This window comes from Rhipicephalus sanguineus, chromosome 2 (assembly GCF_013339695.2).
Source record: "Rhipicephalus sanguineus isolate Rsan-2018 chromosome 2, BIME_Rsan_1.4, whole genome shotgun sequence".
NCBI lineage: Eukaryota > Metazoa > Arthropoda > Arachnida > Ixodida > Ixodidae > Rhipicephalus > Rhipicephalus sanguineus.
This window is the reverse complement of record NC_051177.1, coordinates 141658527-141728537: the sequence shown is the minus strand read 5'-3', so window position 1 is coordinate 141728537 and position 70011 is coordinate 141658527. Positions and strand designations below refer to the sequence as shown.

Here is a 70011-nt window from a genome sequence, read left to right as displayed (position 1 = left end):
AAACACAGCAACGTTGTTGCTTGCTGCAGCCGAGGTGTACAGAATTAAAAATTGCAAAGTTAGCAATTTCGCGCTTTTTAAAAATTTATTGTTTTACTTGTGTTCTTATTTTACACTGTGACGTGGGAAGAAAATGCAGGCGTGATCGGCCACTGAATGCACTTCCATAACTGTCATAATAAACTTAATTCATTGTCTTCAATCTGTTGTGTGGTTTTGATGTCAGCCAAGCACAAGCGGGACAAAGGTCGGCAGCGATGTGTTCTTTTTTTAATCACTGGCTTCTCCGTTGTCATTGGGTGCAGTCTGAAAAGAGAAATTGGAAATTGTGGCTCAGCTTAATTGTATTGCTTCCTACACTATTTAGTGCTTCCTACACTATTTAGTTTCGCTTGCATTGGAGCTTTCAGCTGCTGGTATTCTCTGCATTGCTGAACCACGTGCAGTGACATGCCAGCCATGCCTCTCCACACAGAAGCACCACTAGCAGAGTCCCAACATTGCCTTCGTTATAAGCGTCAGCGCACTGGCTCTTGGAGGCCTTACCACATGTAAGGGTGAACTCACCACCACTCATTGTTAAAAGTTCAAGTGAACAGGCCCAGATTTTTTTCGCACGAGCTCAGTCGTTCATTCAGAAAGCTGCGATCACATTTTGTGAATATTGTGGCACTGCACGCCTCGCGGATGCCCAATTTTGAAAAACGATTCCTGTGCCCCTCTCTTGTGCCTGACCACTCCTCTTCTCTCTCCGGAGCAACGTGATATTGGCCATGGGCAACGCTAAATAGCACTGACCTCGTCGATTGGCCCTCCGCAACACGATACTATGCTTTAGCCCTCTTGGTGAGGTGGTTTTTGCCGCACTGTTGTCACGCCTGTCGTGTACGTATTGGTTTGCCTCGTCAGTGCTTCGCAGCGCATTTTCTCACCGCGTGGCCTGCGAGCAACCGACATGACCAACACGTGGGGGAAGCCTTGCTCATTTGTTGACTATGTGCCTACGATGCAGTTGCTGGCATCGTGTTAGTGTTGCTGACGTGGGTGTAATCACAACGGGCTGTGCCTGCCCTTCTGAGCGATGGGGAAGGATGGAAATGCCAAACGGGAAACCGAAACCAGTCGAAATGATTTTTCTATTCCCTGCAACTTCCTTATTAATGCACTTATTTGCAAAATTTCTGCGGCAGCATGTTCACGTCAGACAAATGTGCAGTTAACCTCTTCATCACAAATTTTGGACAGTGGTGCTTTCTGTAGTTGAAATTTCACACAACCTTGCCTGTGCCTCAGTCACCTGCTAATGTGTCAGAGATGCTGTTGTCCAAAGCGAGCATTAAAGAGCAGATGTGGTTTCGTTAATGTGCATTGAGTGTTCATTTTGTAAAATTTTAGAGGTTGTAATTAACAATGAAAATCTCAACATAGCTACACAAAACAAAGCCAGGATTAGATACACAAGACAGTGCTAGAAAACTTCAATTTCACTTGCGTTGGAGCTTTCAGCTTGCATTGTGCCATTGTCTTTAATCGCTCCATTACATCTCGAACAGTGCATATTGCTTTTGCCACAAATATTTCCACACATAAGTGCAGCACACTTATGCGTAGAGGCTGTAATAGTGGCGGTAATAGTGTGCACAGAATTCATTCATGCATTATAGAATTATTCCTGAACAGTTAAAAAGACTCTCCTCTGGTGCTGCAGAGGCACACCTTTTTGCAATTTTTGAGAATATGTCTGTGGCTGCCGGAACAGTGCATTTGAACATTGCACTGGCCTATGGCGAAGGCCCTTATCTGTACCACTGCCAGCTTTACAAATGGCACACTCAAATAGCTGTGTAGGTCAGGTAACTTGACACTAAATGGTGAAGTGCACAGAGGGAAAGTGGGCAAGGGACTTAAAGGAACTGAGACAAGTGTTGGAGCCTACGCAAAACCATACCGTCACAATGAAGGTCAAAAACTGTCATCACTAGATAGTAGCTCCCTTTTTTGTTTTTCCTTTATTTAAAGCCCTTATTGCTTTTTTTTTTTTGCTGTTTGGAAGATTCACAGATGCAGCTTGTCTTTTTGCATTAAAGTGCAAGTGTGTGGTAGGGCATCATGACTTCAATGCCCAGTGGCTCGTTCCAACTGTAACTGCTTTTTGAGCAGAGCCAGAAATAAGTCCACCATTCTATTATGACTTTTATTGTGACAACTGTTGCAGTTAACCATTAAACTTATGCCTGCAAGTGCCGTAGCACACAGCCGAGCAAGTGGAGGATGCAGTTTGCATGTTCACCGCTCCTCGGAATTTTGGGCCCGACAAGGCACCATCTGCCCCGCTAGAATGTTGAAACACTAGAGGACTTGCCCTACACATATAGCTTAAGCAAACATTCATACAGTGGCAAATTTGGTGTAGTGCACAGTGTGTCTGTTTAGTTGCACACTCAGACTTATGATCACTGTACGTTTTTTTTTTTCTTGCATATCCAGGTTGACTCTAAGTGGCCTAGGGCCTTATTACTAGCATTGATAGCCCATTGGACACTCCTGGTGAACTTTTGCCATCGCTGTGTTGTTTTGTTAACTTAGAAATGAGATTTGATGAGAGTGTGAGCAGAGGAGGATGATGGCTTGGCATGCAGTCTTATCCCCCAGAGTGTCCTAGTGGCTATGATGTAGCACTGCTAAGTATAAGGTCGAGAGTTCGATCCCGGCCACGTATGGGTAGGAGCAAAATGCAAAGATGATGGCGTACTTTGATTCAGGTGCGTTTGCGGCCCGCTATTTCCGTCACTTAACGGGAGCCCGCAAGCAGTTAGCGTACGAAGCATGTGCAGTTGTGCGAAAAGCTAATACAAAGCTTTGCGTATGCTATTCTAAGACTGCCTAGTTTACTGCTTGCCTCTTGACATACATGACATGGTTTTGGCATGCACAACTTCAGAACGGAATTTTTAATTTAACAAGTGCTGTCCTTTTCTGCACCTGGTTGCACACATCCTGTGATCGAGGGCACTTCTCGTTTAGCTCTGCTGGGGCTGCTACGAAGCACTTGCTGCTCATGGTTGCCCACTTGCCACATGTGTGTGGTCATCTATGGCTGGGGCCAGGAAGACTTGTACATGTTATTAAATAGTGCAACTCGTTACAATAATTTTATTGAAGGGTGTGTTGATTACAGTGACCCAATTACTAAAATGTAATGAACTATTTTTACATTACTTTCACCAACCCATTTAAGCACTGTACAAGTAATGTAAATCAATAGAACGCTGGCAGTCTTGCAGTGTATTCTCTGCGTCGCTACACAGGTTTGTGTTGTTTTCCATAGTAGGAGCTTCAAATTTCCTTCGGCTGTGATTATCCTCGCTTGTTGTAAAAACACCAGCAGCAGCACTGAAAGCTTGCACAATGATTAGGCCAGTTGGCACCCGTTCAAATTTGGTGTGAACTTTGCATCATTGGAGGCAATGGTAATGTACAAATGCTTTCCACATATTGGTTACTTAGTGCCACGATACTTGCATACGAATCACTCTTTGCCTGGATCACATTCTTTTGCAGAGCAGTCTATTGCATGGGGACAAGGTAACACATTTGCCATCAGCTGTTTAGGTTGCCTGAAATGAAACTGCACCTTTGCTACTGTGCAATCAGCTGTTGGAAGGCAACTGGGTGATTGCTAACAGGTGGTGATCCATTCTTGCTGCTCTACATGTGACAACACAGGGAGCACATGCAGTAGTCTCTGCAAACACAGATACTAGGTGACCGGCATACTAAAAGATGGAATGTGAAGCTGCATGACGAGTTCACGGAGAGCTGCGACACACGTGCAGGCCACAAGGCCGGCACTTTGGTATGCACAACTTTTTTTCGAAGATAAAAAAAATGTGCCGATCCATACACGTTGATGGCCAACTACAAAGACTTCAACCCCAGAATTTCGCCAAGAGTGAGCACCACTCTTATATACACAGTCACCGGTAAGTTGGCGCTTTCACACATAAAAAGCATCTCGCTTCATGTGATCAGAACTATGATGTTAGACTTAGCACTGTTACTCTAACGCTTTCTTTACGTCTGCAATTCGCATTCACGAAGCAACATGTTCAGTTGAGGCGGTTGCCATTTGCATTCAACAATCTGCACCTTTATTTTGCCTATCAACAAATAGAGAACCGCCTAATGAGAGGAGTGGACCTTGGTGCTTTGGTCATCAACTTAAAACTAAATGCAAAATTCACTTATGCAGTGTCATTAGTGATGGCACAAGTTTCAGTTATTGGCCTTAACAGCAAGTTGCGTACACTACTTGAGGCACGGTCAAAAATAGTTGTGTTGCTTCCCGACTAACGCATCCAACAACAGCCTTACTCGCCAAGCAGCCAAGTACAACAGTGCTGTGCTATGCAAGTTCGCTCAGTAATAGTTAATATCAACACACAAAACTGCCATTGCTCATTACAACGCAGGTGTCATGAACCTAGTGAAACACTGATGGCACTGTTGTAACAGACGAAGCCAGAAAGAGTGCACCGGCCAGCCCTGCATACACAGGAGCTTCGACCGAGCGGGCAACACATATGGCATGAAGAGAAAGCGGCATTTGAGGCCAGTGGCTCACAAGGTCGGCCGTCTTTCGGTTCGCTCCGAACTGCTGCGCTTCCTTTTACTTATGGGCACTAGTTTGGGTCTTCATAAACAATGTACATAGTAAAACCTTGTAGAACATTGTTACAACATGCACTAATGCATGAGTGATGGCCATACTACATCGGCCGCACTCGGATAGGCAGAGCTGAACGTTTCGTGAAGATTCAGAAAATGAATCACATGATCAGTGATAATGTTTCTTTTGTTAGAAGCTGTTAGAAAATATACAGGCCTTTTTAAAAAATGTCCGAAAATCGCCAAAATAAGCGAACTGCTGTATTCGCTTGCTACCTTCTGCATTGCCTTTTTTGTGGGGACAGACGTGAAAAGATCAGCCAGCTTAAAGGGACTGACAACAAATTCTTATGGTGCCCATTTTCTTTAGCGCAACGGAAAGCTTACCGGTGAGAGTGTCTAATCACGGAACGGTAACTTGGAAAACGCCGTGAAACATTTGTAATAAGAATTTTGCAAGCTGCGGCGAATATGAAATCGTAAACACAAGTGACAACCCATGCTGTAAACAGTGAGTGCAAGAGCGGTTCATGATCGAGTGCGGCGGTTTGCTGCGCATGCGTGAGCTCGACATTGTCCACTGGCTACCGCGAAGGCAGCACCGCTTCTCACCGTACAACTCCTTTTACCTCGTAAGCAGCACAAAATAGAGGGGGGATAGATAATAATATACATACTCTAACTTTGAGGACCAATTATGGCGCGCATGACAGCATCAGACTACGTACAGCAAAGTGACCGTCTTCATAATCCTGCTTCAAGGCTCTTCCGCTAGGCTGTGCCACATACCGGTTTTTGTTACTTTCAAACACGATTTAAACATATAAATCCTACTCGCAAGGCGAAAAGGATGCTGGAATCTGTCACTATATTTCACTGTCTTCATTTTTACCAGGATCTAATCGCACGTTATGACTGTTTGTCGGTCCCTTTAACAGATGAACATTGGTTTTACGGCAATTTTGTCTTTCATATTCATTGAAAGTTCATCCATTGCTCTCGTTCCTAATATGATACTTTGCTGTATTTCTCTTGTAGAGCTACACTCAGTGGCTATTCTGGATCTTTGGGAAATGTAATGTTCTACAACATTTATTACATCATTATTTGTCTTAATACGCTTATTTTCACCTGTTGTCATAACATTAGTCTTCTTTATATTTAGAAAAAGAACACCTTTCTCGCTTTCATCTTTACCTTTAGAAAGAGCTTTGTACGCTCTCAGCTAGTACTGTAGTGTCGGATGTATATCATAAGATTGGTACATGTTTCAGCAATTTTTACTCCTATATTCCAGTTTTCAAGGTGGCAGTTTCAGAGTACGTATAATTATGTTGAAAGTTACAAGAACGTTAATCCGTCTAAATTCTTCCCTGACCCACACTGCTCTAGGTCAGGGAACAAATGGGTGTTAAGGAAGTATTAGTCGAAATCAAGAAGAACAAATGAGCATGGGCAGGGCAAGTAGCACGTAGGCAAGATAAGGGCTGGTCATTAATGGCAACAGGCTGGATTCCAAAAGAGGGCAAGTGCGCGAGGGGCAGGCAGAAAGCTAGGGCAGATGAGATTAAGAAGTTTGCGGGGATAATGCGGCCACAGCAAGCACAGGACCGGGTTGATTGACGAGTGGTGAGACATAGGAGAGGCCTCTGCCCTGCAGTGGGGGCAGTCAGGCTGACAATGAGGACGAATTTTATATGCAAAGCATCTTATAACGGAGTTCAAACCGGTGGTGGTGGTGGTGGTGGTGTGCGGCGTGACCACCCTTACTGTGCATGCGCAAACCCTCTCCACACACCTCATCTCCACATTCCCCTCCCCCTCTCCACTCCTCTGAAACACTGGCTCGACATGCTGCGCAATGCCGCGATGAGCACCAGCGCATGTGCATCTCCTCCCCCTCTCTCTCCTCTCCTACGCTGCTCCCTTCTCGCGCGCCTGTCGACCGTGTTCCCCACTCGCCCTGTGAGAATTAATGGCCAGGCTAGAGGGAAGACACGACGTGCATAGCGTCCCTCTTCGCGTTCCATGACGCGAGGTCGGTAGCGTGCCCAGCAAACGCTAACAGAATGCGATTGTGCAAGTGCTGCGGCTTCGCATCGCCTCATGGTCCCCCTTAGTGGGAGATGGTGTAATTTTTTTTTCAGTTCTTCAATCTAAAAATTTCTTTCCCTGTTCAGATTGGCAAACCAACCAGCAATTATCTAACCGTCAACCAACAATGCTCACAAGCCGACATCGTTGGCAAATCAAATGCTCACCATTGCAATGATGATTTTCAGGAAGAGACTGGCCTAACTCGGGCAGGCACCAATGGATTTAGGTGATGGGTAGGAAGGAAGTGGCTGGTCATGTGCAGCCGACGTGAACGTGTGCTCGACATCTCGTCTTCGAGAAATTGTTTGCACCAAACGTTCTCGGGTTCTGTGGAACGCCTACCAGTGGAGTGGAAGCTGCCTAGCTGTATGTAGAGTAACATCGTTCTTCCCCAAGTCACCAGGCTTCTGGAGAATAGTCGTGGCCATTGGAGTCTGCAGTCTGCTCAGAGAGGGGGCCAGACCATCAGGGAGATCAGCATCGCTAAGTAGAGCCCCTGTGAGCTCATTAATCTCTCACATCTGCACCCTAGTAGTGTTACCTTGTTTGAACTGCTGAACATAAGCTGCATTTACAGTCTGTGCAAACTTACCGCATGTGGACACCATGCAGAGGAAGCTCCAAAATCTCTTGAGAAAAGATAGCATCAATTGGGTGAACATGGCGAAGTAATAAATTTATGTATTTAATGATTATACGTTAAAGATTGCTTTCTTAGCTACAACATGCATTTGCTCATTTTTTTTTTCATATCTACAACTCTAGAAAACAATTTTGCTAGCTTCATCGCAAAGAAGGGAACGGTGCTTAATTTTCTCATTCCTGTCTCAAAACTGAGCTCACAATTATGAGAAAAGGAACCAAATAGTCCTGAGGGCAAATCGGAAAGCCTTTGCCCCCATCCTTTATTAACCAAAATAAGGTGTATACTGCATACTTAGTATTCTATGTACCTTACATTATTTGGCAGTGTAAGCTGTTATGAGCTCACAACAGCCCACTTCAGTGGCGTAGTTGTCTGCCGCTACCAGGGGCGTAGCCAAGGGGGGGGTTGGGGGGGTTCAACCCCCCCCCCCCCCCGAAATTTTTCAATTTTGCTTGCATATATATACATGCACACATACAAACGCACGCACGAACATACATAATGTATGGTTGAACCCCCCCCACGAAAAAAATTTCTGGCTACGCCCCTGGCCGCTACCTCCACCAGTGTCGGTCGCAGCTGTTGCGCACATTAAGAAGAAAAAAAACCATGGTTTGAGGCGGATTCGAAGCCAGGCTTTCTGCGTGGCAAGCAAGCGTTCTACCACAGAACCATGCCAGTGCTGAAAATTTTTTCGCAAAAAGAACCTATACAAGCATCACGTGTGATGAGGAAACATGCTAACAGATGTAATATTGTGTGGCAGAAGAGTAGAATCACGCTAGAAAAGTTGCACAACTACTCGGTGGTTTAAAGCTTCCAGCACATTACAAAGGCTTGGCCACAATTCATCTTCCTCATCATCATCCACCACAGCAGCAACAAAGTGTACAGGTATGTAGGTGTGCATATTGCGATAGAAATGCGTAGTGGGTGCTTTGCTACTTCGCAAAATGTGATGATTTATTGCAGAGTGGGTACCTCGCAACTGTACTTGCAGTATGTGCCCTAAAAGAGTGTGCAACGGCCTCTGTGGAGACTGTGCCGCCAGCTTACACTGTGACTGTGCTCGCTTTTGCACAGGCCTGGCGTTTTTTTTTTTCTCTATGTTCTCCACACCGGTTCCAGCATTTTTCTCAAAGCAGCACTAAATTTGAGATGCCCCAGTGGTAGAATTAATCTGGCTGACTGTAAAACCACTGCTGGATTGCTGTCTTGGCTTCATCGTTTCATGTGAATCACTGTTGTGCCAGGAACTTCTTTAGCTGACCAAGAACATGGAAATCACTAGGGGCGCGGTCTGGGCTGTATGGTGGGTGGCCCACGCACTCACTGTGAAATGACCGGAGCTTGTCGACAGTTCTGATAAGTCACATGTGGCTTTGCATTGCCGTAAAGGATAACTGCATTGTCCACCTCAAAAGCCCCTCTGTGTTTTCGCCTGATGGCAGCCAGCAGACGTGTCAGTGTGGAAACGTTGATGGTTGCATCAAGTGGCATGAAATCCAGCAGGCTTGGGCCTCAGTGATCTCGGAACCCTGCTAACTTTTCTTTCCCAACAGATGCGCGGGAACGAATTTTTTTTTTTCTCACAGGGGGCACATGGATGTTTCCACACCATGCTTTGATTCCAGTGTGAAATGCAGTGTCCACATTTTATCGCCAGTACCAATGTAGTCCAGGAAACTTTCACCCTCCTCAGTATTTCCGCCACGGTGGTCTAGTGGTTATGGTGCTCGACTGGCGACCCGAAGGTCATGGGATTGAATCCTGGCCGCGGCTGCCGCATTTTCGATGGAGATGAAAATGCTTGAGGCATGTGTACTTAGATTTAGGTGCACCTTAAAGAACCCCAGGTAGTCTAAATTTCCGGAGCCCTCCACTACGGTGGCCCTCATAATCATATCGTGGTTTTGGGACGTAAAACCCCAACAGTTATTATTACCCCCCCCCCCCCGGCATACCGCTGCAGGTGATTAAGCCAAGCAATCATTTGCTCGCCTTTCGTCATGTCATCCAACTGTTTAGGCACCCGCCGACATGAAACCTTACAGTACCCTAAGAACTCATGAACGATATAAACACTCCCATACGAAATGCCAACCTCCTGGGAAATGTCCTTGAGGTGCACACTCTTTCACCATTGCATCCATGCACGAAATGTTGCCAGTCGGTGATACACACAACCTGTCCAAATGCTCATTGTATTTTAAGTCTTCACAGCCTTTTGCGAACTCGGATCACCACCACCTCACTCTTCTAAGAGCGAGACACCTTACCCCGTGCATAGGCTGCATTTCCCTGTGGACTTCAATGGGCAATTGTGCCTTGCTTCATAGAAAGCGAATCACACTTCATTGCTTCTATGCCATGAAAGTGTGAAGCACAAACTTCATCTTCAAATGACAGCAGTGCTGTGCCACAGCTACCAGCAGATAGGGCTGGTCCACTCCAGGGAGAGTCCACCACTAGGAATGGATATGTTGTCTTTGCATTTACAGCCGTAATTTGGCCAAAGAAATTAGGGGCAAAGACTTTCTCATTCGCCCTCGTGGAAACATCGCTTTGAAAGCCTAAGCCAAACAACCTACAACAGTCGAGACAAAGACACCTAGTCTTTCACATGAGACTTGGCCCTTAAATTACTTCATTGAGTTACCACGGGCAACAATTGTTGATGAAGCATGTTATGGCTTTCCTTCGTTTGTGTGTTCTTCAAAACCTGGAGAAATCTTTGCTTCTTTTTCAATATGACACAGGAGATGTCCTTTCGAGGGATTGCTTAGTGATCCTTTGGGTTGTGGAGCAGTGGGCAGCTAAGGGTATTCAGGTAGATTTGCTGATGCAAAGTGCTTCGACAGAACTGCTCAACAAGCATGTCGGAATATCTCAATGTTCATCATTGAACACATGTTCTAACTTTAGATGTCTTTCGCAGATGTTGTACATCAAGTGAAGGCTGCTAGCTTTTCTGGATATTCTATGTATCCACTTTTTCATGTTGCCATCATCTTTTGACCCAAAAGACAGCAATAACTGCTCTTCAATATCTTAACCCCCCCCCCCCCTTTTTTTTGCAACGATGGAATAAACGCTTTTTGATAATTGTGGGCTCAAAGAGCAGAAGATTGCTGCAAAGTCACGTGCAAATAAACCAAACATTTTCATTTTGCGTTCATGCTGCATTTAGGCAGGGGCGAATTACTTGCATTTATAGACAATAGCCAGACATGATCGCAAGCATTAGCGGCGACATTTTTATCTCTTGAATTATCTTGTGAGGACTTCGCGCCAAAACTGCCTGCACTTTTCTCTCTTTTTGTTGAGCAAGCAGCACATGCATGTAAACTTCCTTGGACACGTGCCAATGTTTGTGAAGTAGTGCAAAAGTGTAGCGGGAAAACTCATGAACATCACCAAATACCAGCAAAGTCCCAGCAAAGCTCGATATTTTCAACACGATTCCCATGTCTAGTGCAGTGAAGCTACCTGCAGTATTTTAGAAACAATGCAGCATAGTAAAGGGAAGTGCTGCATTGGATGTTGCTCTGCACTTTTGAAAAAGCTTTGACAGTGCCTTAAAGCTTCTTGAATGCCCTTGAATTTTCCTTTGTGGTGTCAATGGGAATCCTTTGTTTCATACACATCCTCTATCATAAAAAAAACAAGACTAGGTCTGTACAAGCACACCCGCAGGGGCGTCTGCATTCTGCAGCCGTTTGGTGCGTTGCGACACCACGGACCCGAGCACATGGAGGGGGGGGGGGGGGGGGGAGGCACCCCCATGCCTATCTTTGCACAGCTGAACTTTTTCCTAGTAAAAGGAAATTCTCGTAGTTGAAATGATGCCTTGGTTTTCGACCTTTAGAGGAGCAATGACACGATTTTGAGATATCGCAAAAGGGACATTTTTTGTTTCCTTGGCACGTAGTGTTAACGCTTTCCACACATCGGAGCCAGGAAACGCGTATAGCATATTTTAGTTTGATTTTAAAGTTTTCGTTGCCCAGAATCTGCAAGGTAACCACACCGCAATGGGCATTATCATGATGAGTCAACACAGTTCACTGGATTTGTGAACTCTGTGTCCTGGATGTGGCCAAAATTGCTGTCGGATGTCAATTCATCCTTCGTTGTTTACATGCAACACGTACAACTAACAGCAAACACATCGCAAGTGCTGCAAGAACGTCAAGAGTTGTTGTCCCCATGTGACTTAGACCTACATCACACTTTATTTACACGTCACTATGGTACCAGTCCCTCGATACCGAAACCGAAAGTGGTTTCTTAAGGAAGCGGTATTAAAAATATATTAAATGCGTTTCGAGCAACCACAATACACTCTTCAAAAAGTGCTCTTGACACCAGTACTTTTATTAACCCTTTCAGACGCGACCTGTGAAGAACTGTCTGTAAATGAGTAACTCACGCATCATTATTGCAAGGCACTCAATATTGTATTACAGCAAAAATATTGTCATAATACATTGATTTATGTGTTTATACTAATTAATCTTAATTAAAACGTAAATAAATGCCTATCTGTCCTGAAGTTACTCGTGCTCTGTTTTTGCATAGAGTCAGATCTTGGGCTAGAAATATGGTGCAAATTTGTTTTTGGTTATGTTCATTTCGAGCAAAGAAAAATTGCACTTTTGTTGTGGCTCGCAGAATCCGGCACATCGAACGACTCGTCGAACATGGTATTGCCTACAGCAAAGGGATCATATGCAACAGTACACTGCAAAATGAAGTTAGATGATGATACATTTATTACCCAGGAGGTCCATTTCATCCACACCTCAATGTATCTCGCTCTTTCTCAGTGACTTGTCAACACGACCAGCAAAAACAAGTGATGTACACAATTGTGTACAAAGCGTGTCAAAGGGTTAAGAGCAACTTTACAAAAATTTTTAAAATTCATGTCAGTACTCCCTTGAGGTACTTCCTCAGGCACAATTTGACATATGACTTTCTCATTAATGGCACAGCTGTAAAATATGCCACAGCAACTGGCAGTAAATATTGCACCGCAAGTTTGCAGCAGTGTGTTGCACAGCTTATACTGGAGTATACCTATTGTTAGGAAAAGTAGGGGAATATTTTTCAGCGTGTGTAGTCATTTTTAGGCTGAAGATGTGCAATATTTGCTTTCAGTGGGCTCTTCAAAATGCGAGCACATATTGTGATCAATTTCATTGTGTTTGTTTCACTACGCATCATTGCCATTGGCATTAAGTTATTACTAGCAAGTGTGTCTGGTGTGTTTTGGCTGCTGTATTATTTGGTCAAGTGATGTTACCAAGAGAACTAATGTGCCTGTGGTGAAGCTTGGGGCTGTCTGCAGAACATCATTTATCGCCAACTGTCGTTCACAGAATTTGCGCAGTTGAATATCCTTGCAGCGCCAATGAATAAATTTAAATATTTCCAATGACTTTGCTCACATTATATGTAGGTTCATATTACGATTGCCTCATGCTGCGAACTCAACAGCTGCTTTCATAGCTGCAAGTCTACTAGCAGAAAAGGCTAATGCCGGAGGTTCCAAAACAAATTTATTTCCTACTGTGTAATTCGGTCATCCAAGGCTGTTAACAGCGGAGCAATAATAAATGTTGGTGCTTGTGCGCTGAGTTCAAAGCAAGTGGAAAGCCACACAGCCAGCTCTTCAGAATCTCGTGCTGCTTTTTACTGAACTAATTGCATTACAAGTGCAGATTTGTAAGGTCTCTCACCACATATTACAGTTAAATATTGTCGCATTGTTGTGACAATGATAGGTAGAGCAATCCAACGCATGAATGAAACATAAGTTATATTGGGCAAACTTATGCCCATCAGAAACAATTAGCACTACAAGCACATTGCTAGCTGCGAGCACAGTTGTCAAAATCTCATCTCCTAAAATGCAGTGGCTCTTTGTACCTGGGTCATTTTACAATCCGTGGTAATCGCTAGTGCTGAGAAGTTTTAGAATGTACACAGTTACACGACTACCCATTGATTGCTATGTTGAGGGCACTGAAGGAAACAAGTCAGTATCAATTCCATGAAGCTAGCTTTCTAGTGCAGCATAGCGGAACACCTCATTAGGTTTTCAACAATGTGACAATGCTCGGTGAGCTGCACTACGAGCAATGCATGGAAAGGATAGGTGCTACTCTGCTCCATCATTTCAGTGAATATGGACAGGGACAGTAAATATGCTGAGCTAAGCAATATTTTTTCTTCATTTCACCTTATATGTGAAAGCATTTGTTAAAGCTATTGACAGGGTGTTTCGTGCTTAAAAAAGCAGAATGTGTCACAGTCGGATGTCTCAAACTGCTAAAATGCACATGAATAGTGCTACAGCAGTACTTGAGCATTGAACCTCGCTATGCATTAGGTCTTAGGCATAAGTGTGTAGCACAGGGTTAAAATTTGGTTTCCTAAAAGGCTCTGTAACAGGTGCAATGTCAGCATGCAGAAATTTTATTTCCTTGAAACTGATGCAGTAATTTCTCGAAAACAAAATAAGTAAAAACACGGACTGGTGATAACATTTCTAGCTCAAAGTAAAAAGCAATTCAGTATTTATGAACTCAGCTAATGTGCATTGTGGTGGTTAGTTGGTAAGACATCGACACTGACATAAAACTATGCAGGGGACGGAGCAGCCAGTCAACTTCCTGTACTTGTGTTCCACCCCCTATGCAGTTTTATTTCAGTTTCAAAACTATATTTCATACTGCAGTGGTATTTGTAGGACCTACAATTTCGCTTGTGATTCTGTTCACTGTTGGTAATGTTTTGTTCCTCTCTTTCTCTTCTTAGGCTCATGTTGCCAAACAACCAAGGGAATCTGATGTCAATTTCAGATGGGGAACATCACAGTGTCATCCCCTGCTGTGTACCTTATTTGAATATGATGTGTGACCTTTTGTTAATGGCTGTATCTTGTAATCTTGCATATCTTTTCAGCTGATCCTTTTAGTGGTTTTCTTTGAACACGTGATTTCATCTTTTTCTGTTCTCTCTAGGTTCTAGCATATTCACTTCTTGGAGCTTCTTCATTATTAGTCTGTGGTTTTAGGTGCTCCATAAAAGTGGAGTTTAATTCACTTGAATGTTCATGTAACATACGGATTATTTATTAATCAATTTATCTGTTATTTTAGAAATTCTGTCCTGTTTTTCCACTAGGTCATCTTTGTTGCGATTTGAAAGAGAACTGACACAAAATACTTTGAAGGCAAGATAAGTTGTGGGATACATTTGTGTGGACACAGGCACACATACACATCATTTGCGAACTGTCAGCAGCCACTATAGCTTAGAACATGGGAAGTTGGGTGAGTTAACATATTTGGCTGAATGTGCAGCGTGGCACAGACGAGGGACGTGTCGTCCAATTCTTCATTCTTCGTCTGTGCTGCGCTGCACATTCAACCAAATATGTTAGTCTAGAACATACTTGAAAACAATTTTAAAGTGTATGCTGGGCAACTGAGTGCGAAACGAAGCACCCTGCAACATGGTCATCAACTTGGTTTTAATGTAAAAAACCAGCAACCACCTACTTGAAAGTTTGTGCTGGCTAGCAGCAAGTGTTTCAGTGTGTCCAGTAGAGTGGGCAGATGGTAGCTTTGAAGGATCGGGAGTTCATTAACTTCCTGCGAATGTACACATCGCTTTGGAGACATCTAAAAATTACACTTTCTTCTTTGGTCACTGTTGGGTGAGGTGGAGGGTGCACCTGGCGCTTGAGTCATAGTGTTGTGCTATCGCTAAATAGCTGGTAGGTACAGCTGATGTGCTCGCAGGCAGTGGCGTGAGCCCTTGTGTTCCCCTCTAGTCCGTCAATTCCTCATACCCATGTCTTGCAGGTGTACAGCAGCGGTGTAATTTGCCATTTGAGAATCTTGAGCGTGTCGGCCAAGATTTGACTTCTCTAGAAGTTCCTACAGGTGGCCTGAGAAATGGTAAAGATTACTGCTGCATCTGTGCATGTAGTGGCCAGAGCAAAAAAAAAAAAACACACAAAATTTTAGTGTCTATTTCTTTCAATTGAGCATCCCCTTGCTCTTTCAGCTGTTGTGCTGAAATAACAGTTCTACTTCTGTTGCTTTATTTTATGTTATTCAAAGTAGTATTCTTACTGGTATAATGTTTCTTTTTAGAAAAGGTTGTACAGTGCTCACGGATTGAAACAGCACAATTTAAGGCTAAGTAATGCACATACTTTCGTTTCCACCATCTTAGTTCGGGTCATATCAGTGTAATTTCGACTCTGAACACGTAGATCAAAGCCAACATTATCTTTAGAGATCAGATTCGTCGCGACATGGCATGGTGATCTCAAGCAATCGCGCATGCCAGTCGTTATAGTAAAAAATTTGATGTTGCGTTTGAATCTGTGAGTACTGTACATATAAAAAGATGTCAAAAATATTGAGGTTAGAAAGCAAGACAATGTAGTGCAAGAAATTATGTTAAATATAGGGATGGGTTAATAGTAAATATAAAGTTCGAAGTGGATTCAAAACGAACTGTGATTTTGTGTAATAATTTCGAATCGAATAGCTCGAATAGTATATATCACATGTTATGACGAAAAACGAGCATTTTGGTCATGGCCCAACTGACTTGCACAAATTTTTTAAGAATTGGAAGTAGGTGTGTGTGAATCTAGACGCAAATTCGAATAGTGGCAGAATTTGAATATTGATAGCACGCTAGTTATAAGCTTTAAAATATGTTACATTTTAAAATTTGCTATACTGAGTGCATCTAAGCCCCATAACTCACTGTCATACCTTTAAAAAAATAGTTAATTGATATGCTGGTCATATGTACAGGGGGAATGGAAAGAAATGCGAACAGCACAGTGCACCGTTTTCATCACACTCTGATTTTGGTGGCAATAAAAAGATGCTAGATGGTTCTCGATTGTATCATGGATGACTCTAGTGGCTTGTTATCACCATCCAGGCTACAACCGCCCGAAAATAAATGCAAACAGCAGAGAATGTAGATGCCGCATGTTCGCGTTTCTTTCCATCCCCACTGTACATTTAGCCTTCAAGTGTTTCTTCGCTGCAGTGTGGATTTTCCCTGGATAGTTAGTTTCACGTCCGAGCAGTCCCACACTGCAGTGAAACCACCTTTTCAGGCAGGTCACATGCGGTCAGATATGAGTCTATTCGTTCATTACAAATACTTCGAAATTTTGAATAATTTAAATTTGTGTCGAAGCGAATTCGAATAGTACTGAAATATCCGTCGAACATTCAAAGTGCTCAAATATTTGCCCATCCCCAATTAAATATATTCGTTTAGTAACAATAAGATTGTATTGCATAGACTTGGTCCTTTAGTAATTGCATATATGCATAGTGAGGAAATCTAAAGGGTTGATCAGCTGTCCTTTTTTTATTGCCGTCATGGTGTTGGCTGGACCCAATTGGACCCAACCAGCAGTAGTCTCGTTTCATTTCTCTGGTTTTTCATAAATTTGCCTCCCAGACGGCATTTCAATAAAAGTAGAATGCAAAAATCTTTGTGTGCTTAGATTTAGGTTCACTTTAAAGAGCACTGGGTGATTTTAAATATGTCCAGATTTCCTTGCCATGGCATTACTCGGAATCGGAGTGTGGTTACTGCATAAAGCCCAGAATTCAAATTCATTTTCCTTTTAAAAGGCCCAGCAACACTTTTTCAGCATGGTCAGAAAACACTGCCAGTCGGTAGTTGAGGCTCCTGAGAACGCGCGTGCCAAAGATTATAGCGCAGCACACGGCCTGGAATTCACAATTAATTCTCAGTCAGCTAGAAATCGTTCCCTCTTCTTTCTACAAATGATGCCATATACCCAAATGACGGCGCCACATACCCAAATTCATGGCCATTGGCTGATTTGAGCATTGCAAGCTGCATAGTTACCGGGGCTGCCATGGGAGGCCGCCGCGTGCCTGCGCATGCACTCGCGATCAGACCGAATGCAAGCCGCGGTCTGACGAGAAAAAAAAAACTGCTCAAGGTCATGACGCGTGTGTGACGTAACTTCTTTCCCCCGTACCATCCCTCCCTGCTTAACTTCCAGCACACCCATCGGGGCGAGAGAAGAGCGAAAGCAATTACAGTGTGCGACAAATCTCAGTAGCTCCACTCGTACTTGACGGATTCCAAAAATTTTTGCGGTAGCCGATTTGTGAGGCAATCAACTCCTTTAATAAAGCCATTCAGTGGTTACTTGGAAAAGTGTTGCAGGGCCCCTTTAATGTGAAAACCAATGCTTAAGTAACCTGTCTTGTTTTCCTGGTGCAGCACTGAGGTCGTCCAGCGATCCAGAAACTACTGATGGTGAGATGCTACGTCAGGGACGCCTCCACCACTGTAACTTGTGTGACTATCGTACTAATAATCCATGCTCTCTGAATAGACACATCAGGGTTCATACGGGCGAGCGTCCATACCTGTGCCATCTATGCCCCTTTAGGTTCTCACGCAGATACGATCTGAAGAATCATCTGCGTATTCACACACGTGAACGCCCATACAATTGCCACATGTGCCCCCTGACCTTCACACGAAATTCCACATTGTGCGATCACTTGGTGCAGCCGTATAAATGCCCTTCATGCCCTCGGACATTTGCCAACTCAAAACCAGCTCAAAACCAGAAACCAGCTCAAAAGACACCTGCCTCTGCATGAACGCTAGGGGCCATCTTAGTGCAAGTTCTGCTGTACGAGCTTTTTGCAAAGGCACGATTGACTGGTTCAAGATCACTGTGGCAATGCTAAGTTACATTGCATAACCTTGAAGATGTGGACCTCGGGATAGCACGGCTTCATTATCGTCACAAGAGCATTGCCAAGCGTGCTATAAACTCTTGTGATGTTGTTCTGACGCTTTTTTAGTGCATATTTACTGTGTTCTTTGCTAAACTGTCAAATATGCCTTATGTTCCGGCTCATTGAAATCTTGTGTATTTGCATGGTTGGGCGACCACAGCTGTTAACTCGAAATCCTTTGCTCATGCCACTCATGTAGCACACATGCAGACGTGGCACCTTTTTGCCACCCAGTAGGTCTCGGCTGTTTAGTTGTATAGTATGCCGTAATTAGCTTTTGAATGGTGCATCTGTATGTGTGTCAATGTATTAAGTAGTGGAAAGTAGTGCGTTATAAATTGTATCCAATATAGATGCCTTGTTGTGTGGGAGCTAACAGTATTTTGAAGTTTTTAAGAATATCAACAGTGTGTGTAACAAATACAAGTACCTATTTCATCACGCTACTTAATGTCTTGCTGAAAGAAATGGCCTTGGCCATTTCTCTTATATTTGTGATACGAATAGGCACCACCAACCCTGTTTTATGATGCAATCATTAACGAATACCTTGTTCAGAAAGAACACTTTGAAACACCGTCCCATCGCATCCTGTTCAACCAGCATTTGTGTTATGTCTCACTCTTTAAAAGCAAGTTAAAGATATGGTAAAATCTTATTCAATTATTATTCAACACTGTGGAATCTTGCTTTTTATTAGGAACTGTGGCTTTTACATTATTTACAGATGCCTTGCTGGTGCCTTCTGTAATGTTGCTTCAGGATTGATGAGATGTGGCATTTTCAGTTTATGTTGCCTCTAAAGTTATTCGCATGCAGGCTTTTTTGTTACCTTCTTCCTTGAACCAATTATGCCTTTAACCATTTGTTAACCTTTAACCAAATAAATTACTGTCTTTTGTGAATATTATGCATTGTTGGTATTCCAATTCTCACATTAAAAGTATGTGAAATCATTCGCATTTTGTTACACTTAACGTTGTAAGGAAAGTTGTATGACAGCTCTGACATGTTTTTAAAATATTTTTCCTGTTAAGTGCTCTTGCATTGATGAATTTTTGTCAGTAATTATTATTATTATAGAAATGTTGTAATCCGCCTAACCTTTTCAGTTGCTGAATTAGCCTGACCTTTCGTTTTGGCAGCACTGCAGTCACTCGCATAATTTTTTTTTTTCATGTGGGTGGTGCAAGCAAACATTAGAGAAGTTTGAAACTTTGTTCAAAGAACATGCAAAAGCATATTCTTCCAATAGTTTGCTGGTTTGTGCATGAATAAAAATAGCAACATTTTTGCTTGTTCAAGTGTACTTGTGTATAGACTTTGGGCCTCGAAGCAGTCAATAAAATGTAAAGATACTTGAAAGTCGGAGAAAACCATTTTATGTGAAAATCCTTTGGTTAGTAAATACAGGATTTTTTCCAGAAAAACTTCTTTATCTCACTGTAATTTGCAGCCCTAACAAAGTGCCCATTGTTATTTGCTTGCTTCAGCCAATGCCGGAAGTGAAATACATGTAGTGCCTTAAGAAGGAACCCGTCATGGTAGCTTAGGATTTAAGGTCTCGCTCTGCTGAGCTCAAGGGCACGATTTCAACTTTTAGCCACAGGTGCTCTGTACTTAGGTTTAGGTGCATGTTGAAGAATACCAGTTTGTTAAAACTAGTCTGGATGCCCCTATTAAGCCATGCCTCATAATTATATTGAAGTTTGGCAAATTGAAACAACAAAAAATTACTATTAGTATGAACGGAATTTGCATTTAGTAGGTGAACCATAGGTGGTGTGTCGCACTTGCAGCCCACACGCAGTAGCTCGCAAGCGTTTGGTAAAAGGCATCCTTGTTAAAAAAAAGTGTGGTAGCAGCAGGCAATGTGCATAACTTGCCCGTGGTCCATTGTATCACGTTTCAGATGAAAGGAGGTAGTGTTCTTTCATGCTCGATGCAGAAAGGATATATCTCGTGTGCATAATACTGCAATGCCAATAATTGCTATTCTGAGGCTTATGCTTGCCTATGACGGAGTAGTATTGCATTGGCAAGAGATGTTTCACACTTCTGTGATGGTATGAGTTGTATTACTATTGCTCTGTGGCCTATGCTTTTGTGATACAATGGCTCAAAACTGAATCTAAAAATTTCCACGGGAAGCAATGATAATTTCTGCTAAGGTGGAGTCTTTACATGTGTTAAAATTGGCAGGATATCAAGACATATATGCATCATAAAGAAGACTTGCCTCTGTCCAGCAGAAACGACAATGCTCTGCTCGCACTGGTATTCGCTGCCGCCTTTCTGGACAGCGCCTTGTGGTGCCTGACCATTCCTACTCATAGCACCCTTGAATGAATGCACCGCCAATAAACCTTTTCACAATATATAGTGTGTGTACATGTGTGTTATGGAACTGATACTAATGTTAAGTTCCTTCCCTGCACTTTGTAACACAGCAGAGCTGTTGTGGTTGAGTTTTGCCGTGTGTCGTAGATAGAAAATTATCATCATGAACAGGCACATGCTCTCTTCATCCTCTTCTTCATCTTTGTCCTCTTCTGCTTCACTCCCAGAACACGTGCGCGACTTGTCCAGCATCAGATGCAATAACTCTCACGGACAAGAGAACGAGTACAGAGAGAGAGAAAGAGATATTAAAAAAAAAGAGACATTGTTAGCAAAAAAATTTTTTGGCATGAGTTGAACTCGTGTACCCACGATTTGAAGGCAAGTGTCATAACCACTAGACTATCCAGGCACGCTAGCAGAGCATAGCATAGCGTTGTGTAATACAGTATAAAAGGGGGTGGGGAAGGGAATTGAGGGCGAAGAGGATGAAAAGCAGGGAGCGAGAGTAAAGCGTAGCATAGAAAGAAAGAAAGGGAAGAAAGACGGAAAGAAAAACGAAGAAAGAAATAAGCGAGAAATAGAAAGACAAAGAAAGAGAAAAATAGAGATAAAAATAAACAGACAAAAAAAACAAGAGCAAGGATAGCCTTGTATAGTATAGTTTAACAAGGGGTGAAAAAAAAAGTGAGAGGGTAAAAGTCTAGCCAAGCCAAGACCAGCTAGGTGCCCACCAGCTCTGCTGTGACCCAGCCTTGCACGACTTAATGCAAAATGTGCTCATTTTTTTTGTGCAAGTTATTTGTTCAAGAAATATTGATAATGCCATTGAAATATTGCTAAAGACATGGTCTATGATGCTTGACTGTAGTGGCAGTATGCTGTAGGGGGGCCCTACACACCTATACCACCTACTTCATGTTTTTTTAAACCTTAATGTTTTCTGCATAAATATCTGTACATTTCTACGTATTGAATGAGTACATGCTAAAGATTCCTTTCCAAGTGACAGTATCCTTGCACTTATTTTTTTTCATAATTTGTACACTGGAATGTTTATTTTGATAGCTTCATTACATGCACGCACACACACACACACACACATGTAAATGGTACTTAGTTTTCTCATTTCTATATTGAAACTCACAGTAATGAGAGAAAAAATCAAATATAACTATCTCTTGGCAAGCCTAGGCAAAAGGGCCCACAGCTGTCTGACGCAATGCTGTTGTGGCTCTTTGATGCAACAAAGAGAGACATACAGCTTTGATGGTACCTTGAAAGTCCTTGAATACCATTGAAATCTTCTATGTGAAGCCATCAGGAATGCTGTATTTTACACACAGCATCTACCATAAGAAACTTGGCCAGTACCAGTACAGGGGCATCTACATTCTGCAGGCGTTTGGTGTGTTGCGACACCACGGAATTGAGCACGTGAGGGTCTGGCACACCCATGCCTGTCTTTGCACAGCTGAACGTTTTCCAAGAAAAAAGGAAATTCTAGTAGTTGAAATGATGGCTCGGACTTGGACCTTCAATTCACATCCCCAGACACAATTTGCCATTTCAACTTTGCATTGATGGCACAGCTGTCAAATCTGGTACAGCAAGTGGCAGTAAATATTTGACATCAGATTTTCAGCAGTGCGTTCCACGGTTTGCGCCATGCAGTGTGCAATTAGACAAAAAACACTGGGGAATATAAAAATGATTAAGTAGATCAATTTCTACGATTTAAACTGAATAAAAAAATCTATTGAACGTTTGACACACTCCTGCATCATCCACGCTTAAATGTTGCATACACGCCTCACTTCTAGTGGCACATCAAAAGAACGTCCCCCAGTGCAACCACTGTGATAGTCCTGATGCATCAGTGGATCATGTCATCATAGAATGCCTGCAGTACGAAAAACAGTGTGCTCAACTGAGTGATCGGTTGACCAGCCTCGATAGATGACCATTCGCAATTGACAAAGTGCTTGTATCGTGGCCGCACCAATGCTATCAAAGATGTGCAGTGAGCGCTCTTCGTGATTTTTCAATTGACACAAGTTTAATGAGCTGTTCATAAATGTCATTATTGCTCCCTTTCATAGAATTGTGTTATTAATGAACATTTCTCATACGTATGTTGTATGTAAGCGCATAGAAGACTATGTACTTTCTCCACGGTAATCTATGTGACCACCCTGTATGTGTAGAACTATGTCCATTCCTTATACACGAGATATTGTATTTTTACATAGCGCTTCTTATTTTCCTCTTTTCTTGTCATAACTGTGTCATAGAATGTGTCAGTTGAACGTCTCAAACTACTAGAATGCACATGAACAGTGCTGCAGCAGCACTTGAGCATTGAGCCTTTCTTTGCTTTCAACTTTTGGCATGCATATTTAGCATAGCATTCAAGTATCATTTCAGGAGATAGCCCTATAGAACATGCAATGTTATGACAAATATGTGCAGCAAAATATACTTTTACTGAAATTTATGCAGTAAATACTCAGAGAGCAAATAACCAAAGTAAAAACAAACTAGTTGTGATAACATAGCTGGCTCTAAATTCAAAAGCAGTTCAAAACCGTACTTCATATTGTATTGATATTTGTAGGCCTTATAATTTCCCTTGTGATTCTGTTCACTGTTGGTAATGCTTTGTTCCTCTCTTTCTCTTAGGTTCGTGTTGCCAAACATCAAGGGAACCAGACATCAATTTCTGATGGGGAACATTACATTGTGAAACCCTGCTGTGTACCCTTTTGGAATATGTGTCACGTTTTGTTAATGGCTGTATGTTGTAATTATCTTGCATCTTTTCGACTGATGATTTTTGTGGTTTTGTTCGGACACATGATTTCATTTTTTTTTGTTACGGTCTTACAAGTGCTTAGAATTGACAATATTACTGAGAATTGACCTGTGTTTCCACTGGGTATTCTTGAAATTGGATCCTTTCGTTTTTTTTCCACTTGGTCATGTGATTTGGTAGAGATCCAACACAAAATATTTTGAAGGCGAGATAGGTTGGGAGATAGGTTCGTGTGGACACGGTCACAAACACACGATCCGCGAATTATAAATGGCTAATATATCCAGAGCATATTCAAAATCAATTTTAAAGCGTATGCTTTGCAACGGAGTGCGAAATGGAGCACCCTGTGACATCAACATCAACTTGGTTTTAATGTAAACAGCCAAAAACCTCCAACGCCACGAGATTATGTTAGCTGCCATGCTGCTTGCATGTGCTCTCTGCTGCTGCAGTCACTGCAGTGCTCACGTGCATGCTACACTGTACACAGCTCATGCGTCACTGTGCTCACGTGGCCAGCTGGGTTCACAAAAAAAAAAGCACACTGGTCTTGCCCCTCTTGGCACTCTATGAAGCTGAAACATTTGCAGGGCACTATAAAAATGTCTGTGATATTTCGTGTTGTATCTTACTATAGAAGTTCCTACAAGTGGCCTGAGGGTGGGCAAAATTTCTACTGCATGTGGCAGTGGCAAGAGCAAGAAATCAAGTTACAAAATTTTTGTGTCGGTACTCCTTTAAATTGAGCATGCTCTTGCCTTTTCATCCTTTGTGCTGAAATGATAGCGAGTTTTACTTCTGTTGTTTTATTTAATGTTGTCCAGAGTAAGATCCTTACTGGTTTATGGTTTCTTTTTAAATGTCCTTTTACATACGAAGTTGTCAAAGATATTTAGGTTCTGATGCAAGACAATGGAGCAGTGGATCACACTGACTACATACTTTTAGTAAGAACGCTTTGCATTAACTTAATCCTTTAGCAATCGCATAGTATATGCATATCGAGCAAATCTTAAAGGTTTATCAGCTTCCTTTCTGTTTTTCCATTGCTCTCATGATGTTTTCAATGAATGAGTCCCAGTCAGCATTAGTCTCGTTTCATTTCTTTAGCTTTTCATAATTTTGCTACAGTGGCTGCATTTCAATAAAGGTTGAATGTAAACACGCTAGAGTATTTAGATTTAGCTACACTTTAAAGAGTACTAGGTGGTCTTAAATTAATCTAGAGAACCTTGCCACAGCATGACTCAATATTGCAGTCTTGTTGCCGCGTAAAGCCCAGAATTTTCGTTCCTTTTTTTTTATCGAAAAGTCGCACTTGAGTAATTTGTCTTCTTTCCTTTGTGCAGCATTGGGGTCTTCCACCACTGCAGCAACAACAGATGGTGGGAAGCCATTCCAAAAACGCCTCCACCATTGCCAGTTCTGTGACTATGTGACTGATCATTTGTCCCATTTGAAAGGTCACACCAGGGGTCACACGGGTGAACGCCCGTACAGTTGCCACCTCTGCCCCCAGAGCTTCTCACGAAAGTCCTCATTGCATGAACACTGGCGCACCCACACAGGCGAGCGGCCGTATAAATGTCCTTCATGCCCTCGGGCAGTATATTCAGAGAGCCCATCTCCAAAAACACCTGCCTTTGCATAATCGCAAGTGACCATTTCAGTGCAAGTTATGCTATCTAAGCTCTTTTCAAAGGCACACAGGACTGGTTCAAAAGCACTATGGCACTACTGAGTCACGTAGAACAGCAGTGAAGATGTGGGTCTCGGTCTGACAGCATAGCTTTATTATTAAAGCCAGTACCTGCAGTACCTCTTCAGAACCTGGCCTTGAAAAACTCTGCGTGCAATACAAAAGCCCACGTGACCTTAGTGACTTAAAAAAACAACGCAAGAATCTGAGCTCGAGCCAGAATTGAAATTGGGTATTCTGCACAGCAGTCAAGTATTCCACCACAAAGCCACGCCTGTGCTTGAAACTGCTCCGAAAAAAGACCCTATACACTCAAACCTCATTATAACAAAGTCACATCTGCCATGAAAATAACTTCGCTATATCCGAAAATTCGTTATAAACGATTATTTGTAACACTGTAGCTATGACAAGACTTATCTTCATTTACTGCATTATAACCGATAATTCGTTATATTCGTGTTCGTCATATCAAGCTTGAGTGTATGTAGTCGCCATTTCGAACAAGGAGTCATGCAAACGAATGTAATATTGCGTGGCAGAAGTGTAGTGTAGTGTATTGCGTGACACCATCTGTCGCCAAGTAAATTGCGTAATGAGTGGGTAGTTGAAAGCTGCAATCTGTTACGAAGGGGTGAGCTACAATTAATCATCATCAGCAGCTACAGCATCAACAAAGCGTGACTTCTCAAGCTCCACAGATGACGATGATAATAAAGTAGGCACACCGGATGGTTTTCGCCTTCTAGTTGTCTTAGGTGAATGCATAAGGGACCTTGCGAGCTTCTTGTCACAAGAGCATTGTTGTGCGTGCTGTGAAATGTAACGACGTTATATTCTTATGTTTTTTTTTAGTGCTTCTTTGCAGTGTTCTTCGCTGACCTGTCAAATAGGCCTTTTGTTTAAGCGTGTTGAAAACTAGTGTATTTATGCAGACAAGCGACCACACTTCTGCTTTGTCAAATCGAAATCGTTTGTTCATGCCACTCACTTCAGCACACATGAAATGGCACTTTTGTGCCATCCTGTAGGTCACAGCTGTGTAGTTGTACAGTATGTGATAATTAGCTTCTAAATTGAGGTTCTGTATATGCGTTCTTCATGGTTCTTTCTGCAGAGTCATGAAGAACAAGTGTTACTGCAGTAGCAGTTATAGGGACACTGCAAGCAAACTCTTGGCTAATAATTATGTCGTGGTTTGGCACGTAAAATTCCAGAAATTATTACCATTATGAACTAAGTGTTATTGCATGGGCAAGGTCATCTTAGAATAGCATAGCATGCATGAATGAACTTCCACTCCATTTTTGTTTATATTTGCGATGTGATTACACATGTGTTTCTTAATCTTTTCAATGTACAGACATAATTGTATGTCTATCCAGTTTCATATGCGTGTCAGGTATGCATTAATGAATTATGTCCATTGGCTAAAGTGTAGCTACTGCTTCTTGCTAACTATTGTATAATTGTCACCTTTAATTAACTGTACATTTTAAGTGTTCTAGTGCGTGTATTTCTTATGACTGTTCACTGCACTGTCATGTAACAAGGAGACGGGACCTTCATCAAGCCGCTGGTGCAGCTTTTAGTCCCCATCCCTTCCTTTTTTGACAAAGGCAAATAAAACTGAATGAATGAATGAAAGTACGCATTTGGTGGCTCTGCTATGGGTGGAATGTCGCGCTTGCATTTTGTAAAAGGTGTCTATGTTAAAATAAATATTGTACTTGCAGGCAACACATGTAAATTGCTTGTGATCCACAGTGTCACATTTCAGATGAAATGAGGATGTGCTCTTTCATGCTTGATCCAAAAAGGCATATCCCATGAGCACATGTTTGTGATGCCAAGTAGCTGCTATTCAGAGGCTTATGTTTGCCTACTGGAGTGCCTTTTAGGTATTGTATTGTCAACACTTCATTGCTCGGCAACACACAGTTTGTGATATAATGGCATGAAACTTAATGTAAATATTGGCGTGGGCCGAAATAATGGTTTATGCAAGTTGGACTCTCTACATATGTTAAACCCAGCATGATGTCAAGATATATATGTATTGTAAAGACTGGTGTAGTAAGAAGGTGTTATTAAGAAGTGAAAACGAAAGTGAAGAAGACGACGGAGTGCGCGCGAGAGAGGCCAACGTGAAGCGCGTGACCTTCAGAACGGCGACGACAGAGCGTGCGTGGCCAGCGATCGAGCAAGAAGCAGCTCGTTCGATCCGCGAGCTGGGGCCATCAGACCAGCCGGGACGAGCCTGGCGTTTCCTGTGGCGAACGAGTGTCCCAGGCGAGGCCTTGCAGCGTGTTCTGGAGGTGGACGTGCGAGTGGGCCAGCCCAAGCTACTGATGGTGTGCCAGATGGTGTGTCCGAGGCCAGCCAGCTACCGAGTCGGCCCATGGTGCTGAGGCTGCTTGGGTGCGGCACTACCGACTTCTGAGGGCGTGGTCCTGGCGCCACGTATTCCGGTCCGGCACTACCGAATGCTGAGTGGACTCGGTGCTACTCCGGGTGCATCGTGGTCCGGTGCGGTCCTGAGCGAGCAGCTCGGGATCTGGGTCTGCCACGTCGACGGCTCATCGTGCCTCTTCTGCTGCGAGCGTGCGTCAGCTACGCGGTCATCGGTGCCGTGAGTGACGCCTACGGAACAATAGACTCCGTAGTAGGCAGAACGCGCAGATACTCGCGTAGGCGTATAGGACTGTAAGGATTGAGGCTTTAGGGAAGAGTACTTGTGTATATTAGTGTCCAGCAAGTGTATGTTATGTATTTGTCTTTTGATGAGTGTTGTGTATAAATGTTTTCTTGTCCTTGACTCTGTGTCTGAGGGCCCACGAGCCCATCATCACAACTGGTCTCCATCTAGCATCGTCACAAGTGCTCCGCTCACGCTGCTGTTGCTCTGGACGGTGCCTGATCCTCCTTTGCTATGCTACTCCTATCGCCCTTGAATGAATGCACTGCCAGTAAACCTCTTCACAACAAATAGTCTGTGTGCAGGGGCGTAGCCAGAAATTTTTTTCGGGGGGGGGGGGGGGTTCAACCATACTTTATGTATGTTCGTGCGTGCGTTTGTAGGTGTGCGTGTATATATACGCAAGCAAAACTGAAAAATTTCGGGGGGGGTTTGAACCCCCCCAACCCCCCCCCCCCCCTTGGCTACACCCCTGTCTGTGTGCACGTGTGTTATGGAATGGACCATAACATGAGTTCCTTCCCTGCACTCTGCATTCTGTGCATAATATTATTTTAAAGAATATTTCGATATAGCTACGTAGCAATATTAATAATTTTTGTAATACTACTAAACATACGGGCTAATATATCGGCAATACTGGCAGTGTGCAATAGCACGACACACTTTTACATATTTCATGATCTTTTACAACTTAATATTTTCTCCACAAATGTTTGGGTACATTTCACAAATCCAGTCATTAAGCTCCAGAAAATATTGAATCATTTCATGCCTTAGTTTCTCATTAATTTCTGCTCCAAAGAAGTGGTGGCTTGCATAACATGATGGGAATAAGAAAGCCTTACGTTCATTACCTTTGCTTCAAAAGATGGTTCAGGATTGATTTCTTTTGTGGCCGATATATCTGCTTATATTGCTGTCTATATGGTTCTCAAAACTCTATGCCAGCACAGTAGCTCGAAATTGTCCGTCTTGCATCATTATTCATCTTAACACTCTGAACTTCACTTGATGTTGTAACATCGGTCTTCTACATGTTTAGAGAGAGGCCACCCTTCTAACTTTCTTTACCTTCAGAATGAGTGCTTATGAGTCTTGTATGCTTCCTGCAACTACTATAGAGTCGCCTGCGTATCATAAGTTCGGTACCTCAGTTCCCTGAGTGTTCACTCCTGTATCCTAGTTTTCGAAGTGGCAGTTTCAAAGTTTGTATTTTGTGTCAAAATTACATGGTTATGTTGAAGGAACACCAATAAAAGAATGTTAGCCTGCCAAAAAACGAATGTCATGGCTAACATTTTTCTTCACTTCTGCAACCTAAAAACACAACTTCTACCCCTGTTCAGATTGGTCATATAACTTATTCTTATTCTGCATTATTCTTAGCAGCAACCAACTAGTAATACACTAGGGCTATGCACACAAACTGACATCATTGGGAAATAAAAATTTCACCATTGCAATTGTAACTTTAGGGATGACTGCATATCTCAGACAGGCACCAGATGATCGAGGCAGTGAGTAGGTAGTAAGCAGCTGGTTATGTGCGCCTGACGTGGAAGTATGTTGGACGTCTCTTTGTCTTATTCTCTGCACCTGGCTTTTTGTTGAATTCCAATGGCAGAGTCGGAGCAGCCGATGAGCTCTGCGAGCGAGCACCCGACACTGACGTAGAGCAACGCCTCCAAATCCGCGACTGGAACACAATCCGCGCCGCCGGAGCAAGTATGGGAGCAAGAACGAAGCGGAAGTGCTTGAGTTGCCCAGAATATTTTGTGTGTAGTTATTCCATTCTGCTGATTCCTCTGTCGAATTCCCGCTCGTACGCGGCAGTTTCAACGTCGCTGTCACTATCCGATGAATCGCTCATGCAGGAATTGGAGCTGTCGTTATCTATCAGCGGAAGCAATGCCGCACGATTTGCCCAGACGCCCACGTCGTCCGACATTACTGTCAAAACACGCGACAGCGGCAGCGCCCCCAAGCAGGCAAACCAAACGTGTTAAAGGATGTACGTCACGCCGAGTTCCGGTCGACTCCGCCGATTTTGGCGGAGCAACTTTTCTTGCTCCACAGAGTGACTCCCGCTCTGAATCCACTCCGACTTTCCCGTTGGAACGCTTGACTCCCGCCTTCACTCTGCCATTGGAACACACTTGCTCCAAAAGGAGCAGAAAAGCTTGCCCCGACTCCGCCATTGGAATTCAACATCATGAGTCTCTGCAGAAGATCTACCAGTGAACCGAATGAGCCCTTGAGGGCTACAAGGTGTGTTCAAAAGGAAATTTAACTTTTCTGTAAAGCCTTTAGTGCTTATTGTACAATATTCTAAGCACTGTCCGCCTCAGGGTAGTCCCCTTCACTTGCAGTACGCCATTCCCATCGTTTCTTCAGTTTTTGGAAAGCCTTCAGTTTTTTGGAATGGCGGCAATGATCTTGTCACCTAAGAAGTATATTCACTTTTGCCAGTTTTTTTTTTTTTTAACCAAAGAGACGTGGTCCAGCACGTGCTTAGCATCATAGGCGTGCGCACGGTTCCCCATCAGGGCGGGAGAAGGTTCATCGAAGCGCCCCCCCCCCCCCCCACCCTACTAATCAATGTATGGGACAGATTTTGCGCCCCCCCCCCCCTCTTAGGTGACTAGAAGGATCAATGTACGGGGCAAATTTTGCGCCCACCCTCTTAGGTGATTAGGGGGGGCGACCGCCCTCCCCTGTGCGCACGCCTATGCTCAGCATCCTGGAACGCCAGCGGCCGAAAGCGCCGCCCCCACGGGTTTGACGCGAGTAGGTTGCTGCTCCGGGATGTTCGAGCACGCTAGTGTCTCGCTTTAATTCCCCTACCCCTTCCCCCCTTTATGCCGGATCAATAAAGTTGTTTCACTCACTAAGCACTTCAGAAGAGTGGAGTTGATTGCACCCGTTTGTGTACTACAAGCATGATTTACACGTGCAACCAAGGCGCGCGCAGGGTTCCCCTTCATGGGGGGGGGGGGGGCGAAGGTTCATCACAGCACCCCCCCTCCCTGTTAAGTCAATGTATGGGACTTTGCGCCCCCCGTCTTCTTAGGTGACTAGGGGGGGCGGCCGCCCCTCTGCCCCCCCCTTTGGGTGCACACCTATGCATGCAACTTCTCATAAAGAAACAAAACTGAAAACATACTTTTGATTCCACTATACAATTATTTTTAAAATTTTGTACTTTCTTTTTTTTTACTTGGTCATTTCTGTTGCCATGAAATCACACATCCACTTGCTCTTTTGGCATTGGCTCTGAAGAAATAATGAGTTCTGCTGCTTTTCTCCTGTTTAGAGTGGCATACAATTTGAAATATTTTTTAGGGTATATGCTTACATGTATGATGTCAAAACTATTAAGTCATTGTATCAAGACAATATAGGGGGCAATATAGAATTTTGTTTCTTGGTAACAAGAGGGGCGTATATCTCTAAGTTCATTTAGCTATCACGTGTGTATGTCGAGCAAATCAAAATTTTTGACCTGTTTCTTGTTTTTAGTACCCTCTCGGTACTCTTTCAATAAATTAGTGTTGATCAGCTGTACTCTAATTTGACCTCTTTCCATTTCGTAATTACAGCTAAGGTGAATGCATTGATGGGATTCATGTGGAAGAACACTCATGTTCTCGGATTGAGGTGCAGATTTAGGAATCACAGGTGGTTTTAAGTTCATCCCGATTGTCTCCACTATGACATGACTCTAATCATATGGCGACTTCCCATAAATGATGCAGCCCCAGAAACCAACTTAATATTTTTTTAATTGAAAGGCAGTACTTCAGTAACGTCCCTTGTTCTCTGTGCAGCACTGGAGTCTTCCAGCAGACCATCAACTACAGATAGTGAGAAGCCACGCCTAAGACGCCTGCACCATTGCGACTTCTGCGATCACGAGGCTGCTTGTTTGTCCGCTATGAAAAAACACATCAGAATTCACACAGGCGAGCGGCCATGCAGATGTCACCTGTGCCCCCAGAGCTTCTCGCAAAACGCCACGCTCAAGGGTGCACCTTGAGCACCCTTGAGAATGCACCTGCGTCAGCATAAAGCAAAGTGAACATTTTCCTGCAAGTTCTGCTGTCGGAGCTTTTGGTAAAGGCCAAATTGACTGGTTCAAGAACACTGAGGCAGTGCTGAGGTGCGTGGAACAACATTAAAGCTGTAGGTCCAGTAGTGACAGCATGCCTTAATATAAGGTGAGAGCCTTATGTCTCACGAGGCGAGAAGTTTTTGAGATTTGGCGAGACCTGACAATGCATTACAAGACCTCGGTGGCGGTGGCATCAACACGAATTATGCAAAAGAAATCGTATAATAAAAGTCGGTCACAAGTCACGTGATACTCAAGTGAGAGTATGCAGTCGGCGTACCGAAAGCCACATGACCTCAGTGTAACATGACACGGTGATGATGTCATCACATCGCATCATCGCTTGATCATGGTGCTGCAGAAAGCTTTCAGGGAGGTGGGGGTATCAATACAGTAGATTTAGATGAAAAAGAAGATGGCTTTCACCTTCCAGTCATCATAGGCAAATGCTTAGAGGACCGTGTGACCTTTGTCACAAGAGCTTCCTTATTGCATGCAGTATAATGAAGTGACGTTGTTTATTTCAAAACATTTTGGACTAAAGTGTTTATTCTTCACCAAAATGGTTTGATGGAACCCAAGGCAAAGAATTCAGGACAGGAACTCTTCACCAGTTGCAAGTGATATTCTTTCCTGTTCTCAAATGTTCACCTTGGTTTGCGTTGCAGACATTTTGTTCGCTTCCTTTTTTATTGCTTCTTTACAATGTTCTTCAGTGGCCTGTCTACCTGTTCTGGTTGTGTTTACAGTGTTCTTACTCTGTGCCTCCGTTAGTGTCCCCCCTGTCACGCCCATGCAGCACAATATTCCGCAACCTATGTTAGACCTGTCAAAGATGCCATATTAGATGCGAAGTATCTTAAGGCCGAGCTCAATCCGGTGGTGTGCGGCGTGACCACCCTTACTGCGCATGCGCATACCCTCTCCACACACCTCCTCTCCACTCACCCTCTCCACTTTCCCTCTCCACTTTCCCTCTCCCCTCCCCTCTCCGCTTTCCCTCTCCCATCACCTCTCCGCTTTCCCTCTCCACTACCCCTCTCCACTTTCCCTCTCCCCTCCCCCTTTCCACTCTTCCTCTGAAACGCGGGCTAGACATGCCGAAATTCTCTCCTGCGCAACGCCGCGATGAGCTCGAGCGCATACGCGTCCCCTCCCCTTCTCTCTCCTCTCCTACGCTGCCCCCCTCTCGCCCGCCTGTCGACCACGTTCCCCGCTCGCCCTGTGAGAATTAACGGCCAGGCTAGATGGAAGATACGACGCGCGTAGCGTCCCTCTTCGCGTTCCACGACGCGAGGTCGGTAGCATACCCAACGAACGCCAACGGAACGCGATCGTGCAAGTGCTCCGGCTTCGCATCGCCTCATGGTCCCCTTTAGCGGGAGATGGTGTAATTTTCTTAAAGACTCTTTGAAAGCTGGTGTACTTCTACTGATCAGAGGGATCACCATAGGTCGACAAACTCACCTATGGTATAGTAGGATTACAAACTCGCTATTGTTCGTTTGAATGTCCCTGCAATAAACTTGTAGTTTTTCCGGTTTCTAGGAGACTGTGCATGAGCTGCTTCCACGCTGCTTTCCGTCGCTTATAATCCCTCGAGCAGTCGTCATTCCACCAATTTCTAGAAGTAGGGCCTTGCGTTCCCTGTATTTCGAACTCCGATTTCTTTCGAGAGGAGTCGAGAATAGCGCAAATATTGCGCACGTTGCACGGATTCTCAGCTAAATGAATGAAAGATTTCTGCAAATGCATTTTAAATCTTTTATAATCAATAAACGAACGAACGTTAACCTGCGTAGAGCACTGTGAGCAATTGATCTCGAATACCACTGGAATGTGATCGCTGCTGGTCCCAGCCTCAAATGTCTCCCAAGATACTACCGAAAGTCCTGGACCCGAAAACGTAAGATCCAATGCCGATCTAAACTGACCCCGCAGAAACGTTAATGATCCCGTGTTATGGCAACTGAACTGATTGGATGCCGCCCAGTCCCATAGACGCTTTCCACATTGGTCTGTTTTGAATCCCCATGATATATGATGAGAGTTGAAATCTCCAGCTAGTACGATCTTTTTTCCACAACTTAGAAGAATTGAATCTAATGTCCGTGTATCCAGCACACCCAAAGGAAAATAAGCATTAACCAATGAAAATGTGAAACACCCTGGAAGAGTTAATTCTACGGCCAAAATTTCACTTTCTGTAGACATTAACTGAAATGATATTTGAGCTCTGTGACAAAATCTATTCGATACAAAGGTAAGCAAACCACCACCTCTGGATGGACGATCTAATCGAAATGATCGGTAATTACACAAACTGTAGAATTTGTCAGGAGATAACCAAGTTTCTTGTAGTAGGATTACATCCAGATAAATCTGGGAAACTAAAACGTTTAAATCTGTAGAAGCAGCAAATACTGATCGGCAGTTCCACTGCAGCACTTTCATCTACCTTCCGGTGGTGAAAGCACCGCAGAGGCTACTGCCTCTTCCAAGATATTAGCTGTTGCCTTGACCTGCGGGAAAATTTTCTTTGATTTCGAGCTCGGAATAGTATCAGTCGCATTTAGGGGAGAAGCCCTTCGTTTCTGTACGCGCGAGTCAACATCCATGCTTGCGTTTTCCTGTGAATCTGCTGTGGAGGCCTGCGAGCCCAGACAGCTACCGCTTTTTGTAGGAAAGCTTGAAATCGGGCCTTCATTAGATGGAGTCGCATTTAAACCATCAACTTGCGAGGAAAGAGTGTTTCGGTTGAGACCCGCTGACTGAATAGTCCCCGCTTGAGCCATTAGTCCCATTTGAGATGCTACTAATCCGCTAATGCATTCCGTCACACTTTCTACGACTCTTTCCATCATTTTGGCCATAGCTTTTTCTACAGCTTCTGCTATCACTTGCGAAATATTTGCATCAGTCATCGCCTGGTGTCGTGCAGTTACGCTAGCATATCCATGTTCTCTTTCCTTTACAGCTGAAATAGCCTCTCTTCGCGAGCACCGCCTTTTATCCATAATCTCTAAGACTTGGATTTCCTGCGCTCTAGCTGGACAGGTGGGTTCATCAGCTTTGTGAGCACCTCCACACAGGCAACACTTGTGCGACTGAGCAGTGCAGTCGTTCGGGGAGTGACCCTCTCCACACATACAGCATCGCATGCCAGATTTGCAAACTCCCAAACTGTGTCCATATCGCCAGCAGTTGCGACATTGTAATGGACGCGAGGCAAGTGGATCTACTCTAAAAATCAGCGGCCACACTTTGATTTCCGAAGGGCATGATGTACCTGCAAACGTGGCAATCACCGACTCTGTTGGCACTCGTTTGTTGTCGACCATTCTGTTGCACCGGTAAATTGCTATCGCACCAGCTGCGGAAAGCTTCTCAAGTGTCTCTGCTGGGCTTAACGTAGCTTCTACTCCGCGAACAATTCCCTTGGTGCAGGCAAGGTGCGGTGGGATGAAAGCACTCACTTGCATTGATCCAAATGACGAGCATTTTAGAAGATCATACACACAAGCCTGGTCCGGCGATCGGCAGACAATCCCACCTTTGCCAAACTGCCGGACATCAGTAATGTGAAGATAATGGCGCGTGGCCGCCTGTAGTTCCGCCTGCACCGCTTTCGGGTTGGTAAGCCGAATGAATCCTCCGTGCAGGGGCACTAGCGCTACAGGAATACTGCTCACATCACTGCGAAAAAACGCTTCAAGCGGCATTTGATCAGGTGAGAGAGTGGCTGACCAAGGCGGAGACCGCCCCGGGCCATCGCCAGGAGAAGTTGTCGACATCAGTTGTGCTAGCAGCCGATAAAACAGTAAATCACCTTCCAACCACTACTATTTAGATCCGCCCGACCCTTAGGCAAAAACCTTGAGTGCTCACTCAGCTGTCTTGAGGGCTTGATGAACTGGAGCAAGAACGCAGCTGCCCGGCCACAGTGAAAAGCAGCAGCCTCATGGAGCCAAGTCCGCGCGGATGATGATGATCATGATTTCCTTGATGCATGGCTCACACCCACTCTGGGGGATTGGCCAAGAAACGATTAATTTTAGGTAGAAGTGACCACATATGATTTCTATGACTAATGAATTATAGAGTAGTTAGAAAAAATGCATAATGCTCATTTAAAATTCCGAATTAAAACCGCCCTGATTCAATTAAGAATTTTTGTACAGCGGAACAGACATCCCGGTGACAGTGACCTAATGAGGAGGCTCCCAAGGATAGAATATTAGAAGTAATGAAATCCAATCTAATTCGATTAAACGCTGCTTTGAGAATGTTTTTCCTTAGTAAATTGAAACGGTTACATGATAAGAAATAATGTTCAACTGTTTCGTCCTGGTTACAAAACGAGCAAAGAGGGGAGGGAGCCAGACCAGATCTATGCATATAAAAATTTAGTTTTGGAACGCGACATCGTAATTTAGTAAAAATAACTTCATCTTTTTTTGTTGAACAGAAATTCCTAGGCCAAGGGAACAAGAGGTGTCGATATTCGTTTAGATGAGTGATTAATGTTTTGCCGGAGTCTTGAATTATGGCACGCCTTCTAAATCTGTCACGAATTATGAGTGCTGTTATGGGAATAATTGAGAATATGGGACCACTGAGAGCGGCTTTCGCCAGAGAGTCCGCCATTTCATTCATTTTTATCCCTCTGTGTCCCGGTACCCAGATTAATCTAATTAAAGTTACGTGGGTGGGAACAAGAAATGAAAAGTACGTGATAATTGAGATTCGGTATTTGCAGCGAGTGCGGAACACAAAGATAATGAATCTGTAATTATTGCAACTCTTGAGGTTGATGGGGTCAGCTTTCGTAAAGCCATAATTACCGCTAGAAATTCCGCCGAAAATACTGATAAGAAATCAGGAAGTCTTAATGAAAATGACCAGTTGAAGGTCTCAGAGAAAATACCAATGCCAGATTTTTCTTCGGATTGTGAGGCATCTGTAGCTATGATATTTGTCGTATGTATCCCCTCTAAATGCCTTTGGAGTAGGCCGTTTAATATCTGGTAAGGCAAATTTTTGGCATGATTTGGATATATATTGTCAAAAATCATTTTAAGATTGTGCTTTTCCTTGTCAATGGAAGGAACTTCACTCAGTTTAACATCTAAGGGTCCAATAAGTGCTTGTACGTAACTCACCTGTGGTGTATGAAACCGAGGCCAGTAAGATTGAAAAAATAACTCTGGGTGAGACATGAAAATAATTTTTAGTTTTATAGATATTCATACATTTTTAGAAAAGTTTGTACCGTTAGTATCCTAAATCTGCACAAAAGAGAGGGTAATCTTGCCTCTAAGTACAGGACATTATGGCTACGAATTTCGGGAGTCCGAGGCATAACCTTAGGGCCTCCCTTTCCAGCAGTACAAGTGGACGCAATTTATAAGCTGGTGCACCCGAATATAAAACACATCCGAATTCTAATACTGGGCGTACATACATTTTGTATATCATAATTAGTGTGTCTCTTCGCATCCCCGATCGACTGTTGCAAAGTCTTCGCAATACTCCTAGCGCTCGTACTCCTTTCTTTGTTATGTATTCAATATGTGTGTGCCAGAGGAGACGATTATCATAAATTATTCCCAGATATTTTACCGAGTCCACTTGTGGTATGTTCTGCAGGTTGCAAGTTAGTGTTATATTAACTGGGTTAATCAGGGAACGTCGTCCTCTTTCATCACGTCTCCCTCTTCATCTTCGGTAGCGCTTCGTAGCAATATATATATATATATATATATATATATATATATATATATATATATATATACATTTGATTTGAGGTGAATTTTATATTCATAGAGCTGATCAGATGATTTCCTTTGCACAGACAGATTGTGCAGGCTGGGCCGCTCTATACCGCGACAACACAACAGTGTTTAAAAGGACTGTCTACCTCTCGGAAAAATTTTTCTGATTGTGATGAAAATGAGAAGATCGTTCGTCACATCGGCGGCAACGAGCATGCTTTTTCCCCATAAAAAAGAAACGATATTTTTAATTTGATGGTGAAAATCGTGAAAGAATGACCGCTAGCGTCACCCAACGGCGATGTGGTTCAATCTACTGGCAGGACAAAAACAAACATGCATAACTTGACATTGTATTTTACGCACTTGAGGCACCTTTCGGTTGCGTCAGAGAGTAAGTTTTTGGGGGTTTTTTTCTCGCACATCCAAAAAGGCGCCCGGTGGCGCTGCTTGCAGCGCCGTCTTCGGTTTCGTCTGCTTCAACTCATGCGCTACGTCATGCGGCTCTCCGCGCTGGTCGCACTGTGCCGCTCTATTGTTGTTAGGATGTCTCACATGTGCTGCGCTGTGAAGGAGCGCATTTATTGTCTCTTTTTGATGAATTGACTTGGCTTGGATTGCCGCAGTAGTGCTAAAATAAACGCATAGACTGCGATTGCAGCAAAACAAGTGTTCTGTAATCGTATAATAAGGCTTCATTTGACCGCTAGAGCGCTGAAAACAACTGCTACATTCATTACAATAGTGTTCAGCGAAAATAAAGTAATCCTGCAGAAATCACGTGCTTTCGGTTTTAATTTTTACCGGCACTACAATCGTCATCGCGTCCACCAACCTGTGTTGTGGACATGTTTCACGCTAATGGAAGAAGACCGAACGCAGATCGAAAAATTCTGTTTTAAAAATTTCTACTCACTTTCCAGAGAAACCGATGCAAGGTTGGACACTTCAGACGGTCCGCTTTCTATTGCGGAACCAAACAGAAAAGCGATGAAGGATGGTAGACAGTCCCTTTAATAACATTTTGGAAATATTACCATGAAGTTAAAAAGTACACCCAAATTTAACCTGATCATCTGAGCATTGCATCAGCAAACTTCCCAGTCTTAGTTTGGCGTTGTTGATACGATGAGTGTGAAGAACCTAGCTATGACTCTACCTTAAATTCTCACTTAATAAACAAAACATGTGGCTGACAAAGCAAGGTACTTCGCAGAAGTCTTCAGGATAAGCCGAGTGCCAATTTCTTTACTGTTAGAGCCCTCTAACATACAGTCTTTCTTAAGAAGAAGACCAAGTTCAGTCGATTAATACTTCAATAAACCACATTGAGCTGGTTGTGTATAGTTATAAGATTATAAATGACTACAAATTTATATACTAGGTGTCGTACGTTGCTTGCCCTCTTACTTTTCCCAGCTTGGGTGGCGCTGGACGGAAAAGCGGTGAAGTGGCCCTTTATTCCTCCCCTCCGGTTCGTCCAAGTAAATAGCCTACGTAAACTGCGTAAGCTCAAAATTTCATTGAAAAAATGTGGGCGGTTATAACTTTAAACTACCCCGCATTGTTTCCTTCCGTATAGGTCGTTAGCTTTTAATGATTGGTCGAAATTTTCTGGGTCATGCTCACGTCACCTGCTCTTAAAACGACACAACAAATGACGCGTAAGTGATCCACCGCGTAATCACCACGTACGCATGACGGCGTAGAATAATAATAATAATGACCTATTTTCAATACCGCGCATTGTTTGTCATTGGTTCTTCGCTATTCGTCAAAAATTTTCAATGTGCCATAAAATCGCCTCCTTGTTAGCGACGTCACAAGCCTACGAAAACTCGCGGCGTTAAAATGAAGTGTGCACAATAAGCAGCATATTACTGTACTGAACAATGACTCATTTTTTTTTTCAGAATATCTAGACAATGTCTCTTTTTGAACGTAATTTAAGAAGGCTGCCCGCCAATCACATTGGCAGCGGCTGCTTATAGCAGCGGACGAGATGGATTCATATCAGTTGTAGTACATAACGATGTTGAGCTGTTTTTGCGCGTGTACAACTCTCTGTGAACTCATCGTTGCTGACATAGAGGTAAAGAGATAAATAAACATTATTAGTAAAAGACACAAGCCTTTGCAGGTAGGCAGCCTTTTTAGTCTAGAAAACCGTGGACGCTGATCATCTCTCTGGTGAGGTAGATCAAGTAACGGGTCAAACTTGAAAGCTGGGCTTCTCATAGTGCTCGAGTCTACTGCGTTGTTCCAAGCCGCCACGATCGCTGCAGGCTACCATGTGATAAGCCAAGTGAAGCAGGCTAACCGGAGACTAAAGTGGGAATCTATTTTAGCTGTCCTGGCAAGCCACAATTGAAATACTGAACACTTCTGCACGCTCATCAACTCACAGCAGCTTGAATATGGAGCAATGGCGATGCTATTCGTTTTCAAAGAAAGAAACCGAATTTCCTGAAAAGAGAGAGCGTTTGATCGGGCTATAAAACGTTTACTGATTCCCGCCCATATTTGCGTCGCCGATTACTTAAATTTCAGGCCAGGCAGAACAAAATAAAATCATGACACATTGCTGTGATGTTATAGAGCCCTGGCTGAGTGATAGCCACCTCTGCAATGCTCAAGCGCAAGACGCACAAGCGTGGAATAGGCAGCCCGCACCGCAGGTAGCCTACAGTGCGTGGTCATGACACACGGAGGACAGTCGTCACAGCAGAATCGTAGGACAAATTTTATTACAAAATTTCGTTATTGCTGCGTTCAAGTAAAACTTTGCCTGAATTGTTAGTTTCCCAGTCTGCAGCCGACAATAACCACTGTCGCAAGTGGGGGGGGGGGGGGGAGGCTCCGTCCCCCCGACCTTTCTCAGTAGCCCCCCTTGCCCCCCCCCCCCCCCGGTATGGCTCACTCAGACTCAGATCGAGCCATGAGTCTGATTCTGAGTGAGTCCGGGTGAGTAATATTTTGGTGAGTATGAGTCCGGGTGAGCAATATTTAGGTGAGTTTGAGTCCGAGTCAGTCTGGTCGAGGAAAATTTTGGTGAGTCTGAGTCTGAGTGAGGCCTAAGCAAAAGATACATTTCTCTAGTGAGTCTGAGTGAGCTTCACATATTTTGCCGACCTATGGTCCTGTCTACTCAACTTCAGGATGGCTCACGTCTATACTCGCGTCTACTCACACTTTCTTCAACGCACTAGCGTTCATATGCCAGCTCCATATTTATTGATCAGAGGGGCGAGTTACGGAGGGAGTGGGGAGGTGCTTTGACCTCCTCACGTGAAGTTCCTGATGAAAATATCTCGTGTGAGTCATCTTTTCAATAAAAAATGTCTACTAGATTCCGACCACTGACAACTCGTCCCGATTATGCGAGATATTGGTGTTAAGCTGGAGACTCACTTAGACTCGGATTGAGCCATGAGTCTGAGTGAGTCCGAGTGAATAATATTTTGGTGAGTTTGAGTTCGAGTGAGCCCTGTTGAGAAAAATATGTGATTCTGAGTACGAGTGAGTCCGGCTGAGGAAAATTTTGATGCGCCTGAGTCCGAGCGAGCCCTGAGGGCACAATGTATTTCATGAGTGAGTCTGAGTGAGCTCCAGATTTTTTGTTAACTTACGGTGACCACACCTCTGCTTTGTCAACTGCAATTGCTTTGTGCATGCCACTGACTTGAACACAGATGAAGACGTACCTGTATGCCACCTGGCAGTTGTTGCAGTTGCGTAGGTATACATGATGCATTGATTAGGGTCTGAATTATATCTACTACATATGTGTGCTTCATATATTCTTCATGGTATTCTGCATAATCAGGAAAAACAAGCGTAATTGCAATAGCAATTTAGGGACACTGTAAGCATGACTCTCCACCTAAGCATGATGTTTCATGTAAGTTCCAAGTGTGAATACCTAGGTCCTACAACGGCATGCATGCACTCGGTACTCTATGGGACCTCGCAAGAAACTACTCCATCATCCACCTGAGCAGTGAAGGGGGGCAGTGCATATGCCTATATTGTTGGTGATCTGAGGTGGGCAATTATTAAGGTGAAAGCCTTAGAGGCCACGTCAAACGTAAAAATTGACCGTCGGAGTCTCGTGTTGACGTCTGTATCAACACAAGTGATGCAAAAAATCATCCTGTAACGACGTCACCATATGGTGTCATCATGATGTCATCACATGACATCATCGCCTGGCCAAAGGTGGAGAGAGAGAAATGTTTTAATGAAAAGCTGGAGATGTTTGTCTGGCTATTCGCCTGACAAGGTGGGTCTCTTACGGAGGTAGTGAAAAACTAGGTGAGGTGAAGAAAGCTTGCAATGCTTCCAATTGTGGAGGCAGTGCGAAATTCCGTCAGGTGCAGAAAGCCTTCGAAGTGGGAGGGGGGGGGGGTCAATACAACGACTGAGAATTGCAAAAAAAAAAAAGGAGACGGCTTTTGCCTTCAGGTTCTCCTTGTCATTGGTGGTTGGAATAACTTTCTGTATGGTTTTGAGAATTACGCCATGATTTTTATTAAAATTTCATTGTCATGTTTTCTAAAACCCAAGACTGAACAAAATAAGTTTGTAGCAATACACTAAGGGTTAAAGAAAGAGTGAAACCCGTGCTTTTATGCCATGACTCAGTGCAGCCCTGACCACTTGGCAATGAAGGGAAGGCTACAGAGCCGAGCTACGCGTGTGCTACCGCTGAAGAATATAGTCGCACAACTGCGTCCGTATTTTCTGCGTGAGAATAAAAAAACAACATTACTTTATTTTCTACGGGACGCTGTTTGAAAAGAGGATCAGCACGTACCAAGGAGATATTTATATTTGTTTTACTTTAGGCAGTTCTATTTCGTGTTTTTGCGCGCGTGAAAACGTCGCACCTTTTACGTGCACCTCCCATTCAAAATGGCATCGTCTTCAGGTGAGCTCTCGTCACCGTCCCTCTTTTCCGATGACCTGAAGGAGCTTGCGACGAATATCACTAACAAATGGCTGTCTAAGCCTGTGACGGCAACTCGAATAATCAAACAGCCGTCACAGGAGATACGGAAGGTTCACAAATCAATACTAAGTTCGAAACGCGCGCCGAACCGGACTACTTCGCGGAGCAGTACATGTGCAGTAGTTCCGCCCCCGTAGCCTTTCCTTCATTGCCAAGAAAAGTTGTCCACGAGTTTACACAACAGTGCGAAGCACAGAGGAAGGTCTCTAGTCATCGGCCTTTATGAGTAAAAAAATGCTTGCAGCGTCCCCGCAAGAAATACGGCCAAGCCATTTAGAATCTGCTATTAAAAAGGGGTAAAAAAAGAACCTTTAAAAGGTATTTTAAAAGCTGAATCCCCTGGATCTCGGCGCATTCAATGTTGTGGCTTTCATTAAGTCGGAGAAGGCAGAGGCAGTGCCACACATTTACTCACTTCTTTGGTTTTTCATCATGCCAGCCTTGTAAAAGTCATCGAGTGAGATTAATGTTTGCTTGTACACACATTCTACAACGCTCATTAACTTATTTAGTATGTAAATGCATACTGCAATATATAGGGCCAGTAAATCTAGAAACCTTACTTTTTTATATAGCTTTTTATGCATTATCGTGTCTATCAATTCTTTTCCTTTCGGGCAGAAGGGTGACTTTTACTGCGAAAGCTGTTATGAGATCATTTCACCGGCCGTTTTTGGCGCCGTAGTTGTCCGCCGCCGCCGCCGCCGCCGGTATCCGTAACCAGTATCGCTCGAAATAAGAAAAAAATTCCAGGATGGAACGAGGTTCGAACCTGGGCCCTCTGCAACTGCTTTGCAAAAAGGTCCTATACAGGCTTCATGTCGGAAAGGAACCACATTACATATGCAATATAGCGTGGTAGAAGAGTCAAATAAGCACCAAGCGTCGCACAACGCGAATTCTGTAACCAGGCGTCACACAATGCGAATTGCGCAACGAGTAGGTTGTTGAATGCTTCCAACCCATTACAAAGGGCTCTGCCATAATTCTTCATCGTCATCAGGCACAGCATCAACAAAGTGCGCAGAATACCTTACATGCGTTTAGCAGGTACCAACGCTCTCCGTAGAATGACGAAAAATGGCACAGTGCCTGCTGCCCTACTTCTCAAAAATTACAATGATAGCGTGATAGATAGGAGATAGCGTAGCGTAGTTTATAGCGTAGTGGGTTCCTCGCAAGTGCACTTGTATTGGTTGCCAAGGAAGCCCATAAGCGCGTGGTCTCTTTCCTCGGGGTCTCAGTAAAGTTCTTCGCCCCCCCCCCCCGTTTTCTCTCCCACGTCAACGTATGCAGCATGACGGGAGAGGGAAATAGCGACCGGGCGTCACCCAATTCAAATTACATAACTGGTGGGCCGTTTAAAGATTCCAACCCATTACAATGGGCTGAGCCATAATTCTTCATCGTCATCAGTCGTCGCGTCAACGAAGTGCACATAATGCCTTAGAGACGTGTAGCTGGTGCCTCGCTTCTCCGCAGAATGACGAATAATGGTTTAGTAGGTGCTTCCCAACTTCACAAAAATTGTGATTAATGGCGTAGTGGGTACCTTTCTAATGTACTTGTATTGTAGCCCCAGGAGAGCTTAACGGGCTCTAGAAACGCCGCTCTTCCAGCTTTCGCTGTGACTGTGCTGCGGTTTCAGCGCAGGCCTGGCGTTTTTTTCTTGTGGTGCGCACGCCGTGTCAGAATGTCCGAGCGGTCTAAGGCGCCAGACTCAAGGGAAAACCTTACCCTGCGATGCGGGTTAAACGAGACTTCTGGTCCACGAATGTGGGCGTGGGTTCGAATCCCACTTCTGACATACTTTTTTTTGTGCGCCACCATACGCACAAATCACTGATGCTTTTTCTTGCGGTGCGTACGCCGTGTCAGAATGGCCGAGCGGTCTAAGCGCCAGACTCAAGGGAAAACCTTACCCTGCGATGCGGGTTAAACGAGACTTCTGGTCCACGAATGTGGGCGTGGGTTCGAATCCCACTTCTGACATACTTTTTTTTGTGCGCCATCATACGCACAAATCACTGATGCTTTTTCTTGTGGTGCGCACGCCGTGTCAGAATGGCCGAGCGGTCTAAGGCGCCAGACTCAAGGGAAAACCTTACCCTGCGATGCGGGTTCAACGAGACTTCTGGTCCACGAATGTGGGCGTGGGTTCGAATCCCACTTCTGACATACTTTTTTTTGTGCGCCACCATACGCACAAATCACTGATGCTTTTTCTTGTGGTGCGCACGCCGTGTCAGAATGGCCGAGCGGTCTAAGGCGCCAGACTCAAGGGAAAACCTTACCCTGCTATGCGGGTTAAACGAGACTTCTGGTCCACGAATGTGGGCGTGGGTTCGAATCCCACTTCTGACATACTTTTTTTTGTGCGCCACCATACGCACAAATCACTGATGCTTTTTCTTGCGGTGCGTACGCCGTGTCAGAATGGCCGAGCGGTCTAAGCGCCAGACTCAAGGGAAAACCTTACCCTGCGATGCGGGTTAAACGAGACTTCTGGTCCACGAATGTGGGCGTGGGTTCGAATCCCACTTCTGACATACTTTTTTTGTGCGCCATCATACGCACAAATCACTGATGCTTTTTCTTGTGGTGCGCACGCCGTGTCAGAATGGCCGAGCGGTCTAAGGCGCCAGACTCAAGGGAAAACCTTACCCTGCGATGCGGGTTCAACGAGACTTCTGGTCCACGAATGTGGGCGTGGGTTCGAATCCCACTTCTGACATACCTTTTTTTGTGCGCCACCATACGCACAAATCACTGATGCTTTTTCTTGTGGTGCGCACGCCGTGTCAGAATGGCCGAGCGGTCTAAAGCGCCAGACTCAAGGGAAAACCTTACCCTGCGATGCGGGTTAAACGAGACTTCTGGTCCACGAATGTGGGCGTGGGTTCGAATCCCACTTCTGACATACTTTTTTTGTGCGCCACCATACGCACAAATCACTGATGCTTTTTCTTGCGGTGCGCACGCCGTGTCAGAATGGCCGAGCGGGGATTTCACTTCCGGCCACTGCTATGTACGGACGTGTGCATCATGCGCTCCGTAGGGGCGGATACAGCGGCCCAGATGGGTCGCGGAAACAGGATTGTCGCCGAAGATGAACAAGATTACGAAGTCGTTTTGCCGCAGTTGCCTACAGGTGCGTGTGTTATGAATACTGTTTTTCTACACGGAGATATTAAGGCAAGGCCGTATCGTGTTGAAGACGTCCGTGACCTTTGGTTAGTCTGGGTATGTTGCCTGAGGTACTCGCCTTAGGCGCTTTCCAGATGAACCACGTCTGGGCCGTGACTTTCAGTACAGCGCAAGCCACGAAAAAGATGCTAGCAGTTGGTGACGTAAAGATAAAGGAAAGGCGCTGCCTCGTTATCGACCCGAACAAGCAGGATATCCGGCTAAAGCTTTATTGGCTTCTGCATAATGTACCGGATGAAGATGTGCGCACCGCGCTCGCAAATTATGGAAGAGTGACAGAAGTATCAAAGGAACGTTGGCGCGTCCAAGGTATCGCCGATAAAGGAACCTCGACCAGGACTGTCACCTGCAATTAAAAGCGGGCTTGACAGTCCAAGACCTACCACACCAGCTCCGAGTGGGCGGTATAACAACGCCCACTCGGAGCTAACAAGGAGAATCACAAGAAATTGGAAGCAGACACAAGCACTACGGCTCCGGGACATCATGCAATGCATTCAAAGACCTCACAACCACTAAGCCCTGGTGTCCTATATTTTGGACATGAAGATTTTTCATTGCAGCGGCATAAGCGGAAATGTTAGGAAGGGCCCCCTTTGTAAATAGGCCGTCAAGCATTTTAGAAACAACAGAGAAAATAATGATAGCTACAGAGAAAATAGTTATTTAGCAAAATGTCATCAAATATTTGGTTGCGGCGTTTGTCGTCTTTTTCACCTTCCGCCGTCTTGTTTTCAAGATTGCAGGCTTCCGAGGAAGACGATGATGGAAAAACTACTGCCTATGTTTGGACACGTGCATCGAGAATACCACAGACACATTTTTGAATGCTTTAGTAATTCATGTCACAATTTATAGCAATCTTTCTTCGTGTCTTTTTTATAGGACGCCAGGGCCGAAAGGGTTAAACAATTTATGCCAAACAAAGTGTGATTGGCGGTTTTAATGCATTGTTAAATACTTCTTGTCAAACGACACCTGTTTTTTTTGTGTGTGTGTGTGTACACGATGTACCTCGTTCTGAATAAAGAAAAAAAAATTCAGAATGGCCGAGTGGTCTAAGGCGCCAGACTCAAGGGAAAACCTTACCCTGCGATGCGGGTTAAACGAGACTTCTGGTCCACGAATGTGGGCGTGGGTTCGAATCCCACTTCTGACATACTTTTTTTTGTGCGCCACCATACGCACAAATCACTGATGCTTTTTCTTGCGGTGCGCACGCCGTGTCAGAATGGCCGAGTGGTCTAAGGCGCCAGACTCAAGGGAAAAGCTTATCCTGCGATGCGGGTTAAACGAGACTTCTGGTCCACGAATGTGGGCGTGGGTTCGAATCCCACTTCTGACATACTTTTTTTTTGCGCGCCACCATACGCACAAATCACTGATGCTTTTTCTTGTGGTGCGCACGCCGTGTCAGAATGGCCGAGTGGTCTAAGGCGCCAGACTCAAGGGAAAACCTTACCCTGCGATGCGGGTTAAACGAGACTTCTGATCCACGAATGTGGGCGTGGGTTCGAATCCCACTTCTGACATACTTTTTTTTTGTGAGCCACCATACGCACAAATCACTGATGCTTTTTCTTGTGGTGCGCACGCCGTGCCAGAATGGCCGATAGTGACTTCCGGCCACGACAGTGAACGGACGTGCCATCATGTGCTCCCGTGTAGGGGCGGTTTCAGCGGCTCGTGTGGGCCGCGGTATCAGGTGTACCGAAAAGCCAGGCGAAGATTTCCAGGTTGTTCTGCCTCATTTGCCTTCAGGTGATTCTGTTTTGCACACGGTTTTTTTGCATGGCAATTTAAAAGCCAGACCGTATCGAGTGGAGCATGTCCACAGCCTTGCTCGTCTTTCGCTGCTGCCGGAAGTGGTCGCCCTTGGGGCATACCAAATGAATCACCTGTGGGCAGTGACGTTCAAGGATGATGAAGGCAAAAAGCAGATGCTGGCGGCGGAGTCATTCGACGTCAAGGACCATCGCTGTATGGTGATTGACCCCCGTGACCGTGGTGTGCGGCTAAAGCTATACTGGCTGCTTCATGGCGTGCCGGACGAAGACGTGCGAGTTGCCTTGACGCCTTTCGGAAAAGTCACCGAAATAAGCAGAGACAAGTGGAAGGTCCAGGGTTGCAGTGACAAAGGGTCAACTACCCGCTCGGTTACAATGAAACTGCATGTGGGCGTTACTGTGGACGACCTGCCACACCAACTGCGTGTTGCGGAAGACATGGCGCTCGTCGTCATTCCTGGCAGAGCACCGCTCTGCCTCCGATGCCGGGGCATCGGGCACATTCGACGGGACTGCCGCGTGCCGCGTTGTGAGGTTTGTCGTCGCTATGGCCACGATGACTCTCACTGCGTGCGGTCATACGCCAGCGTTACCGGGCCAAGCCGAACGGATGAAGTCTCTGAGCACCTGATGGACGCCGCGGACGCCGAAGAAGCGAGCAGGGAGGACGACAATGTGGAAATGCCTGTAAAGCCCCTTGAACCTTCTTCAGGAGCCGCACAGGAAGGGACCAGTGAAAGCGACAAGCCCCTTGTTGCGCCAGGAACGAAGGCAGAGAAAAAAGCAGGAGACGACGACGCGAAAGCCGCGAGCGAGTCATCGTCAGCTGCGCGAGAGGTCGGCCCGGGTGCAACGGACGTCGAGATGACCGCGGCAGGAGCCATCGCTTCAAAGCGGGCTCGTGAGGCATCTGACAGCACAGGAAACGTGGGCACGTCAGGCACCGGAGAACCTCCAAAAAAGACAGCGACTGGTCGGCGGCCTACCTTGAAACCAAGGCCAAACCTGCCGCCTGACCGTGGGGAGACCCCAACGCCGCCTCCGCCTTAGCGGAGGAGACGTTCCAGAGGAGCACAAGTACCCACTGCTGCGACGTGAGTAGGACACCCGGCCAAGCAACCATCACGAAATGGCGACTAACTTTAAACCTAATATGCGCGTTGCGACGTTGAATGCAAGGGGACTGCGTTCACGCAGGAGGCAATGCCAGATTAGTCGCATTCTTTTGGAAAACGACGTAGACCTTTTGGCTGTACAAGAAACTAAAATAGAAAGCGAAGAACAAACTGAGCAAATGGTTCAAGTTTTTCGCCCTAGGTACACAGGCGTCCACTGTTAAAGGGAACATCGGAGCGTGTGGCAGCAGCTCGGCGCCACCGCCGGCCGTCGGCTGCAACGAGATTCGCGCAGACGCAGTGAGCACCGTGCCCAGTGCTCTTTCGTCGCGTCAGCGGTTCGCTTCGCGACGATTCGCAGCGCGGAAGCAGACGGCAGCAGACAACGAAAGAGCACGACTCACAGCGTGCACTGCGCCTGCGCGAAACTCGTTGCAGCCGCTGGCCGGCGGTGGCGCCGAGCTGCCGCCACACGCTCCGATGTTCCCTTTAACAGTGGACGCCTGTGTACAATGTATGCGTTTGTCATGCTGTGGGGCGGTCAGGAGGTTGCGTCGTTTTCATTCGTAGTAGCATCGCGGTTGTTGAAAATGTGTCCACCTGCGATAGCGGTAGGCTGGTTGTGTGTGATTTTATTTTTTCTGGAATGCCTTGGCGTGCCGTGTGCATTTATGCACCGAACAGAGCGCACGAACGAGAAGAATTTTTCAAGGCGGTTGAGGGGTTTTTAAAAACAGAAAGAAGTGTTGTGTTCCTAGGAGACTTTAATTGTGTCTGTAGAGCTGAAGATAAAACGACGAATATCAGTGTGCGTGATAGAAGCGCAGAGTTGTTGAGCGCAATAGTGACCGAGAGAGAACTGGAAGATGTCGGTTACGTAATGACGCGAGAGGGCCAAGTACGGTACACGCATTTTCAAGGTCAGTCGCATGCAAGGTTAGACAGAATATATTTGTCGGCGAAGTTGGTACCTCTATGCTCATCCTATGAAACGCAGCACCTTAGTTTTAGTGATCATTGTATGATCACGGTTAATATTGGCGAAAAACGAAAGGCTGCGACGTTTAATTGGTTTCTATGGAAATTTAATGAAAAGCTACTGCAAGATGAAGTATTTGTCACGAAAACCAAAGAATGTCTTACAAATGCTCTTCGTTTAGAAACCAACAACTTCATGTCTGTGTGGGAGCAGTTTAAGTGTGACGTAAAGATGGTTGCCATCGAAAGAGCCTGTGTATTACGTCACAAGGAAAGGCAACAAGAGAAGCAGTTACAAAGTGAGCTGGACTACATGTTAAGCGTAGAAAACGAAGCGCCGGGAAAGTTCGAAAAAGAAATAGAGGTGAAAGCAAAGCTCGAATTTATCGACGAAGATAAGTACCGCGGAGCAATGATAAGAGCACGCCCTGAACGATTGTGGATGGGCGAAACGCCCACTAAGCGAGTGCTCAGTGAAGAAAAGAAACATGCAGCAAACAAAGAGATAACTGAAATACGGTATCGCAATCACACTACACGTGACCGTGCAGAGATAAATCTTGCTTTTGTTGAGTTTTACACGGAACTTCTGAGCAATAAAATTAACGACCCCAAGCGCTTCAAAGAGGACTTTCTGGCCCTTATGCCAAGATTGGAAGACTCTGAGAGGGAGTTAATAGAAGCAGAAATTACGGTGGCAGAAATTGAAGCAGCTATAGACGGTCTAAGTAACGGCAAGTCACCGGGGCCGGACGGCCTGGGTGCTGCCATATACAAACATTTTAAGACAGAAATGGCAGTGGCATTACATCGAGTTATCACAGAATGCTATGAGAAGAAACAGGCACCTCACTCATTTAGGACTGCTCACGTAGTATTGATACCCAAAACTGAGGATCCTGCAAAGTTAAGTTCAGTAGAGTCTTATCGGCCCATTAGTCTGACCAACACCGACTATAAAATATACATGAAGGTGTTAGCTACACGGCTCCAAAGTGTTATCACGTCCCTAGTCGGCCCACATCAGACATGTGGTATTAAAGGCAGAACCATCTTCACGAACATACACATAGCCAGAAGTATCCTGGAATGCTGTGACGCAATGCATGACCGCGTGGCCATGATTCAGCTAGATCTGCATAAAGCGTTTGACAAAGTTGTACACGAAGTTTTGTTTTTATTGTTGGATCATGTGAATGTTGGATCTGTTATTACCGAAGGTGTTAAAATGGTGTACCGTGAGTGTACGGCTAAGTTAGTAATCAATAAAGAATTAACTGCTTCTATTCCAGTGCGCTCGAGCGTGAAACAAGGATGTGCTCTGTCGCCTCTCCTTTTCGCGCTATACTTGGAGCCATTTTGTTTACGTATGCTTGCAACCCCTAGTGTAAGAGGGTATTCCTTTTTGAGTAGTGAAACCAGAATATTAGCCTATGCTGACGATATTGCCGTGTTCTTCACTGACAAAGAAAGTGAGCAAGAAGTTGTAAGAATAGCTACAGATTTCTGCGCAACGACCGGTAGTGCAATCAGTTGGCCAAAGTGCCTTGGCTTTTGGCATGGCAATTGGCAGAGCACACCTGAGGTTTATTGTAATATGAATTGGAAAATCACGCCGGGAAAGTACCTCGGCGTTCCTTTAGACCATTACCGGAATGCTACTGAGTACTGGTCTGAGGAAAACAAACGCATCAAAAATTGTACCGACAAGTGGGGTGGCCGCAATTTCTCGATGTTTGCAAGAGCGTCTGTTTGCAATGTATTTTTGATTGCCAAAGTTTTTTATGTTCTGCAAGTGTTAACCATGACCCGAACTTCGGTTCAGAAAATGCACCGAGTATTCGCGACCTATATATGGGGATCGCAGTGGGAGCGCATGAGCCGGTGCAATTTATTTCATAAGGTGAAAAATGGTGACCTAGGACTATTGCATCTGTTCCTTAAACAGCTGGTGAGCAGATTCGTTTTTGTTCGGAATCAAACTGATATTTTTTTGAGAACTGTGATCCAAGCGCGATTGCAGAATCCCCTACACGATTTTGTTGTGTCGTCCTTTTCTTTTGAAGCTGGACCGCTGAGTCCTTATTTGCGTGAAGTTGTTTCGTCTACACGCCTGCTCAAGGAAATATTTTCTTATGAATACTTGTCTGATGTCACCAAAAAGAAACTGTATCGTGATCTTCGGGATGTGTTTTTGCCAGTACCATTATATCGAGCTCCGTACAGGCTGGGTCCTGAGCGCGATGTGTTAATTAAAGCGTGTTAAAAGAATGCCGGTTAGACCCTCAGTCAAAACCTTCTTTTTTCAGGTGCATACCGGCACCCTCCCTGTGTTGCCATGGTTACAAAGTAAAGGGCTCTTTGTACCCTGGTCAGTGAACTGTTTAATATGCGGGAAACCAGAAACGATAGAGCATATTTCCCTCGATTGCCACGATACTGTATTCTTGTGGGATGTGCTACAACGGACACTAAAAAAAGAATTACCTATTAGCGCATTCGGAATTCGCTTTCTTCCATGTGCAGGTACAGGGGAAGTGCCGAGTGACATGCTAATGTTGCTTTGCATGCATAGCGTATGGAAGACAAGAATGGATATCCGACATGTTCATATAGAGGCTCACTCAGCAAGGGACTATTTTGTTGAGAGTATGCTGTACACACGAGACTTGTTCAATGCACAGCCTGAACCTCCAGAGTGGCTACCTGTACTTGATCAATTGGCTTCTCTGAAATACGCGCTGGCTAAGCTAAGCCAGTGTTTTTATAAAATGTATATATTCTGTATGTGATCATTTTGGTTGTGGTTGTAAAAAGCAATAAAGGAAAAAAAAAAGTGTCAGAATGGCCGAGCGGTCTAAGCGCCAGACTCAAGGGAAAACCTTACCCTGCGATGCGGGTTAAACGAGACTTCTGGTCCACGAATGTGGGCGTGGGTTCGAATCCCACTTCTGACATACTTTTTTTTGTGCGCCACCATACGCACAAATCACTGATGCTTTTTCTTGTGGTGCGCACGCCGTGTCAGAATGGCCGAGCGGTCTAAGGCGCCAGACTCAAGGGAAAACCTTACCCTGCGATGCGGGTTAAACGAGACTTCTGGTCCACGAATGTGGGCGTGGGTTCGAATCCCACTTATGACATACTTTTTTTTGTGCGCCACCATACGCACAAATGACTGATGCTTTTTCTTGCGGTGCGTACGCCGTGTCAGAATGGCCGAGCGGTCTAAGGCGCCAGACTCAAGGGAAAACCTTACCCTGCGATGCGGGTTAAACGAGACTTCTGGTCCACGAATGTGGGCGTGGGTTCGAATCCCACTTCTGACATACTTTTTTTTTTGTGCGCCACCATACGCACAAATCACTGATGCTTTTTCTTGCGGTGCGCACGCCGTGTCAGAATGGCCGAGCGGGGATTTCATTCCGGCCACTGCTGTGTACGGACGTGTGCATCATGCGCTCCGTAGGGGCGGATACAGCGGCCCAGATGGGTCGCGGAAACAGGATTGTCGCCGAAGATGAACAGGATTACGAAGTCGTTTTGCCGCAGTAGCCTACAGGTGCGTGTTTTATGAATACTGTTTTTCTACACGGAGATATTAAGGCAAGGCCGTATCGTGTTGAAGACGTCCGTGACCTTTGGTTAGTCTGGGTATGTTGCCTGAGGTACTCGCCTTAGGCGCTTTCCAGATGAACCACGTCTGGGCCGTGACTTTCAGTACAGCGCAAGCCACGAAAAAGATGCTAGCAGTTGGTGACGTAAAGATAAAGGAAAGGCGCTGCCTCGTTATCGACCCGAACAAGCAGGATGTCCGGCTAAAGCTTTATTGGCTTCTGCATAATGTACCGGATGAAGATGTGCGCACCGCGCTCGCAAATTATGGAAGAGTGACAGAAGTATCAAAGGAACGTTGGCGCGTCCAAGGTATCGCCGATAAAGGAACCTCGACCAGGACTGTCACCCTGCAATTAAAAGCGGGCTTGACAGTCGAAGACCTACCACACCAGGTCCGAGTGGGCGGTATAACCAGGGGAGTGAAACTTCCTATACCATCCATGGAACGCGATATTCGCTCGCAGCGCTAGACGAACGCCTGGTGTTTGGGGGCGGTGCTAAAACATTGCGGCGCATTGCAGACACGCACTGAGGGACGCCATCTTGATGAGGACTGAGGATCCGAGTGGCGGGGGGAGCGATTTAGCGCCAAGTTCAATTGGGATGCACCAGCAAGCCAAATTGAGTGAGTGGAAGGTATTCAGATGGCGAGCGCGCGACCGTCTTCCTGTTGTGTAACCCGCCACATGATCAAAACGACAGTCGTTGCATTCTTATTGACGAAGGTTTGCCCATCCACCTATTTTTGCACCACTTATTCTAAGTAAGACTGTGTTTTTGTTTACGTGTACACATAAATTAGACGAAAATAAAGAGCATAGCTTGTTTCAATCTTTTATTGCCTAAGCGTACCATTCATACAGTAAAAACACAACACAAAAAACAAAAGCAGACAATCAGAATGCAATAAATAAATTATGCACGTGTATGCTCAAATAAATTACACAGCTACTGCTGCAACCGTATCCCGATATGCCGTGCAAGCGTAGGAAAACAAAACGAGCAGCATGCAGATCCTACCTTTCGTCCGCCGCGGATCCGAAAGAATTTTAGGCCGGTGCGGCGTGGAGAATTTTGACGCCGCTCAGCACAGCACGATTTATGATAACGGCGCGAATACATTCATGCGTCTGTTTCGCTGAAGCTTGCAAGGGTTTTGCCACTTTCGCTGAAACAAACTTTACAGTGGTAAAAGCGACCTTTGGGACACCGTAGGTCGCAGCATGCACGGGCGCGTGACAAGAAACGCCCCCTTTTCGCCGTGAGAGATAAGACGGTGCAGTTCCCGTTTTCCACTCCGGGTGGCGCTCGTAATTTCGCAATCCCGAACTGCAACCTTTAGGCTCACTTGCGTATTAAAAACACTCGAGTTAATAAGTAAACTGGTAATAAATATGAAATGGAACAAGAACGTTCATTTATGCTCGTTGGTATAGTACAGCCCCCAAACATTAAGATCGCTGCGGTCACGGGACAGAAAAACCGCGAATTTTCATCCCCCTGGTATAACAAGGCACTTGGTTGTGCCAGGACGGGCACCGCTTTGCTTACGATGTCGACGAACGGGACATATACGCCGGGACTGTCGCATACCCCGGTGTGGTCGGGGCAGACGCTATGGTCACGAAGACAGCGAGTGTGCCCAAACTTACGCCAGTGTGGCCGGGCCTGTGGCTGGCGACCATCTCACGGAGCACATAATGCACCAAGTTGATGCAGAAGAAGCAGCGGACAGCAGAAATCGGGGTCCCGTGTTCACGCCCCTTTCTAAGGGCCCGAAGGACGAAGGAAGCGAAGCGGCTCAGGCTGAACAAACGGGTCAACAGACCAACAGCATGAGCTTTATACCGCGGGACGAGAGCGACAGCAAAAATGAGCAAGGTATTGGGTCGTCGACTGGACAACCTGAAGATATGGACGTCACAAGAGCGGGGACAAGCGCAAAGCGAACGCTTGAAGATGTCAGCAACGAGGACGCAGAACCAGAGAGGACAACAGGAAGTGAGCCGGCAACGAAAGCGGCAACGCTCAGGCGACCCAGCTTGAGGTTCAAGCCGAACATCGCTGCGGGCACACGTCCGCCGCCGAAGCCACCCTCGTAGCCACGGGGGAAGACAGTCAACGAGGGACCTAAATCCATAGGCGCTCAAGGACATAGCGAATATGGCTTCATTATTATGTGACGCGTGTGGAAAGTGCAAGCCTTGTACGTGTCTATCCACAACTTCAACGGTGGAAGCCAGGGATGTGTCAATCGGCGAGGTAATAACCATGCGGTCCGTATCTTGCCCGCGGCCTTCACAGCCCATAACTACGTTGCGTATCGCAACATTAAATGTGCGCGGACTTCGATCTAAACGAAAGCAATATCAGGTTAGTCGTCTTTTCCTGGAGGACGACCTCGATATCATAACGGTACAGGAAACGAAGGTCGAAAGTCAAGAACAAACGGACCGCATGGTCGAACATTTTCGGTCCTGCTATAATGTTTGCATATGTCATTCTGTTGGCAACTCTGGAGGGTGTGCTCTCTTTCTGCGGAACTCTTTAGGATTTGTTGAAGAGTATGTTCATGCTAGCGATGACGGCCGTCTCGTTTTGTGCGATTTTGACGGTTTTGGTAAAAAATGGCGCATCATTTGCGTATATGCACCGAATAGTATAACTGAGCGGCTATCCTTTTTTGCAAGTGTCGAACTGTATTTAATATCTGAAATAAACGTGATAATTCTGGGCGATTTTAATTGCGTGTGCTTCAGAGAAGATACAAGCAAAAGACTATCCGTTCGTGATCAAAGTGCTTTGTTGCTGTCAGCGCTTATGCAAGAGGGGGTTTTTAAAGATGTAGGAAACGTATTGCAAATTGGAAGTGACGCTAGGTTTACGCATTTCCGGCGCGATTGCCACTCCCGTTTAGATAGAGCATACGTATCAGATGTACTCGTGCCGCTATGCAACAGTTACGAGCACAAACCAGTAGCTTTCAGGGATCACAGTGCTGTAATGTTTTTTCTGGGAGTGAAGAAGAAAAGATCAACCTTTTCTTGGAAACTGTGGAAACTGAACAATAAATTACTTAGTGATGAAGTCTTTGTGGATAAGGTAAAAATACTTATTGAAAAAGTGCGCTCGTCTGAGTCGGGGCGAATGGTCGCTGCATGGGAACAGTTCAAGGAAGAAGTTGAAATTGCTGCAATTGAAAGGTCTTCCATGTTACGCTACAATGAAAAAAGAAAGCAAAAAGAACTACAAGGTCAGCTAGAATTCTTGTTGTCACTCGAAAGCACGCGACCAGGCACTTTAACTAAAGAGATAAGAGAGGTCAAGAACCAGCTCGAGATAATGGACACTGAAAAATACAGAGGAGCAGTCATACGCGCACGCGCAGAACACCTTTGGCTGGGGGAAACACCGACGAAACGCTCGCTGAGCGAAGAAAAGCGCTACGCCTGGCGTAAAGAAATAAAACAGATTAAATATGGAGGAGTGACTACCACGGACAAACAGATGATAGAAAGCGCGTTTTTGGATTATTATAAAGGACTTCTTGGGTGCAGCGGTAACAGAGAAGCAGCCTTAGACAGCGAGTTTTTGTCAATAATGCCGACACTAGATAACGAAACCACCGCACGCCTCGAAGAGCCGATATCAGTTGGGGAAATTGAAAGGGCCAATAATGAATTAAGTGAAGGGAAAACGCCCGGCCCGGATGGACTAGGCACAGCTTTTTACAAAGCATTCAAAGATGAGCTGTCGGAGCTCCTGTTACGCCTCGTAGCGGAGGCTTACGAGGTAAAGGAAATGCCGCCGCCCTTCGAAGGTCACATATTATACTCATACCCAAAAGTGAAGATCCAGTGAAACTCTTGTCAGTGAGTGCTTATCGTCCCATAAGCCTCACTAACACTGATTATAAGGTTTTTATGAAGTTACTTGCCAAGAGACTGCAAAGCGTAATACGGTTAATCGTAGGACCGCACCAAACATGCGGAATTAAGGGCCCAACAATAGGAACCAATATCCACACTGCGAGGAGAATCCTTGAGTGTTGCGATGCATGGTACAGCCAAGTAGCAATGTTGCAACTTGACCTAGAAAAGGCTTTTGACCGTGTTATGCATGATGTACTTTTTTCAATATTGAAACATGTAAATGTAGGAGATGTTATTTTAGAAGGGGTGAAGATGTCGTATAGGAATTATTTTGCTAGCATCGTAATTAACAAGGATGTCACTGCAAACTTTCAAATTGCAAGGAGTGCCCGTCAGGGTTCGCCAATTTCCCCCTTGTTATTTGCTATCTACTTGGAGCCCTTTTGTTTGAGCATAATCAATAGCGACAAGATACATGGTTTTAGGTTAATGACGGCTGAGGTCAATGTACTGTCCTACGCAGATGACATCGCTGTTTTTTGTAAAGACGGAGGGAGCATTAGTGAAGCAGTCAATGTAGCAGACAAGTACTGCAAGTGGTCAGGCAGTGCCTTAAACTGGGATAAGAGTGCAGGTTTTTGGCATGGTACCTGGGACGAAAAGCCTGAATTTTTCGAAAAGGTTAAGTGGAGCTCCGTGCCGACGAAGTACCTCGGTGTACCGCTTCAGAAATATAATGATCCCAGTGAATACTGGAACGACGAGACAGAAAAATTAAGGGAGAAAGCGAACAAGTGGGGAGGAAAAAACCTATCAATATTCGCGAGGTCAACAATTTGCAACTTATTCTTAGCAGCCAAAATTTGGTATGTACTTCAGGTGCTGTGCATGAACCGCTCAAATGTACAGAAGATACACAGAGTTTTTGCCACCTTTGTTTGGGCCTCCAAGTGGGAACGCACGAGCCGTACAAATCTTTTCCGGTCAGTGAAAGCGGGTGGGTTGGGATTAGCCCACTTATTTCTAAGGCAGATTGTTTCCAGGTTTATGTTTCTGCGAGATCAGAGCCATCCTTTCTTACGTACTATGCTACAAGTTAGATTATGCTGTTATCTACCTGAATTTGTTGTATCCACTTGTTGTGCTGGGCGTAGCGGCATTCATGGTTGTCTCAACGAAGCTGTGTCGGCTTTTAACATACTAAAAGTACGTTTTTCCTTACAGTACCTTGGTGTGGTGACAAAAAGACAATTATATAAAGACCTGATCGATGTAATGCTGCCTGTGCCGATGTATCGTGCGATGTATGAAAAAGGCCAGGGAAAAGACGTTCTTAAAAGGGTTAAAAGAATGGTGGTACGGCCATCAGCAAAGACCTTTTTTTTTCAGCTACACACTGGTACACTTCCCGTAAAACCATGGCTGCAGGAAAGGGGCTTATTCTTTCCGTGGTCTGTTAATTGTCTCCTATTGCGCAAACCAGAGAGTGTCGATCACATTTTTTAGACTGCCTGGATGCTACGTTTCATTGGGACATCCTTTACAACGAACTTTAAAAAAAAGACTTACCTTTGACACCCCATGGAATCCGTTTCCTACCGGTTCACAGTGACAGTGGCATACCGTACGACATGTTTATGCTGTTAAGTATGCACGCTATTTGGAAACCATGCATAGCATTTCGGCATGTTGACGCGAATGCCCTTTCTGTCAGAGAATACTTCATTGAAAGTATAGCTTACATAAGAGATGCATACAATGCACGAGAAGAACAGCCGGAATGGCTCCCTGTACTGAATGAACTTGTAGCACTAAAGCGCTTTTAAACAATTCATGCCAAACAAAGTGTGATTGGTGGTTTTAATGCATTGTTAAATACTTCTTGTCAAACTACACCTGTTTTTTTTTGTGTGTGTACACGATGTACCTCGTTCTGAACAAAGAAAAAAAAAGTCAGAATGGCCGAGTCGTCTAAGGCGCCAGACTCAAGGGAAAACGTTACCCTGCGATGCGGGTTAAACGAGACTTCTGGTCCACGAATGTGGGCGTGGGTTCGAATCCCACTTCTGACATACTTCTTTTTGTGCGCCACCATACGCACAAATCACTGATGCTTTTTCTTGTGGTGCGCACGCCTTGTCAGAATGGCCGAGTAGTCTAAGGCGCCAGACTCAAGGGAAAACCTTACCCTGCGATGCGGGTTAAACGAGACTTCTGGTCCACGAATGTGGGCGTGGGTTCGAATCCCACTTCTGACATACTTCTTTTTGTGCGCCACCATACGCACAAATCACTGGTGCTATTTCTTGTGGTGCGCACGCCGTGTCAGAATGGCCGAGTGGTCTAAGGCGCCAGACTCAAGGGAGAACCTTACCCTGCGATGCGGGTTAAACGAGACTTCTGGTCCACGAATGTGGGCGTGGGTTCGAATCCCACTTCTGACATACTTCTTTTTGTGCGCCACCATACGCACAAATCACTGGTGCTATTTCTTGTGGTGCGCACGCCGTGTCAGAATGGCCGAGTGGTCTAAGGCGCCAGACTCAAGGGAAAACCTTACCCTGCGATGCGGGTTAAACGAGACTTCTGGTCCACGAATGTGGGCGTGGGTTCGCATCCCACTTCTGACATACTTCTTTTTGTGCGCCACCATACGCACAAATCACTGATGCTTTTTCTTGTGGTGCGCACGCCGTGTCAGAATGGCCGAGTGGTCCAAGGCGCCAGACTCAAGGGAAAACCTTACCCTGCGATGCGGGTCAAGCGAGACTTCTGGTCCACGAATGTGGGCGTGAGTTCGAATCCCACTTCTGACATACTTTTAAAAATAAGCACAAATCACTAATGCTTTTTCTTGTGGTGCGCACGCCGTGTCAGAATGGCCGAAAACGCATACGATATTAATTCCTAAAACGGACGAAGGGGAAGAACTTAAACTGGTGACATCGTATAGGCCCATATCGCTGACCAATGTTGACTACAAGATTTTTATGAAGGTACTGGCAGCGCGACTTCAACGTGTCATTAAAGAAATTGTTGGAGAGCACCAAACTTGTGGAATCAAAGGCAGAAATATTAGCTCAAACATTCACAAGATGCGGTGTGTGCTAGAGTGTTGTGACGAGGAGTTACTTGGCGTTGCTGTGCTCCAGATAGACCTGGAGAAAGCTTTTGATTGTGTTGCGCATGATATTTTGTTTGTCATCTTAGATCATATTAATGTTGGTTCCATCATCAAGGAGGGAGTGGCCTTGCCGTACCAGAACTGCACAACACGTTTAATTGTTAGTAAGTCTTTGGGGGCCTCCATTCACGTAATGTGTTCTGTGCGTCAAGGCTGCCCCCTCAGTCCACTTTTGTTTTGTATTTACATCGAAGCGATGTGCTTAGCGATAACTGAAAGCGAAAAAATACGTGGCTTCAGCTTGGCGGCAGTGGAAGTTAAGCTGCTGGCATATGCAGATGACATTGCGGTGTGTTGTACGAACAAAGAATTGTAGAGGAAACGATAAGTGTTGTGAAACATTTTTGTAGCGTCACAGGGAGCCGCGTAAACGGGGGGAAATCTCTTGGGCTTTGGCACGGAAGGTGGCCTTCAACGCCGGACCATTTTGCGAATGTGCACTGGACGGAAACACAGGCAAAGTACCTCGGTGTTCCCCTTGAATGTTATAGCGGCAGCGAGGAGTATTGGTCGTGTCAAACAAAAGAGACGAAGGAAAAAGCAGACAGGTGGAAAGGCATGAACCTGTCTGTTTTTGCTAGGGCTACTGTGTGCAACATGTTTTTAAATCACTAAACTATGGTATGTAATGCAGGTGCTACACTGTTCAAGGATCAACGTGCAAAGGCTGCACAGAGTGTTCGCAGTTTTTATATGGGGCCCGGAATGGGAAAGGTGCAGACGGACCAATTTGTTCAGGCCCGTGAAGGACGGGGGTCTCGGTCTGGCGCACCTATTTGTGAGACAATTAGTAAATAGATTTTTGTTTTTCCGTGACGTCAGGGACCCGTTTTTGCGTACGATATGCCAGCTCAGGTTAGGCAGTGCCTTACCAGATCTTGTCACTACGGATAGCCGGCCCGTGACGTTGCGTGGCTATCTCAAGGAAGTGGTAGACAGTGTACGTGTTTAAATGCGAAGCATTTCTTAGCGAACTTCTGCGACTTTGAGCGTATCTATCTATCTATCTATCTATCTATCTATCTATCTATCTATCTATCTATCTATCTATCTATCTATCTATCTATCTATCTATCTATCTATCTATCTATCTATCTATCTATCTATCTATCTATCTATCTATCTATCTATCTATCTATCTATCTATCTATCTATCTAGCCGCCTACGACTTTGTGCTCTCCTGGCCGTTTCGTTAATCGGATGTATACCAAAATTGGTGTGTCATAACATGGCCTTATTACGAACATAAATGACAGGTCATATCATGAAAATCATGACACGCATGTCATGAACAGCATGATTTACATTCCACGACCTTAGGCTCTTGTGGCCGTTCCGTTAATTTCATATATACCAAAATTGGTACGACGTGACAAGAATTCATGACGAACATAATGACTGGTCCTAACATGCAAATCATGACGCGCATGTCATGTGCAGCACGATTTACATGACATGGTCTCTGGGCGCTCGCGGCCGTTTAAATGAAGGGATATATACGAAAACTGGTATGACGAGACATTTCTGTATGACGAACATAACTGACACGTGGTAACACGAAAATCATGAAAGGCATGTCATGTATGACATGATTTACATGCCACGCTCATGGCGCACTCGCGGTCGTTTCGCTAGATTGATATACACCAAGATTGGTATTGTGCTATGAAGAACATGAATAACAGGTGCTGGCAGTAAAACCATGACATATATGACATGTATGTCATGATTTACATGCCTCGCTCATGGTGCACTTGCGGCCGTTTCGCTGGCATAATATGCACCAAAATTGGTAATGCGCGACACGACCGTATGACGAACGTAAGTGAGAGGTGGTAACATGAAAATCATGACATGCAAGTCATGTACAACCTCATTTACATGCCACGCTCATGGTGCGCTAGCGGCCGTTTCAGTAGATTGATATACACCAAAATTGGTATTGCGCTAAGTGACTCTATGAAGAACATGAATAACAGTTGGTAAGATGAAAACCATGATATACATGTCATGTATGTCATAATTTACATGCCACGCTCATGATGCATTCGCGGCCGCTTCGCTAGCTTGATGTACACCAAAAATGGTATTGCGCGCAGCGACTGTATGACGAACGTAAATGAGACATGGTAACATTAAAATCATGACATGCATGACATGTACGACATGATTTACATGTCATTGTCATGGCGCATTCGTGGCCGTTTCGCTTGCGTGATATACACCAAAATTGGTATTGCGTGACGCGACTGCATGACGAACGTAAATGAGAGGTGGTAACATGGAAGCATGACATGCAGGTCATGTACGACATGATTTGCAAGCCACACTCATGATACATTCGCGGCCGTTTTCCTGGCTTGATATATACCAAAATTGGTATTGCGCGACGCGACTGTATGTCGAACATGAATAACAGGTGGTAACATGAAAACCGTGGCATGGTGTCATGTATATCATGATTTACCAGCCGCGCTCATGGTGCATTCGCGGCCGTTTCGCTAGCTTGATATACACCAAAATTGGTATTGCGCGAAGTGACTGTAGGACGAACGTAAATGAAAGGTGTTAATATGAAAATCATGACATGCATGTCATGTATGGCATGATTTACATGCAATACTCGTGGTGCACTCGCGGCCATTTCGCTCGCTTGATATACACCAAAATTGATGTTGCGCGATGTGACTGTATGACGAACATAAATGAGAGGTCTTAACATGCGAATCATGTTATGCATGTCATGTACGGTATGATTTCCACGCCACTGTCATAGTGTGCTTCCGGCCGTTTTGTTAACTGGATATATACCGAAATTGGTATGGCACGACTCGAGTGCGTGATGCACATAAGCGACAGGTCATGCATTGTATATACCAGAATATGCGTTTCATTGGCATGGTGTATACTAGATTGTGCATGCATGCGTGCATGGCAAACATGCGATATATGGTGGACTAGATGCCATGGCATGAATGATTTCATTTGGCTCAAAGACAAACAAGGCGATGTATGCAGCTCTTTGCTGGCTGCTTCGCATTACATCGATTCCCACAGTGCGTGGGATCTGCCGAATTTTTTTATCTGTTCGTTTTTCGTTGGATTATCTAGTAAGTGTTAGAAGAAAGGAATTGTACAAAGATGTATGTGATATGGTTTTGCCAGTACCATTGTACAGGGCCATATGCAGTGGAACACCGGGACAAAATGTACTCAAGCGGGTGAGAAACATGCAGGTACCTACAGGGGTGAAAACATTTTTCTTTAAGTTACATACAGGAACACTATCAGTAAAGACTTTCACAGAGGAACGGGGCTTTTTTACACCATGGGGGTCACACTGCTTGATATGTAAGAAACCAGAAAAAATAGACCATGTTTTTTTGCATTGTTGGGAAGGGGTACATTTTTGGGACAATTTGCAGAGGACAATAAAGAAAGATTTCCCACTGGATCCACACGGGATAAGGTATCTCGCAGTAACGAATGATGAGGAGGTCCCATTTGATGTAGTGATGTTGACCAGTCTCCACTGTATATGGCGTGCGCGAATGGCCGGATACCACTTCGACCCGGAGGCAAAGCCAGCAGTAATTTATTTCAGGCAAAGCATGTCTGCATTCATTGAGTGTAGCAAAATACAGGAGATCGAGCCAGAATGGTTGTCAAGGTTTGAACCTCTGGCAACCCTTAAGTATTTTTAAGAGGACAACATCAGTCCAAATGGGACTGATGGCAATGCTTGTTCTTTTTTATTGCATCATGTGAGTGTGCAATGATTGCCCTGTACAATGTCCAAGCCAGGCAATAAATAAAAAAAAGTGTCAGAATGGCCGAGCGGTCTAAGCGCCAGACTCAAGGGAAAACCTTACCCTGCGATGCGGGTTAAACGAGACTTCTGGTCCACGTATGTGGGCGTGGGTTCGAATCCCACTTCTGACATACTTTTTTTTGTGCGCCACCATACGCACGAATCACTGATGCTTTTTCTTGTGGTGTGGACGCCGTGTCAGAATGGCCGCCCACTTCCGACCATCCTATCGTACGGACGCGGAATGAAGGCCTCCTACAGAGCGGTCCAAGCGGGCCGCGGCAACAGGCTTTTTGACGCTGTTGAAGATTATCAGGTTATCCTGCCGAATCTGCCAACAGGAAAAATTGTGCTGAACACTGTTTTTATGCACGCAGACGTAAGTGCAAAGCCATATCGAGTCTAGGATTTCTGGGACACGTTGATTCATCTTGGGATGCTCGCTGACGTTGTCTCGCTGGGGGCGTATCAGATGAATCACGTCTGGGAGATCACCATGAAAGATGCCACCGCTACGAAGAAGCTGCTCGCCGCAAAGGACGTCAAGGTGGAGGACCGCAAGTGCCTTATTATTGACCCTAATGACCGTGGCGTTCGCTTCAAGATTCACTGGCTGCTTCATGGTGTGTCTGACGAAGACGTGCGAACCACACTCTTGCCGAACGGGAAGGTCAGTGAAGTTTCTAGAGAACGTTGGCGTGCTCAAGGCGTCGCAGATAAGGGCTCAACGACTCGAATGATGACCTTGAAGTTGGGTCCTAGAGTCAAGATTGATGACATTCCGTACGAAATCAAGGTGGCCGGTGAGCTTGCACTGATTGTTGTACCAGGCAGGGCCCCACTTTGCTTTCGTTGAAAATCCAGTGTACACATCCGTAGGGAGTGCCAGGTGCCACGTTGCCCTATTTGCCATCGCTATGGCCATGAGGCAACCCAATGTGCGAAGAGTTACGCAAGCACCGCCGGTTCCCTGAATCGCGTGGATACTTCAGAGCACCTTACGAACGAAGCGGATGCAGAAGAAACAGCGGCAGGAGCGGGACGCGAAGCCCCACCCACCGTTAAATCTTCTGAGTCGACCTCAGTAGAAGTGGCGAAGAAAAGCAAGGCATCTACCTAGCAGTGGCCACCACTGACGCAGACTGCTGATGCGAAGGTCCGCGAAAATAACGACCTTTGCGCTACCACGGATGACACCGACGGGGACTAGCCCGCGGACATGGTCATTTCCGAGGCTTCGACTTCCAGTCTGCCAGCCAAGCGGGCTCATGAGGACACTGGCGAGGCAATAGCGAACACCGACGGCGAAGGACATCCCACGAGTAAGACGGCCCCCATTCGACGGCCTTCTTATCGACGTCGACCGAATTTGTCCACCAGCAAATTGGTGGCGGCAACTCCGCCACCTGCGCCGGCGTAATGCTAACGACGCCATGGCTCAACGCCCTGGCATGCCCTTTTTTCCTGAGGTAAGCACCATGTTCCCAGCCTCTCTTTGATATTGCAATGATCTTCCTTGCTAAATCACTACGCATCGCAACTCTTAACGTACGAGGCCTTGCGTCAAAAAGAAAGCAGAGTCAGGTGTACCGTTTGGTGACCGAGAATGACCTCGACGTTGTAGCGATACAAGAGACTAAAGTAGATGGTGAAGCAGAGACTGGGAACATGGTGCGGCATTTCACGTCGGTCTATGATATCGTGGTTAGTCATGCTGTAGGAACATCGGTGGGCTGTTGCCCACTGCTGCGGCGTAGCTTGTGCCTATCGAGACAGGTAATAATTTGCTGTGACGAGAGATTGATTGTCTATGATTTCCTTCTTGAGAATAAGGAGTGGCGTATTGTTTGCGTGTATGCACCCGATAATGCAGAAGAAAGGCGCTCCTTTTTTGAGCATGCTCGCCAATTCTGCGAATGCCAGAAACTAGTCATTATTATAGGCGAATTCAACTGCGCACTTTCTGCAGCAGATAAAACTAGCAGAAGGAATTTTAATGACGCAAGCACCAAAGCTCTTCGAGAAATAGTGAGCGATTTCTGCATTGAAGATGTAGGAAAATGTTTAGAAGGTGCACGTGAAGGATCGAGCCATGCCCGACTAGACAGATCGTATGTAACTCTGGATATTTTACCACTTTTTCAGCAGTACCATGTTATGCCGGTCTGTTTCAGTGATCACTGACTGGTTAAGTTTACTATTGCTAATCGGGCGGAAACGCGAAATAAATTTCATTGGAAATTATGGAAATTGAATAGCAAGCTGCTCATTGACGATGTCTTCGTGAAGGAAGCAACTGCAATACTTAAAGTGAATATGGAAAATAAATTGCTCATGGGGGAAAGATGGGTTTTCGTTAAAAATGAGGTGAAAACGAAAGCACTGGAACGATCCAGCGCCGTTGCTAGAGAGGCAAGAGCTCAGGAAAACAGATTGCGTTCGATCCTTCAGATGCTTATCAATCAAGAAATTCGCAGACCTGGCGAATTCATCGAGGACATCGACTCTGAAACGCAAGCTAGAATTTATCGATATCGAGCGATACCGCGGTGCTTTAGTTCGAGCAAGAGCTGCGAGGCTGATAAGTGAGTGCGGAAAAGTGGCATGCGTAAAAGAAACAAATAATAGAAATTGAACGCGAAGACGTAATCACTAAAGAAACTGACGAAATAGTAAAAATGTTTCCGGAGTAATATAGTGCATTGTTCGCTAGAAGCGTGGTTGACATCGAACTTTTCAAAAGCGAGTTTCTTGCCTTGATAGCACGACTGGATAACGAAACGAAAGAACTCTTGAAGCAGCCTATCACCGTTGACGAGGTGAACTGTGCGATAGAGAGCATGCCTTGTGGAAAGCCGCCGGCCCCGGATATATAAAACAAAGCCTTCGTGCTTTGTTTTATAAAGCAGTCAAGAAGGCCCTGTCACCAATTCTGACGAATATTTACAATGAAGCTTACGAAACAAAGTTTCTACCCCGTCCTTCACTACAGCGCACACGATACTATAGTACCTAAAACTGACGATCCCGTAAAATTGCGTAACGTTGCTGCTTATCGGCCCATTAGCTTAACTAATAGTGATTATAAATTTTTCATGAAAGTTTTAGCTCGAAGACTGCAAACTGTAATAACAGAGATAGTAGGGCCACACCACACATGTGGCATCAAAGGACGTTCGATTAAAACGAATGCAGGCGTCGCCCGTTCTATCCTAGAATGCTGTGACGTAACAGGCACTGGAGTTGCCATGCTACAGATAGATTTCGAAAAAAGCTTTTGATAGGGTTCCCCGTGACGTTCTTTTGTGTGTGCTAGACCATGTCACTGTAGGCCATGTTATTAGAGATGGAGTTGCATTGGCGTACAGGTCGTGCATTACGCATTTAATAGTGAATAAAGTGGTCCGTGAGCGTGTACCAGTGCGACGATCTCTGCGTCAAGGGTGTCCTCTTTCAGCATCACTTTTAGGGGCGAAGCTCCTTAAGGCGGCACCCGTTCGTCCCTCGTAGTCGTCGTCATCGTAGTAGTCCGTAACAAGTCTTACGCTTTGACCTCCAAGGTGGTGCCGGTGGGAGATTTCTCCTGTGCGTTGTTGAACAATAAAAAATTCGCAGCGTGCGCGTTAACTAAAAGCCGAATTCTTCTGTCTCTCATTCCCCATTAGCAGCTATTGGCATGTTCCAGTAGGAAACGTTAGTAGAAGTAGAAGTGTAAGTGTTAGCTAAAAGCCGACTTCTTCTGTCTCTCATTCCCATTAGCAGCCATTGTTTACCTACAAGGTAGTGCCTGGTGAGATTTCTCCTGTGCGTGATTAAACAATAAAAATTTTGTTCAGAACGCCGTTGATTGATGAAATAAACCAACGAAGGACGCCAGATGTTTTGTAAAAGCAGAACGAAAGAACGCCAGATGTTTTTCTTAAAGTGTAGTAGTAGTAGTTGTATGTAGCCACCTCGCCCGATCGTCAACGGGCGAGGTGGACCGGCAACGGCGCGAGGACCCTGCCATACGAGAGTTAAATCACACTAAAAGACATACTTTGCGGGCGATACACTCTAGTGAGCTTTCAACTTTTCGTCTTAATGTACATGATAAAGAAATTATTTCTACGAAAAACGCAAGCCACACCTTGAGCAATATATTTGGTTTTGGGACGCTAAATGGAACCATGAGGCGATGCGAAGCCGGAGCACTTGCACGATCGCGTTCCGTTGGCTTTCGTTGGGCATGCTACCGACCTCGCGTCGTGGAACGCGCGTCCTGTCTTCCCTCTAGCCTTGCCTTTAATTCGCACAGGGCGAGCGGGGAATGCGGTCGCTCTTGGCGCTCTTTCGCTCGGGAGCGGACTTCTTCATTGCATTTCACCGATCACAAGTGATAATGAAGGGACCACGTAAACCAACAGTACAATAAAAATTTGATGTTTAATATATACACGATGTTTCACACTCTTTATATTATGTACTGGGCGCATTTCACGGAAGAGTTTCACGGTTTACAGATGATTCCCTCCGTAGCTTCGCCCCACTCATCATCATTCACCCCGTGGATATGCTGTGATTTTTTCGTCTGTATGTTGAACCATTTTGCCAGTGCATTATATAGAGCGAGCAGATACGTGGTTTTAAATTACAACAAGTAGAGGTGCATTTGTTGGCCTACGCCGATGATATTGCCACATTTTGTACAGACTACGACAGCATTCTGCATGTTGTTAAAACGGTCAAGTGCTTTTGTGTTGCAAGTGGAAATGCTGTGAACTGGGGAAAGTGTCTCGGGTTCTGGCACAGTCAATGGCCTTCTACCCCAGACGCTTTCGCCAACTGAATGTTTGTTACCACTCCTGTTGAGTAGTTGGGTGTACCGCTGGGCAATTATACTAACAGTGAACCACATTGGCATGATGAAATCGATAAATTACGAGAAAAAGCCAATAACTGGAACGGCTGGAACCTGACAGCCTTTGCTAAAGCTACAGTATATAACTTATTTTTCATAAGTAAATTGTGGTATGTCATGCAAGTGATTCAAAGTTCAAAAATGAATGTCCAAAAGCTCCATCGCATATTCTCAGTGTTTATTTGGGGCTCTACGTGGGAACGAGGTAGCAGAACAATTTTGTTTATGCGAGTCCGTAATAATGGGATTGGTTTAAGGCATTTGTACTTGCGCCAAGTAGTCAATCGTTTTGTGTTCTTAAGGGATGTAGAAGACCCCTTCCTGCGGACAATATGTCAGCTGCGTTTAAGTTAGGCCTTTCCTGACCTCGTTGTTTCGACAGATAATATGCACGGGAGCATTCGCGGTTTCCTCAAAGAAGTTTTGTCTGAACGCTTTTTGTTTACTCGTTTTTTGCTGAGCTACTTAAGTGATGTAAGTAGGAAAAAGTTATACAGAGACCTGTGTGAAATGGTGCTGCCTATGCCACTGTATTCGCCCCGAGATCGGGCTACAGGTGGCAGCACTGTCGCCGCGCTAGTGTGGATAGGCGGCCGCCGGCGTGTATACAAATGTACACAACGGCGCTTCGTTGTGAGCTGCTTGAAATGGTTGTCGGCGAATAAAACGCGTTGACTGCAGCCCTTTGGTAATATGTACGTTCTCCATTGCCGAATCGATGCGCGATGCCCACCGAACGTTACTATTCCTTGTGAGAGAAGCGCAACTTGCCAATGAACGGGATGCTCATCGGCGACAGTCCGAGGTTTTGCACTAGATGACATTT

At 45.1% G+C, this 70011-nt stretch overlaps 2 protein-coding genes and 19 non-coding genes across 21 annotated transcripts in view; all 21 read left to right on the top strand.

Moving 5' to 3' along the window:
* The window catches only part of LOC119381923 (mucin-5AC), an 82652-nt gene extending 82450 nt beyond the window's left edge, over positions 1 to 202 (top strand). Inside the window, exon 17 of the mRNA XM_037649674.1 lies at positions 1 to 202. This exon is cut by the window's left edge and continues 1051 nt beyond it. The gene's annotated coding sequence lies outside the window, so the exon portion shown is untranslated.
* Positions 203 to 44399: 44197 nt separating this feature from the next.
* Trnal-caa (transfer RNA leucine (anticodon CAA)) lies at positions 44400 to 44519 on the top strand. Its single transcript has 2 exons — positions 44400 to 44437; positions 44474 to 44519. It is a non-coding gene; the product is annotated as a tRNA-Leu (tRNA).
* Positions 44520 to 44585: 66 nt separating this feature from the next.
* Trnal-caa (transfer RNA leucine (anticodon CAA)) lies at positions 44586 to 44704 on the top strand. Its single transcript has 2 exons — positions 44586 to 44622; positions 44659 to 44704. It is a non-coding gene; the product is annotated as a tRNA-Leu (tRNA).
* A 66-nt stretch (positions 44705 to 44770) lies between these two features.
* Trnal-caa (transfer RNA leucine (anticodon CAA)) lies at positions 44771 to 44890 on the top strand. The gene is made up of 2 exons: positions 44771 to 44808; positions 44845 to 44890. It is a non-coding gene; the product is annotated as a tRNA-Leu (tRNA).
* A 66-nt stretch (positions 44891 to 44956) lies between these two features.
* On the top strand, positions 44957 to 45076 carry Trnal-caa (transfer RNA leucine (anticodon CAA)). The gene is made up of 2 exons: positions 44957 to 44994; positions 45031 to 45076. It is a non-coding gene; the product is annotated as a tRNA-Leu (tRNA).
* Positions 45077 to 45142: 66 nt separating this feature from the next.
* Positions 45143 to 45261, top strand: Trnal-caa (transfer RNA leucine (anticodon CAA)). The gene is made up of 2 exons: positions 45143 to 45179; positions 45216 to 45261. It is a non-coding gene; the product is annotated as a tRNA-Leu (tRNA).
* Positions 45262 to 45326: 65 nt separating this feature from the next.
* On the top strand, positions 45327 to 45446 carry Trnal-caa (transfer RNA leucine (anticodon CAA)). The gene is made up of 2 exons: positions 45327 to 45364; positions 45401 to 45446. It is a non-coding gene; the product is annotated as a tRNA-Leu (tRNA).
* Positions 45447 to 45512: 66 nt separating this feature from the next.
* Positions 45513 to 45632, top strand: Trnal-caa (transfer RNA leucine (anticodon CAA)). The gene is made up of 2 exons: positions 45513 to 45550; positions 45587 to 45632. It is a non-coding gene; the product is annotated as a tRNA-Leu (tRNA).
* Positions 45633 to 45757: 125 nt separating this feature from the next.
* On the top strand, positions 45758 to 48756 carry LOC119381922 (uncharacterized). The gene is made up of 2 exons (XM_037649673.1): positions 45758 to 45945; positions 47757 to 48756. Exons 1-2 carry the CDS (start codon positions 45758 to 45760, stop codon positions 48754 to 48756), a joined length of 1188 nt encoding a protein of 395 aa, XP_037505601.1.
* On the top strand, positions 46959 to 47078 carry Trnal-caa (transfer RNA leucine (anticodon CAA)). The gene is made up of 2 exons: positions 46959 to 46996; positions 47033 to 47078. It is a non-coding gene; the product is annotated as a tRNA-Leu (tRNA).
* Trnal-caa (transfer RNA leucine (anticodon CAA)) lies at positions 47145 to 47264 on the top strand. The gene is made up of 2 exons: positions 47145 to 47182; positions 47219 to 47264. It is a non-coding gene; the product is annotated as a tRNA-Leu (tRNA).
* Positions 47332 to 47451, top strand: Trnal-caa (transfer RNA leucine (anticodon CAA)). Its single transcript has 2 exons — positions 47332 to 47369; positions 47406 to 47451. It is a non-coding gene; the product is annotated as a tRNA-Leu (tRNA).
* A 3881-nt stretch (positions 48757 to 52637) lies between the features above and the next one.
* Trnal-caa (transfer RNA leucine (anticodon CAA)) lies at positions 52638 to 52756 on the top strand. The gene is made up of 2 exons: positions 52638 to 52674; positions 52711 to 52756. It is a non-coding gene; the product is annotated as a tRNA-Leu (tRNA).
* Positions 52757 to 52822: 66 nt separating this feature from the next.
* Trnal-caa (transfer RNA leucine (anticodon CAA)) lies at positions 52823 to 52942 on the top strand. Its single transcript has 2 exons — positions 52823 to 52860; positions 52897 to 52942. It is a non-coding gene; the product is annotated as a tRNA-Leu (tRNA).
* A 66-nt stretch (positions 52943 to 53008) lies between these two features.
* Trnal-caa (transfer RNA leucine (anticodon CAA)) lies at positions 53009 to 53128 on the top strand. Its single transcript has 2 exons — positions 53009 to 53046; positions 53083 to 53128. It is a non-coding gene; the product is annotated as a tRNA-Leu (tRNA).
* A 6113-nt stretch (positions 53129 to 59241) lies between these two features.
* Positions 59242 to 59361, top strand: Trnal-caa (transfer RNA leucine (anticodon CAA)). Its single transcript has 2 exons — positions 59242 to 59279; positions 59316 to 59361. It is a non-coding gene; the product is annotated as a tRNA-Leu (tRNA).
* A 66-nt stretch (positions 59362 to 59427) lies between these two features.
* Positions 59428 to 59547, top strand: Trnal-caa (transfer RNA leucine (anticodon CAA)). The gene is made up of 2 exons: positions 59428 to 59465; positions 59502 to 59547. It is a non-coding gene; the product is annotated as a tRNA-Leu (tRNA).
* Positions 59548 to 59613: 66 nt separating this feature from the next.
* Positions 59614 to 59733, top strand: Trnal-caa (transfer RNA leucine (anticodon CAA)). Its single transcript has 2 exons — positions 59614 to 59651; positions 59688 to 59733. It is a non-coding gene; the product is annotated as a tRNA-Leu (tRNA).
* A 66-nt stretch (positions 59734 to 59799) lies between these two features.
* Positions 59800 to 59919, top strand: Trnal-caa (transfer RNA leucine (anticodon CAA)). Its single transcript has 2 exons — positions 59800 to 59837; positions 59874 to 59919. It is a non-coding gene; the product is annotated as a tRNA-Leu (tRNA).
* Positions 59920 to 59985: 66 nt separating this feature from the next.
* Positions 59986 to 60105, top strand: Trnal-caa (transfer RNA leucine (anticodon CAA)). Its single transcript has 2 exons — positions 59986 to 60023; positions 60060 to 60105. It is a non-coding gene; the product is annotated as a tRNA-Leu (tRNA).
* A 4192-nt stretch (positions 60106 to 64297) lies between these two features.
* Positions 64298 to 64416, top strand: Trnal-caa (transfer RNA leucine (anticodon CAA)). Its single transcript has 2 exons — positions 64298 to 64334; positions 64371 to 64416. It is a non-coding gene; the product is annotated as a tRNA-Leu (tRNA).
* Positions 64417 to 70011: the final 5595 nt, after the last annotated feature.

Excerpts from the sequence above, each read along its gene's own strand:
- LOC119381922 (XM_037649673.1), top strand. The coding sequence starts at position 45,758 with ATGCGCTCCGTAGGGGCGGATACAGCGGCCCAGATGGGTCGCGGAAAC. Across the intron at positions 45,946-47,756 it reads GAAGACGTCCGTGACCTTTG|CCTTGCTCGTCTTTCGCTGC; the intron begins GTTAGTCTGGGT and ends GCATGTCCACAG.